General features: G+C 39.7%; 2 protein-coding genes across 2 annotated transcripts; both read left to right on the top strand.

The window, feature by feature from the left end:
* The first annotated feature begins 5,843 nt into the window (after window positions 1-5,843).
* On the top strand, window positions 5,844-47,355 carry DPT (dermatopontin). The gene is made up of 4 exons (XM_061183132.1): window positions 5,844-6,253; window positions 28,278-28,403; window positions 42,484-42,591; window positions 46,193-47,355. Exons 1-4 carry the CDS (start codon window positions 5,949-5,951, stop codon window positions 46,257-46,259), a joined length of 606 nt encoding a protein of 201 aa, XP_061039115.1. The 5' UTR covers window positions 5,844-5,948; the 3' UTR covers window positions 46,260-47,355.
* A 5,678-nt stretch (window positions 47,356-53,033) lies between these two features.
* On the top strand, window positions 53,034-53,636 carry LOC133086697 (riboflavin kinase-like). Its single transcript, XM_061183133.1, has one exon. The coding sequence runs from the start codon at window positions 53,169-53,171 to the stop codon at window positions 53,634-53,636; it is 468 nt and encodes a 155-aa protein (XP_061039116.1). The 5' UTR covers window positions 53,034-53,168.
* The last annotated feature ends 18,453 nt before the right edge of the window (window positions 53,637-72,089 follow it).

A 72,089-nucleotide genomic window follows, 5' to 3' on the forward strand; every position in this document is an offset into this window, starting at 1 on the left:
TGGATAGAGGCCAGGGATGCTGCTCAACATCCTATAATGTAGAGGACAGTCTCCACAACAAGGAATTATCTGGCTCAAAGTATCAACAGTGCCAAGCAAGATGTTCTGGTCTAATGTCGTTTCATTTACTTGTTGAACCAGGATTCTAACCCAGATATTTGGCGTCCAGGAGCCCCTGCTCTTTTTAGCATCGTGTGCCACTGCTTTCAGGTCCTGCCACTACCTTGGTTAATATCATCTCCTCATTAAGAGAAAAAGATTGATGAATTCAATGAAGTTCCCTTGGTGCTTTGTGCTAGCTATGAAAATTAGGGTCAGTTATTAATTCTCTCTGAACCTGATTTCCCTCAACCATAAAATGGTTATCCTAGAACTATTGGAAGATTAACTGGTTTGTCACATGTGAAGCACATGGTTGAGTATCCAGCACACAGTAGGTGCACTTTATTCTACCCCTCCCAATCTTCTCTCCTCTCCCTTCTTAACTTCAGCTCTTCCTGAACTTCCTTAACTTTCTCTGCTGCTTGCAGTATGAGTATTTTAAACATTTTAGCTCTCAAGGCTAGCTTCAAATGGCAAAAATGTGGGTTCCATCATAGGAAAGCAAAGGATCACACAAAGAGAGGCAAGCTTGAGGAAGAGGAGGACAGCCTGGGTATACCAGGGCTATTCAAGACCTTCCTCAGCTAAACTGTGAAGCTGGCAAATATTCTTGTTTGGAGGAAAATATGAATGGTTCAGCAGACACTTGCCATCTTTCCTGAGAGTACATATATAAAGACCCTGTATTTTGACCACATAGCGCTGCAGCCAAATCCTAATTATACACAGAAGTTAAAAGGGAAAAAAGAAAGTGCCCCAAAATGGAATCCTCCAATAATTTCCAGTCAATATTTTAGGTTAAGTATCTGTTCATCTGGGGCTACCACCTTCTCCCAGGCACTAGGATGAGCCATGCCTTCTGCCTTTCCAATAGCTTGTCCATGGAGCCAACAGGTCTTATCCAGATTGCTCTAGTAGATGTAGATCTGCTCTGGAGTGACATCGTGAGTATATACTGTTTTAACTAGCAATGTACAACAGGATCTGCCCCAATCCTAAAAGTAACTCACTCAGAGGGATGTGTTGATTCAAAGGCCTTTGTGGAGGCTCCCCGTTGAGATCAGGCCAAACAGCATATTCAGAATTTCTCAAGAAGGGATTATATACCTGAGGAGGCTTCCAGGTAGGAGTGGATCCAGGCTCTAAAAAGTCTCACCAGAGCAGCTGTGGCTTTCCATAGCTTTCCGAAGAACTTAGGCCTAATAACAAGTATGGGTGAGGATGTAGAGAAATTGAAACACTCATACCCAGCTGGTAGGAATGTAAAATGGTGCAGCTGCTTTGGAAAGCAGCCTGAGAGTTCCTCAAAAAGTTAAAAACAGAGTTACCATATAGCTCCAAAACTCCACTCTTAGGTACACAGCCAAGGGAAATGAAAACATACAGCCACACAAAAACTTGCATGTAAATGTTCATAGCAACATTTTTCATAGCCAAAAGGTGGAAACAACCCAAATGTCCATCAATTTATGATGGATAAATATCATGCAGTATGTCCATACAGTGGAATATTGTTTGGCAATAAAAATAAATGAAGTACTGACACATGCTATAACATGGAAGAACCTTGAAAAAATTCTAACGAAAAAAACAATCACAAAAGACCACATATTGAATGATTCCTTTTATATGAAATATCCAGATTAGACAAATCCATAGAGACAGAAAGTAATTTTGTGGTTACCTAGGGCTAAAGGGTTGAGGAAAAATGGAGAGTGATTGCTAATGGGTACAGAATTTCTTGTTGGATGATAAAAATGTTCTAAAATTGATTGTGGTGATGGTGTTGGAACTCTGTGGATATACCAAAAGTCATTGAATTATATACCTTAAATGGTGAATTGTATGGTGTGTGAAGTATATCTCAATAAAGCTATTAGAAGAAGGAGGAGAAGGAGAAGAAAAAAAAGGAGACAAAAAGGAAAAGGAAGAAGAATCATCCAGGCATTGGAATGCTCATTGGCAGAGTCTCTCCAAAACATCTCAAGTTCATTACTACTAGGAAATGAGACAGTCCAGTGATTACACTGTGGGCTCTGGAATAAATATGATTGATCTGGGGTCAGATAGGCGTTAGCATGACTGTATTACTCCTTACCAAGTGACTCCTGAAATTTAGGTAGAGTTTTCTGAGATAACTTGTGTGTAGTGGTTCTACAGCATGTATCAGATCACCGGAGGGCTTGTAAAAATGAATATTGCTGGGCCCCACCCCAGAATGCCTGATTCAGTAGGTCTGGAGTCGGGCCAGAGAATTTGAGTTTCTAACAAGTTCTCAGGTGATGCTGATGTGGCGGGTCCTAGAACCACACTTTGAAAACTACTGATCTAATACTGAGTTCTTGAAGTTCCCCAGGGCCTACTGAGCATACTTTGCAAACAACAGCAGAAATTCATAGTGCAAATTAGTACGTGTGATTTAATATTAACAACCTTATAAATATTTTATTTGGCAATTACTTCTAAATGTTGATATATAATTAGTGGACTGCAGTTTTGATGAAATGATGAAAGGAATCACAGTCTAGGAATCAGAAGACCTGGGGTTCATGCCCTTCCAGCCCTAGGAATTTGAACCAAAAAAGTTCCTGACCACAGTTTCCTCATCTGTGGAAAACAAATCCCAATAATGCCTCACTAATATATACAAGGCTGTGAGAAAGATGATATGATAACCTAGTTGAAAATGCATGGTAAATTACATATGTGTTAAACTTACATTCTTAATGTCTGCTCAGGACAACCAGTCTCTGTGAAACCTCCAGCAATGGGCTGCAAGTCCTCAGTTTCTAGAATCCCCTGAGACACTGCATGAGTTAGGATGCTATCAATTCTAAGTAACAAGAATCTATACCCAAACTAGCCTAAACTCTAAAGATGTTTACTTGTGCACGTTGCAGGGAGTCTAGCCATGGAAGCTGTAAACTGTAAGATAAAAGAGGTCTGCAGACAATGGGGAACAGGCAGGGCCTGGAAATTGTTGGGAAATGAATGTATGATAAAGATGAGTGCTTGCAATGATTTGCATTGTCTCTTGGAGCTCTTTAAGTCTTAAGATTACTCATAAGTCGTATCCAGAATGCAGGATATAACTCATGAGCATCAGGATGGTCCGTTTTAAAACCTCTACAGTAGTGGTTCTCAACCTTGGCTGTACATGCAAATCATACAGGAAGGTTTTAAAGGATACTCTTGTCTGGACCTGGTTCAAAAGCTTCTGATCTGACAGATCTGGGGTGAGGCTCAGACACTGGTGTCTTTCAAAAGTTCCCCAGGTAATTCTTAAGTGCTGACAGGGTCGAGAATAATTGCTCCAGCATATCATAAACCAAAGTGGTTGCCCTAAGCTTGGAGGACTCCAGTTGCCAGCACTGGGGAGTTACTTAGGGATAGGAGTGATAGGACAGTGGTCCCTAATCTTTCTGGCACCAGGGACCGGTTTCAAGGAAGACAGTTTTTCCACGGACCGGCGGGGGAGGGGGGCAGGGGAGTGGGGGAGCTGGGAATGGTTTCGGGATGATTCAAGTGCTTTACATTTATTGTGCACTTTATTTCTATTATTATTACATTGTAATATAAAATGAAATAATTATACAACTCACCATAATGCTGACAGGAGGTGGAGCTCAGGTGGTTATGAGAGCAATGAGAAGCAGCTGTAAACACAGATGAATCTTCGCTCACTCACCCGCCATTCACCTCCTGCTGTGTGGCCAGGTTCCTAACAGGCTGCAGACCAGTACCGTCCGCAGCCCAGGGGTTGGGGACCCCTGTTATTGGAGAAGGTGGTACTAAAACAAAACTGGGACTCATGCTTATTCAGCCCAGAGCCTCTTCCCCTCCCTTTGATAACTACATCATCAGAGCAAATTACATGCTCAACACACACACACAAATATACACAAGTTTGCTTTCCTCCCATGTGTGACTTTCTCCTTCAAGGTTACCTTAATCTAGCCTGAATGCCATCTGGTAAATGTGCTATAAGTTGACAAGGGGTGGAATTCATAGTGTGATTTTTTTCCCCTGGGTCCACATTCCTTTAGGAAAGTGGTTCTTAAACTTTGGTGTGAATAAGAATCACGTGGAAGAATTTTTTAATGTAGATACCTGGGCATCACCTGTGAGGTTATAATTTACTAGGTCTGGAGTGGAGCCCAGGAATCTGCATTTTAACAATCTTCACAGGAGCTTGAGAAATCATTGGTCTACAACCACAATTTTAAGAAACTTCCTTAGGGACAGCCCTGATGAAAAATAGGAAGTACTACCCACTTAGGAGATGCCCAAAGGGCTCAAGAAATTTGAACAGCTAAATCACCAAAGAAAACAGACAGATGACCAATACACACATGAAAAGATGCTCAAAATCATTAGTCATTATGGAAATGCAAATCAAAACCTCACTGAAATACCACTGGAAACCTACTAACTTGTTAAAATGGTTAAAATAAAAGAAACTGCAATTTTTCTGGGAGGGATGCACTATAGTTCAGCGCTTTAGAAATCAGGTAGTTTCTTACAAAGTTAAATATACACTTAATCCAGTACTCTCACTCCTAGGTATTTGCCCAAATGAAATAAAAATTTCTTCACACAAAAACCTGTTCATGGATGTTTATAGTAGTTTTATTCATAATTACTAAAAACTGGGAAAAAAACCAAATATCTTTCAATTGGTAAATATATAAGCAGTCTGTAGTATAGCCATACCATAGAATACCACTCAACAGTGTAAAGGGACAAACTATTGACACTAACACACAACAATATGGATGGATCCAGAAAGCATTTTTCCTAGTGAAAGGAGTCCGACAAAAGACAACATATTGTATGATTCCATCTATTTGACATCCTGGAAAAGGCAAAACTACAGTGACAGAAAGTAGATCAGTGGTTACCAGGGGCTGGGTATTGGGAAGGATTTGACTACCAAGGAGCATAAGGGGTCTAGAGGGTTGAGGGAACTGTTTTGTGTCTTGATTATGGTACTGGTTGAATGACTGTATGCCGAACATTAGAAGAGATGAATTTTATTACACGTAAATTATACCTCATTAAAAAGAAAACTCAACACAGAGGGGAAAACCACCAAAGGATAAAAAGTGGCTTTATTTAAATTAAACTCATGACGTATTTGACAGCTGAGCACGGTTTCTAGGTGTAGATGGGTCCAATTTCAGCAGCTCAGAAGGATGCTTAAATGTAGCGATAATGCCCAACTTATCTCTCCAGGGGCCCATAGTATTTCCATATGTGACTTAAAAATTCTCAGAGTAGCCTGCAAACTGGCATTCCATGCTTATACTCAGGGTTAAAAGATGTTGGGCTGAGAACTTAAAGCAGGCATCTAGCCTTGCAGAAATCTAAATAACTCTGAGCCTTCAACCTATTATTTTGGTGTTTTGAAATCACTTTCTGCATATTTGTGTGGTCCTGAAAGGCTGGTTTGGAGAACAAATACAGGGGTTTGCTAGTGGTGGGTGCGGTAGGGAAGAGAGAAGTGAAGTGCTAAGAGATGAGGGACAAATTTGCTTCTTTTTTCAAGTGAATGTTTCTGAGGAGTGTGAAGCCATTTGCTTCTATAATCTATCTGCTAAGTTGTTCCTTCTCTAGGGAGTTTCTTCCATTTGCATGTTCCTTACGTTTTCTTAGAATTCCACCTTAAAACAAACTGAATGTACTTACGGCCAATATCTCCGCGCTGAAAAGTTTTGCTTAAACGATGACACACTGCAGTTGGAGCCTGCTCACCCACATCTGGAAGCCACATGTCAGCAGCAGCTATATAAAACCAGCAGCCCAGCAGACATAGGGTGACATTTTTTGCCAGAAACCCAGACAGCATGGACCTTGCTCTTCTGTGGGTGCTTCTGCCACTGGTCACCGTGGCCTGGGGACAGTATGACGACTACGGGTACCCATATCAGCAGTACCATGACTATAGCGATGATGGGTGGGTGAATCTGAACCGGCAGGGCTTCAGCTACCAGTGTCCCCATGGGCAGGTGGTGGTGGCCGTGAAGAGCATCTTCAGCAAGAAGGAAGGTTCTGACAGACAGTGGAACTACGCCTGCATGCCCACGCCTCAGAGCCTCGGGGAGCCTACAGAATGCTGGTGGGAGGAGATCAACAGGGCTGGAATGGAATGGTAAGAGCCAGCAGGCTGCACACGGCCGGTATTATCGCAGCATATCCCTCTCACTGGGGGATGCTTGACGCTCAGAGAACAGCACTTACTAGAGACTGGGCAAGTTCTACCAGGAACCTTTCCATTGCATGCTCTGGGTGGGGCAGGGCCACTGCTGAGCAGACAGCATTACAGGACAAAAACCCAGAATGGGGGGTGTCCATGGCAGATGGACTCCTCTGTGGTTCTGTTCCTTCCAGAAGCAGCCCTACTCTCAGTTCGGTCCAGGACTAGTATGGGTCTGTGAAACGTTTACCAGTTCGCTGAAAGTACAGTACAGAAATTGAAAGTATTTACGGATCTTTATAGCAATTTAACATTGCTGTGACATCCAAGTGACATTTTAGTTTGGTAGTAATTTATTTTGACTGTTTTACAAAAGTATTGGTACCCAATAGTTTGGAGAAAATACACAATAGGACGTTCACCACAGACAGTTTGAGAAATATTGATTTAGAGCAAACGAATGGGGAGAGGGGTCAAAGAAGCTTAGACAAAGAGAAGTGAAATTAAATAGCTCTCTCCTGCCCCAATTAAATGTGCTCTCTCAGTTTTGAGTACCAAGGTCCTTCTCTCTGTCTGAATTTAAAATGGGTTTCATTGCTGGGAAATAGTTTACTAAAGTCTTTTGGGGAGAAGGACTGTTCTCTTCTGACTGGGCTCTGCCGTGGTTAATGACATGGAAATGGTCTGAGCCTGTGTCTTCACTGTGGCGTGCGACTGTCTCACCCTAGTACTTGGTCAGAGCCCATCCTAGGAGCTATGGTCTGTGAGGTCAGTTAATCACAGCAGCCAGGATGAAAGCAGGACCACTGGGTGGGTCGGGGGAATGGGTGGAAACAGACCCTGTGGAAGGTCAGCCTGGGGAAGAGGAAACCCAACTGGCAGCCTGCTGTTATGGTAACTGTAGAGAGAAGATTCTATGAGGACTCCCAGCATGCATGTGGTATAATGGGGGTTAGGGGTGGTCAAGCACAAAACTCTGAGGGTCACTCCAGCAGCACACAGAACAATGATGGGAGATCAAGAGGAAAAGACTGATGGGTGGAGGGGACCCCTCAGTAATAAAAACAGCGGCCATTGATTGAGTGCTTACCCTGAGCAAGCACCACGCTGGGTGATTTATACGGATTATCTCATTTAATGCTCGAAACAAATCTCTAAGTCATTTTATAGGTAGACAGAACGCAGTCTAGAGATCAGGGGTTTCCTCAGCTGGGAAGTGGTAGGGCAAGGATTTGGATCCAGTGAGTCTCAGCTCCAAAGTGTATGTACTTAGCCATGGTGGTGGGTGAGACAGACTTGAGAGTCTTCTCTCTCTGCCCAGTGCGGGCTCAGTCAGCACAGCCAGGGCCACAGGACTGGACTCAGGGCAGTTCTTCATCCTGGGGAGGGAGGGCTCTGCAAATCACAACAGAAGCCAGCCCTGGAGGGATTGGACCAGCTTGATTACTACCATGACTGAGGAGGGGCTCAGCCAGCCTGTGGAAGGGATGGGGAGAGGGTCACACAGGCAGCTTCAGGTCGGGGGTCCCATTATTGGGCCTTTCTCATCCCCCCCACTGCCTCTAGTGAGCAGATTTAATTATCCAAAACCCCTTCTGACAGATGGCTGGCTCAGAATCCAGCCCCACCTCAATGACTGACAGTCTCCAGTGGTTCCCTGTAGCCAGGCCAGTTGCCTGGCACAGAGCATGGGGATGACCAAATTACAACTGTCTGTCTAATCCTCCAACTTAGGGGGCTATTATATGGGTGGGGCCCCTTTCTAATGTTCCCCTTGTAGAGCCACAGCAAAACACACTCAGATGATTTCTTAAATCCCAAAGGAAGAGCCCTGGGCTCTGAATCAGGAGGCCTGGATTTAGATTCTGGTTCTAAAGACAACTTGCCGGGTGACCTTGAACCACGGGTTCATTTCTCTAGGCTCCCACCGCATTTGGAAAGTGAGCGGTCAGACTGCATGATCTCGCAAGGCTCCATGGCTCCAATTCTCTTTCCTCTGCTTGGCTCTGAAAAGACAGTTGGATTTTTCTTTCATTCTGTTGATTCTTGTGTTTACCCCTGCTAGGGAGAGAAGGCAAGTTATGTTTAGTTTCAAACTTGCCAGCGTGTGACTGGTTTGTCATTAACTCCCAAACTATTTGAAGAAAAGCATGAGAGGGAGTAGAAATTATATGATTTTGTTTGACCAATGCGAGTCGAATGAGAAGCTGACCAGCACAATCTCTCTTCCACCTTCTCTTCTTCCACATTTTTGAGTATGCAGAGTCAAATGATATTTGTTTTCTTTCTCCCTTTCCACCCTCTGTTTTCTCATCTCCTCCTCCATTAATCACAGAGTAAAAAATGTACAAACATGAAAAACAGTAGGACTCAGCTGCCCCAGAACTGATCCTAATTATCCCAGAGGCATTTTTGTTGGATGATTATTGCTTTGAGTTTAGACTCCAGTCTCTGAAAAATCTGGAAGGAAAGAAATTGCTCATAAACAGGGGAGCAGTTATATCTTCCCGTTGGCTGCAGGGTCTTAATCTGTTCCGGAGGAAGAGTTGACAGTTTTGTGCAATTTGGCTGCCTTGTATAACTACACTAGCTTGCAGGCTTATTTTAAAAGGGGATGAGGAATCTTGAACACAGATGTGACAACAGTACATAGGGTCTGCTAAAGACACTTGCTAATTGGAGCACAGTCTTTAAAAAGTGCTTCCGTCATGGCTGAGTGACTTGTAACACTGCTGTTTTGTTAGGTTTTCTCTGTTGAAAATCACTTCTTCAGTTGGCAGATTCTGAAGTGTGCACGCTGGTCCCTCACTAACAACTGCTTGGAGGCTTTACCTGGGTTCCATGAGTGGCATTTTGCCATCTCAGAGCATGCCTCAGTTGTTCTTGGGGAGTCTTCTCAAACCTGGGTTGACCCAGGCTGTAGAACATGTGGGTCCTGTGTGGAACAAGATGAAACTGGAATTTTTTAGTGAGGCTGAGCTGGAGTGTGATGGAAGTGGCTCTGGTCTTAGAATCAGGAAACTTTGATTTGCAGCTCCTGTTTCTATCATCTCTGAGCTCTGTGGTCTTGGGCATTCAGTTTCTCATTCTGGAAAAAAAGAAAAGAGTGTGACACCCACCTCACAAGCTGTTAGAGGGTGTTACCGTGATGCTTACAGGAGAAAGTGTAGGAGAACTCTAGAAAAAATCTAAATCTAAAACAAATTCCTGGCACATCATGGACAGTCAATAAAGATTTTGTGAATCTGAAATTTGATGAGGCTAATTTGAGGCAAACCAGCTTTACATGGATTCTGAATTCAGAAGAAGAGCATTCAGTATATTGGCATCTGCTTTTTCCCCAGGGCTTCAAAGAATTCCCAAGAAGATATTTCAAAATGGCAGCTTGTTTTAGAGCTAATTATTTGAATTTATGAGTTTACCAAAGATAAGTCACATGATAGAGAAGAGGAAACCATGTTGCTTCCACAACATTCCAAAATCATGAGCTACTCCAAATTTTGGCAGTTTTATCCTTGGCTAAGGTACAAGCCCACATAAGAGCATATAATTCAGCCTGTTAGGCTGAAGTAGCCATAGATAAAGGTACTGCCTCAACAATATCAAAAGAAGTTGCAATAGCATACTCAGCACAATATTTGCCATTGTCACCTTTTAAATAAGAACTACTAGTGAACCATGAATAGTCAACATTACCCAAAGAATTTCCCACAGATCATTTACAAGGAGTCAGTAGGTGATCCATCAGTGTTAAGCAGTCAAGAGGAACTTCATCAGTGACAGAGAGGAGAAGAGTAGAAGAATTAAGATTATTACAACATAAAAGAGTGATGTGAGGAACAGCTAACAAAAGGACTTCTTATGAAGTGAGGCAGCTGAGAAATGTTGAGTGTGATAAGAATTTTCAGGAGAGCTTCTACTGAAATGGTTAAATGGTCCTGGACAAACCTCCACTCTCAGTCCTTAGGTTTTCTCAAAAGTAAAATAAGAGCATTACAGGGACTAGTTAAGGGACAGTGAGGCCTTGAGCCTTGTAATCTTCTAATATGGTTTTTATGCCTTGAAGGGCTTCTTTACTTACAGGATGTTGATTAATTCTGGGAAGAGGTTTTAAGAGATCTATTTGAATCCTGATGGGAGGTGGGCTGTGAATTTTGCCAATAAGGAGGGTGGTAGTTGATTCAATAGGGGCAGATGATCAGTGTTTCCAGAATAAACTCTAGTACCATCAAAAACAAAGCAAATAAAAGATGTCAAAGAGTCATTTAATTCACCTGGTTGGCTGCTTTGATAACTACTGTCAATTCTAGAATTGCTTTCTCCTTTTGGGAGAAAGAAAGTTCTATATACTTCTCTAAGAAGTCTTGACCTAATAAATGGATGGGCAGAGAAACTAAGGAGAAAGGGGTATGTGTCTTTCAAAGGGCCTAAACAAAAGGGAATACGTTCAAGGACAGAAACCTCTTGAGGTTTATTAGAGATCCCTACTATTTGAATTGTTTTAGTACTACAGGGCAAGGGGTGATTGATAGTAGAGGGGTTGAGTACCAGGAGTGTGGCTCCAGTGTCAGTGAGGTCTGGAAGAGATTTATCCCCCATCTGGAGAAACGTTCTTCAAGTCAGTTAAGAGGGAGGATTGGGAAGAGCTCCTATAGTTCCCAGGAGCTTAGTCACTGAGAACTGGGAGGATGTTGGAAAGGCTGATTAGAGGGCTGAAGGCACCTAAAGCACTTAAATTTGTAGCAAATTCTTTTCCAATGTCCTGGCTTTTTGCAATAATAGCAGAAGCTCGGGGTGGGGGTGGGGGTCATTTAGGGGCCTTCACTTGCTGGAGTTGAAGATTAAGAATTTTGTCAGAATACCCCAGGTCCCTTTCTCTTCAGGGGGAATAATAAAAAAAAAAAAAGAATTTTGTCAGTCTTCCTTTTAGGTGACTCATTTAAAGTATGAGAGAGCTGGTTTATCAGATTAACTAAATCTGGAGTGGACAAATTTTCCTGTTCCGTCCTGGTCCCTTTTACCAGAAGGGAGATGTTCTGGGTCAGCCTATTACTAAACAAAGAGTTACAAGCTACATGGGTGGAATCAACATCTGCAGAAAGACCAGAATTTGCTTTAAAAATAATATGAAATCGATTGTAATAGTCATAAACAGGTTCATCAGATTTTTATGTGCAAGCCTGAATTTTGTTCCAATCAACAGGCTTTGGAAACGCCCTAGGAATTGCTCAATGAAGTCACTTATTGATTGCCTGAGCCTGATCATATAATAAGTTAGTGGGCTGGTCTCATGGTTGTACTTCTAGAGAACTGTCGGGCTTTCCTCTACTAACAGTTTTCATTCAATGCTGGGCCTGGTCTTCACCTACAAGCATATGAACAAGTGGATGTAAGTCTTAGAAACCAGGTTGATAAATTTGAATGACTATAGTAATTCAGCAAATCCGTGAGGATCTCCAGTTACTTTGGGGGAATCTCTGACCGTGACTCGCAGTTCAGCGTTAGTCCAGGAAATATAAGAAATTAAGAGTTTAGCCTCTGGATCCCCAAAAGGATTAATTTTAAAGGGATAGGTTCTGATAAGTTCAGAGGAAAAGGGAGTGGGGAGAGTTTCAGAGAAAAGGGGAAGTCTGGCAAGAGAATTAGTATTGGGGAACTGGGGACGTAAGGGAGGTGTAGGCAGGCAGAAAGAGGGAAGGCGGAAGCTGGCACTGGAGGTGGGGCCTGAGACAGAGAAGCCAAGGAAGAAGAGCCTGAGGCTTCGGGAGCCATGTTATCTTTCTTTAATTGTTTACCTTAGTTCATCTTAAAATCTTATTTTGCAAAGATGCAATTTTAGGCTGCTGATAATGTTTGGAAGCCTAAAAATACCAATCAAAATAGGCATTCCATTTCATTTTGGAAATTTTAGAGCTATGGTTGTCCAATTTGGTTTTAAGAAAAGTACGTTTAGGGATTTCAAAAGTTCCTCATAATGGTCATTGATATTCTAAATTGCTTTTGGTTAGGTCAATCCAGTTTGGTTAGACATGCCCATGAAGAAGGACCTTGGTTTTCAAACATAAAATGGGCCAGGATCCCTGTAGGAAAGAGGCACCCTCAAAATATTCAGATAATTGGGATCCTATTTCTCAGAGCTTTTTCTCTAGAGTAAAATAATTCTTTTCAAACAACTTAAGCAGCTCAAATAGCTCAAACAGCCTTCAGGCCTAATACCAGCCAGTTCTAAGGGAACAGTCTAGTCCTGGAAGAGCCAGGCAGGAAGCTGCCCAGCACAGTTCCAATAGAACAGCCCCTATTCCTGAATGAATGGGCTGATGGCTAGCCAGTTCAAGCTGGATCAGTCTGATTTCAAACATCAGGCCGAAGTGCCAAATGAGTAGTCGCATACAGAAAAAGGTCTTAACCAAAAAAGATGAAACCTTAAAACAGATCCCAAATAAAACCTGGAGAGCTTCAAAACGCAAAGAGGGTGAAGCTCCGATCCAGGAGAAAGACTTGCCCTCAAACCCCAGGGTCAGTTAGAAAAGCAGTGAGCAACAATGAGCTCAGTGTGGTACCAAACCTGTTTGCTTACAAGCCTCAGAGTAATCGGGGGTCTTCACTGGACCCCCATATGGAACAACAAAATGTTGACCTAAAACAAATAGACAGCCAGTTATAACTCCAGAAAAAAATGGGTGTATTTGGAGGAGCAAAGAATTGCAATTTGGGGTCTACAACTATAGTGAGGCATGCACAAGTCCCCCGCAAAATGGAGAGGAGAAAACTCTTTTATAGAGGGGAAAAGGAAGTTGGGGGGGCCTATAGTAAACAAAGTTCATGGCTTTTCATTGGTCACGTTATGACAATCTCTCATTGGCTGAGCTCTTGCCAGGCAAGAAGAGGAAATCTTTCTTCTTCTCTTGGGCTCTGCTATCTTTGAAGGGTATGAGAGCACCCCTTTCTGGTCTCCTGACTCTAATTAAGGTTTCTGTTTATTAATTTTTTACAGTAGGAACTCAGTTTTCCATAATCTGATTCTAACTGAGACCGAGGTTCTGTCTAGTATGGAGCAATCCGTCCTGATTCATTATTCTGATCATTCAGTACACACAGTGCTCACCTCTTCAGAGAAGTTTTCCCAGACCGCCTCCTCTAAACCAACGTCTCTCACACTCTACTCCCCAAACTGCGTTATGTTTCCTGCAGTGCTCTTGTCATTACATGATTTGTATTTATAGTTTGTCCCCTTCAGATTATAAGCTTCATGAATGTAGGGACTTTGTCTCATTCACCACTGTATAGAATATTGCCCAGCACTAGAATAATGCTGGCGCATAGTGGGCCCCACTAAATATGTAGCAAAAGACCAAATAAGACTAGTTAGTGCATTGAGCAGCCCACAGTGCCCTCACCAAAGAAGCCTGAGACCTTCCTGCAAGGGAAACCATTTTGCTTACATTTTTTAATTTAATTTTTTATTTTATATTGGAGTATAGTTGATTTACAATGTTGGGTTAGTCTCAGGTGTACAGCAAAGTGATTCAATTATACATATACATATATCCATTCTTTTTCAAATTCTTTTCCTATATAGGTTATTACAGAATGTTGAGTAGAGTTCCTTGTGCTGTATAGTAGGTCCTTGTTGATTATGTTCTATACAGTAGTGTGTATATGTTAATCCCAAACTCCTAATTTATCCCTCCCCCCCAGTACATATATACAGTGGAATATTACTGAATCATAAAAAAGAATGAAATAATGCCATTTGCAGCAACATGGATGGACCTAGAGATTATCATACTAAGTGAAATAAGTCAGACAGAGAAAGACAAATATCATATGATATCACTGATATGTGGAATCTAAAAAAATGATACAAATGAATTTATTTACAAACAGACAGACTCACAGACTTCAAAAACAAACTTATGCTTACATTTTTGATTCTCAATATTCCAGTGTCTATAATATGGGGCTCAACTTTATTGTACACATCTCATTTTGGCTTCTTGCATTCATCGCTATGCAGGATGGTCTTTTTTGACTTCCTGAAGTTCTCTAAACCATGTGCAGAGGACGGCGGACACACTTGTTACCTCAGGATAAATTCTTTATTAGGTTTCCATTATCCCCCAAATCTTAATGTCCCAATATGCTTTTAAAAATACAATAGTAAAACTCTTTATTGCAAAAGCCATATGGGCTAAATGCTACATGGTATCCTGGTTTGGATCCTGTAACAGAAAAAGTGCATTAATGGAAAACCTGGTAAAACCTAAATGAAGTCTGGAGTTTAGTGGTGTACAATGTTAATTTCTTAGTGTTCATAAAGGCACCAGAGTGATGAAAGATAACTTTAGGGTAAGCTAGGTGAAGGGCATACATGAATCCTATGTATTATCTTCACAAATCTTCTGTATCTCAAAAATTATTTCAGAATTAAAAGATTAAAAAATAAGGATGCAGGCTGGTAGAGTACATATTGGGAGTTTAAAAGGCAGAGCGTAACAGAATCACAAAATCTCAGCACTGGGAGGGATCTCATGTAAAATCTACAACAACCTCCCTACATCATAGATTAGGAATTAAAGCCAAGAGTGAAGCAATTGAAAAAGCAATGAAACAGGTACATTAAGTATAAGTGCTATTATCTTAATCCTAATTGATATGGTGCTTTATAGTTTATAAAGTATTCTTCATTCATACATTCATTTGCTTATTCATTCACTACCAAATGTTTATTATCACAAACTTTGCCAGACTCCAAGATTATGAAGATAAATAACATACAGTCTATGCCCTTGTGCTACTCATGGTCTAATTTTATTTGATCTTCAGAATAATACTGCAAGGCAGCATTACTATTTTCCCCATTTTATACATGAAGGACCGTAGTTCAGAAGCATTAGGAGACTTGCCTGCTCATAGCTAGTGCAGAGGTGGAACCCAAGCCACGGTGCTGATGCCACAGTGCTGCTGGTGAATATTAAATGTTGGTAGTATTTTTGGTCTTGAATAAAGTTGTAGTGAGTTCTGGGCTAAAGAAGATATCACATCTATGTAAGATTGACTTCTGAGGGAAACGAGGTTGAGTGTGGGAGAATAGAGTTATAGCAGATCTAAGATTCTTGCCAACTTTCCATCTTGGTCACTGTCCTGAGATCTAGGAATCAGTTGTCTGAGGGAACTTGGGCTTTGCAAAATGGCTCTTGGCTGTGCTCAAAAGGATGGTAAACGTTCACTCGTCCCAGTAGGGGATTTGCTTCTGTCTGCATACTTGTCAGATATAATATTGCTAATGAATAAGAGATTTCCACAGAGTTAGGATACCTTTCTCCCTCTCTCTCTCTCTCTCTCTGTGTGTGTGTGTGTGTATGTGTGTGTTTCTTCGAGGTATCTTGAAGTAATGGAAAGAATATGGACTTTGGAGACAAACAGAACAGTTCTCAAAATGCAGCCCCACTACTAACTTTAGGCAAGTCATGTCAACTTTCTAAGCCTCAGCTTTTACTTCTACAAAGACAATGCCCCAGAATTGTTGTGAGAATTAAATGAGATAATATATATGTATTATTGGCTGTGTGTCCTTTGGGGAATTACTTAACCTCTCTAAACCTGAGTTTCCTTATCCATGAAATGGTGGTGGTGGTGGGGAACTGATTATCCAAGCCCATTTCACGGGATTGTTTTGGTGATTAAAATAATTAATGCAGGTATAGTGCTTAACACAATGCCTGGCACATGGTAAGTCCTTTATAAGAGTTATTTATCCTTACTATTATGACTACTCTCTGGAAACTGAAACTCAAAGAGATAAATATCACACAGTTGGTAAATTATAAAGCTGGAGTTGAAATATACAAATTGCTAGATTACAAAGACCACTGATAGGTACCATTTTGTTTTGGGGACATATAATTCAGTATACATATTAAGTGTACAATATGAGTGTCAAATATTTTTTCACATTTCAGATAACACAGTGGTAGTATTAGATCTCTTGGTTAACAAATATTGTAAATAATTGATTTCAGGAGCTCCTGTGGTTAATTAAGCCTGAAATCCCTGCATGACCTGGAATTGTTCTCAGGCCAAAAGTGATCTCAGGACATAAATACATCTCATAATATAACCTGGATCTTCTCAGAGGCCTTTCGGTTAGCCTCTACTGCTTGTATTTTTCTAAAACAGGGTAAGAGTTTGTGTTTTGGGAAGAATTTCTATTTCTCTCTTGTCCTGTCCCATGGCTTTCTAGCCAGAGAAGCTGTTCAGCAGTTCATTTCTGATTCACCATCTTGAAACCTGCTAGATACTAGCAGAATTAAAACCAGACATGGAGAAGATAGCAGAACTCTTACCCAGATGTGGGCAGGAAAAGAGCAGACTGCATATAACCCAGCATTATTTAAAGAGACTGTTCATACCCCCATCATTGTGGCAGGGGGACCAGTAATCAGTGGTACGGTGTTTACCTTCAAAACCCCTGCACTATCCCACCATGAGATGGTTCAGAGATAGTACATGTTAGGTGAAATGTGTGATGGTGACATCAACGTGTCATGAGGAAGAAAAATCAGTAAGAGTTAGAATTGTCAAGAAAGGAAGATTTCTTGGAGCAGGTGAGCTTGAAATTATGTTTTATTATCTACTTTCTAAGGCTAATCTCACTGACCCACTGGAAGAGTTCAACCTTGATAATTCCTAATGTAGGCTCCAACAGAAAGTGTTTTGTGGAGACTAGGATGTAGCTTCTCTTTCCATTTAACTGCAAATATTTATGATAATAGTAATAAGAACAACTACTACCTTTCCTGCCTTCCTGCCTTTCTTTTTTTTAAAAAAAAATCTTTATTGGAGTATAATTGCTTTCCACTGTTGTGTTAGTTTCTGCTGTATAACAAAGTGAATCAGCAATATGTATACATATACCCTATATCCCCTCCCTCTTGTATCTCCCTCCCACCTTTCCTATCCCACCCCTCTAGGTAGTCACAAAGCACCGAGCTGATCTCCCTGTGCTAGGCAGCTGCTTCCCACTAGCTATCTATTTTATATTTGGTAGTGTATATATGTCCATGCCACTCTCTCACTTTGTCCCTGCTTACCATTCCCCCTCCCCGTGTCCTCAAGTCCATTCTCTACATCTGAATCTTTATTCCTGTCCTGCCCCTAGGTTCATCAGAACCAGTTTTTTTAAGATTCCATATATATGTGTGAGCATACAGTATTTCTTTTCTTTTTCTGACTTACTTCATTCTGTATGACAGACTCTAGGTCCATCGACCTCACTACAAATAACTCAATTTCAGTTCTTTTTATGGCTGAGTAATATTCCTTTGTATATATGTGTCACATCATCTTTATCCATTCATCTGTCAATGGACACTAAGGTTGCGTCCATGTCCTGGCTATTGTAAATAGTGCTAAAATGAACATTGTGATACATGACTTTTTGAATTATGGTTTTCTCAGGGTATATGCCCACTAGTGGAATTGCTGGGCCAAAGAGTAGTTCTATTTTTAGTTTTTTAAGGAAACTCCATATTGTTCTCCATAGTGGCTGTACCAATTTACATTCCTACCAACAGTGCAAGAGGGTTGCCTTTTCTCCACACCCTCTCCAGCATTTATTGCTTGTAGGTTTTTTGATCATGGCCATTCTGACCACTGTGAGGTGATACCTCATATTAGTTCTGATTTGCATTTCTCTAATGATTAGTGATGTTGAACACTTTCATGTGTTTGTTTGCTACCTGTATATCTTCTATAGAGAAATGTCTGTTTAGGTCTTCTGCCCATTTTTGGATTGGGTTGTTTGTTTTTTTGATATTTAGCTGCATGAGCTGCTTGTAAATTTTGGAGATAAACCCTTTGTCAGTTGCTTCATTTGCAAATATTTTCTCCCATTCTGAGGGTTGCCTTTTCATCTTCTTTATGGTTTCCTTTGCTGTGCACAAGCTTTTAAGTTTCATTAGGTCCCATTTGTTTATTTTTGTTTTTATTTCCATTTCTCCAGGAGGTGGGTCAAAAAGGATCTTGCTGTGATTTATGTCATAGAGTGTTCTGCCTATGTTTTCCTCTAAGAGTTTGATAGTGTCTGGCCTTATATTTAGGACTTTAATCCATTTTGAGTTTACTTTTGTGTATGGTGTTAGGAAGTGTTCTAATTTCATTCTTTTACATGTAGCTGTCCAGTTTTCCCAGCACCACTTATTGAAGAGACTGTCATTTCTCCATTGTATATTCTTGCCTCCTTTATCAAAGATAAGGTGACCATATGTGCATGGGTTTATCTCTGGGCTTTCTATCCTGTTCCATTGATCTATATTTCTGTTTTTGTGCCAGTACCATACTGTCTTGATTACTGTAGTTTTGTAGTATAGTCTGAAGTCAGGGAACCTGATTCCTCCAGCTGCATTTTTCTTTCTCAAGATTGCTTTGGCTATTCAGGGTCTTTTGTGTCTCCATACAAATTTTAAGATGTTGTTCTAGTTCTGTAAAAAATGCCATTGGTAATTTGATAGGGATTGCATTGAATCTGTAGATTGCTTTGGGTAGTAGAGTCATTTTCACAATGTTGATTCTTCCAATCCAAGAACATGGTATATCACTCCATCTGTTTGTATCATCTTTAATTTCTTTCATCAGTGTCTTATAGTTTTCTGCATACAGGTCTTTTGTCTCCTTAGGTAGGTTTATTCCTAGGTATTTTATTCTTTTTGTTGCAATGGTAAATGGGACTGTTTCCTTAATTTCTCTTTCACATTTTTCATCATTAGTGTATAGGAATGCAAGGGATTTCTGTGCATTAATTTTGTATCCTGCTACTTTACCAAATTCATTGATTAGCTCTAGTAGTTTTCTGGTAGCATCTTTAGGATTATCTATGTCTAGTATCATATCATCTGCAAACAGTGACAGCTTTACTTCTTCTTTTCTTTTTTTTTTTATAATTTTTTTTTAAATTAATTAATTTATTTATGGCTGTGTTGGGTCTTCGTTTCTGTGCGAGGGCTTTCTCTAGTTGTGGCAAGCGGGGGCCACTCTTCATCACAGTGCGTGGGCCTCTCACTATCGCGGCCTCTCTTGTTTCGGAGCACAGGCTCCAGACGCGCAGGCTCAGTAGTTGTGGCTCACGGGCCCAGTTGCTCCGCGGCATGTGGGATCTTCCCAGACCAGGGCTCGAACCCGTGTCCCTTGCATTGGCAGGCAGATTCTCAACCACTGCGCCACCAGGGAAGCCCACTTCTTCTTTTCTAATTTGGATTCCTTTTATTTCTTTTTCTTCCTTGATTGCTGTGGCTAAAACTTCCAAAACCATGTTGAATAATAGTGGGGAGAGTGGGTAACTTTGTCTTGTTCCTGATCTTAGAGGAAATGGTTTCAGTTTTTCACCATTGAGAACGATGTTGGCTGTGGGTTTGTCATATATGGCCTTTATTATGTTGAAGTAGGTTCCCTCTATGCCTACTATCTAGAGAGTTTTTATCATAAATGGGTGTTGAATTTTGTTGAAAGTTTTTTCTGCATCTATTGAGATTATCATATGGGTTTTACTTTTCAGTTTGTTAATATGGTTTGTCGCATTGTTTGATTTGCGTATATTGAAGGATCCTTGCATTCCTGGGATAAATCCCACTTGATCATGGTGTATGATCCTGTTAATGCGCTATTGGATTCTGTTTGCTAGTATTTTGTTGAGGATTATTGCATCTATGTTCATCAGTGACATTGGCCTGTAGTTCTCTTTTATTGTGACATCTTTGTCTGGTTTTGGTATCAGGGTGATGGTGGCCTCATAGAATGATTTTGGGAGTGTTCTTCCCTCTGCTATATTTTGGAAGAGTTTGAGAAGGATAGGTGTTAGCTCGTCTCTAAATGTCTGATAGAATCGCCTGTGAAGACAGCTGGTCTCAGGCTTTTGTTTGTTGGAAGATTTTTAATCACAATTTCAATTTCAGTGCTTGTGATTGGTCTGTTTATATTTTCTAGCTCTTCCTGGTTCAGTCTCGGAAGATGCTTTTCTAAGAATTTGTCCATTTCTTCCAGGTTGTCCATTTTATTAGCATATAGTTGCATGTACTAATCTCTCATGATCCTTTCTATTTCTGCAGTGTCAGTTGTTATTTCTCCTTTTTCCTTTCTAATTCTGTTGATTTGAGTCTTCTCCCTCTTTTTTGTGATGAGTCTGGCTAATGGTTTATCAATTTTGTTTATCTTGTCAAAGAACCAGCTTTTAGTTTTATTGATCTTTGCTATTGCCTCCTTCATTTTGTTTTCATTTATTTCTGATCTGATCTTTATGATTTCTTCTGCTAACTTTGGGGGTTTTTTTGTTCTTCTTTCTCTAATTGCTTTAGGTGAAAGGTTACATTGTTTATTTGAGATTTTTATTGTTTCTTGAGGTAGGATTGTATTGCTACAAATTTCCCTCTTAGAACTGCTTTTGCTGCATCCCATAGGTTTTGGGTTGCCGTGCTTTCATTGTAATTTTTTCTAGGTATTTTTTGATTTCCTCTTTGTTTTCTTCAGTGATCTCTTGGTTATTTAGTAATGTATTGTTTAGCCTCCATCTGTTTGTACTTTTTTACATTTTTTTTCCTATAATTGATATCTAGTCTCATAGCATTGTGGTCGGAAAAAATGCTTGATACGATTTCAGTTTTCTTACATTTACTGAGGCTTGATTTGTGACCCAATATATGATCTATCCTGGAGAATGTTCCATGAGCACTTGAGAAGGAAGTGTATTCTGTTGTTTTTGGATGGAATGTCCTATAAATATTAAGTCCATCTTGTTTAATGTGTCATTTAAAGCTTGTGTTTCTTTATTTATTTTCATTTTGGATGATCTGTCCATTGGTGAAAGTGGGGTGTTAAAGTCCCCTACTATGATTGTGTTACTGTCGATTTCCCCTTTTATGGCTGTTAGCATTTACCTTATGCATTGATTTGCTCCTATATTGGGTGCATAAATATTTACCATTGTTATATCTTCTTCTTGGATTGATCCCTTGATCATTATGTAGTGTCCTTCTTTGTCTCTTGTAATAGTCTTTATTTTAAAGTCTATTTTGTCTGATATGAGAATTGCTATTCCAGCTTTCTTTTGATTTCCATTTGCATGGAATATCTTTTCCATCCCCTCACTTTCAGTCTGTATGTATCCCTAGGTCTGAAGTGGGTCTCTTGTTGACAGCATATATACAGGTCTTATTTTTGTATCCATTCAGCCAGTCTATGTCTTTTGGTTGGAGCATTTAATCCATTTACATTTAAGGTAATTATCAATATGTATGTTCCTATTACCATTTTCTTAATTGTTTTAGGTTTGTTTTTGTAGGTCTTTTCCTTCTCTTGTGTTTCCTGCCTAGAGAAGGTCCTTTAGCATTTGTTGTAAAGCTGGATGATGGTGTTGAATTCTCTTAGTTTTTGCTTGTCTCTAAAGGTTTTAATTTCTCTGTTGAATCTGAATGAGATCCTTTCTGGGTAGAGTAATCTTGGTTGTAGGTATTTCCCTTTCATCACTTTAAATATGTCTTGCCATTCCCTTCTGGCTGGCAGAGTGTCTGCTGAAAGTTCAGCTGTTAACCTTATGGGGATTCCCCTGTATGTTATTTGTTTCTTTTCCCTTGCTGCCTTTACTATTTTTTCTTTGTATTTAATTTTTGATAGTTTGATTTTATGTGTCTTGGCATGTTTCTTCTTGGATTTATCCTGTATGGGACTCTCTGTGCTTCCTGGACTTGGATGCCTATTTCCTTTCCCATGTTAGGGAAGTTTTCTACTGTATCTCTTCAAATATTTTCTCTGTCCCTTTCTTTTTCTCTTCTTCTTCTGGGACCCCTATAATTTGAATGTTGGTGTGTTTAGTGTTGTCCCCGAGGTCTCGGAGACTGTCCTCAATTCTTTTCATTCTTTTTTCTTTATTCTGCTCTGTGGTAGTTATTTCCACTATTTTATCTTCTGGGTCCCTTATCCATTCTTCTGCCTCAGTTATTCTGCTATTGATTCCTTCTAGAGAATTTTTAATTTAATTTATTGTGTTGTTCATCATTGTTTGTTTGCTCTTTAGTTCTTCTAGGTCCTTGTTAAACGTGTCTTGTATTTTCTCCATTCTATTTCCAAGATTTTGGAGCATCTTTACTATCATTACTCTGAATTCTTTTTCAGGTAGACTGCCTATTTCCTCGTCATTTGTTTGGTCTGGTGGGTTTTTATCTTGCTCCTTCATCTGCTGCATATTTCTCTTTCTTCTCATTTTGTTTAACCTAATGTCTTTTGGGTCTCCTTTTCACAGGCTGTAGGTTCATAGTTCCTGTTGTTTTTGGTGTCTTCCCCTAGTGGGCAAGGTTGTTTCAGCAGGTTGTGTAGGCTTGCTGGTGGATGGGACTGGTGCCTGTGTTCTTGTGGATGAGGCTGGATCTTGTCTTTCTGGTGGGCAGAACTGTGTCTGGTGGTGTGTTTTGGGGAGTCTGTGACCTTATTGTGATTTTAGGCAGCCTCTCTATTAATGGGTGGTGTTGTGCTTCCGTCTTGCTAGTTGTTTGGCATTGGGCTTCCAGCACTGGAGTTTGCTTGCTCTTGGGTGGAGCTCAGTCTTAGTGTTCAGACGGAGATCTCTGGGAGAGCTCCTTTCCTGCCCTTTCATAATAAACTTTGTGCTATGCTCTGGGGTAGACACTTGACATATAGCATCTCTTTAATCTTCATGTAATACTATCAGGGTAGAAATTGTTATCTCCATTTTGCGGAAGTAGGTATAAATGTCAGCAGAAAGGACAAGATGGGGAATGGAGTCATTCTGTTGGGGCTTAAGAGAGAAATCCAGAACCTTTAAACCTCCTTTATGGAGGCAAACTTGCTCCAAAACTGTTTGCTTCTGCCCCTTGCCATTTCACTGCCCCACCATCCCAAGTCTGTCTCTTGTTTCTCTTCTCTGTCTTTAGTACCAATCTACTTCTTCTCTCCAATATCTGTATTGTTGTGGTGTCTCTTACTAGCACAGTTGTCTGGAAAGGATTGCAGACCAAGTACAGCACCAGACATAGAGTAGGTTCTAATGACTATTTGTTGAAAGACTTAACAAACATTCTGAAACTCTGTGACCCATGTTATAAATGTCTGATAGCAACTCAAAGGATTATTCTGGGGAAAATAGAATTTATAGGAGTCAAATTTTACTCTAAAAGAATGAGTCTCCCTTGGTGGAATTTAAACCCTCATCAAGCTGGGTTGGGAGAGAAACACTGGGGAGTAAGAGCTTTGCCACATGGTCTCCCATCACATGGAGTGGCCACCAGCCTGGATGATGATCAAAGCTGCTCTTATTCCATATTTGCCATGGAGCTGAAGACTGGCTAGCAGTCCTGGAAACACGTCTGTATGTTTATAGAGCTGGAAGAAAGATACCAGCACAACCAGCCCACCCATTTGATGGGATTGTAAAAGCTCTTAACCAAGATAGTGCTGCTTTCCCTTACCCTGTTCTCCACTCAACCCAATGCCACCCCCAACTTGCTAAGAGTTTGGACTTTCTTTGAGTTGGGACTGAGACCAGCAGAGACTGGAAGGAGAGACTAAAACTTCACAGAGGAGTTCACCAGCAAAACCAGATATGTGCACACCTTCCAGTCCTGGCCTCCATCATTGGGCCTGACCAACAGCCCTGGACCCAATGACGAACACAAAAGACAGTGAGAAAGCCTGGCTGGAGATTGGACCAGAAGCAGAATGACAGTCCTGGAGCAGCATTTTGTGCTCCCTGAAAGTTCATGAACAGGAGCTTTGGCCTCAGAAATATCTGAGTTTAGATCCTGGATCTTCCTGTTTCTATCTTCGCCAAGATTTTTGCAGGCATCATTTTATTTCATCCTCACAGTGACTTAGATGAGGCTCCACACAGCATGTGAAGGTCAGGGCTAGGATCAGAACTCATGTCTGCTGATTCCTCAACAAGGGCTCTTTCCCCTGCATCCTATTGCTTCCATGTTTTGCTATTGTGGGCACAGGAGAAGGTTTTGTCTTTGCTTTCAGGGTGAAGGCCCTGAGAGAAACCACTTTCAGAAAGACCGCTTTCTCAGAAAAGGTCCATGACTATTGTCAGAGGAGGAGTAACTGCCTGCTGATTTTCCTTCTAGAAAGTTTCTAGTGTCAGGTGGAGCACAGCTAACAGTGCTTCAGTTTGTGAAACTGAGCCTCCAGCCTTCAAAGGGATGATAAGAAAGAAAATATGTCTTTTCAAATGGAGAGGAGAGAGTCCTGAATGAGGACACCCCAGGGTCCTCAGACTCTGAGGGAATGTTCTCAGGGAGTCTGTGCCTAGGGCTCAGCTGGGGTCCTGTCACTGTTCACCAGGAAAGCTGCAGTCTTGGGCTCAAAGTCTTTTCTGTGGACCATTCAGGAGCAACAACCAAGTGCTGGGAAGTAAAGCAGATGCTCAGGAATGTCCTTTCACCATCAACCTTTTTTAAAAATTGAATCTGAATCACTTTAATGATTCAAGTTTTCTCCAACTTCCCCCGCCGCTCCCACTGACAGGCTGCCCTCATTCCCTTTCTCACCTGCCTGGCTCCTGTGTTTGCAATCCTGCAATTTGTGGCCAAATGTTTAGGTGAGTCTTATTAAATAAGGTACTTTTTAAAAAGGTGATTGAAAGGGAGAGGAATGCCTAAAGCTATATTCATTTTGCACCCTCGTCCTGGAGTAGGCTTTGTTCCTGAAAGAGAAGGTGGAAGTGGGAAGATGGATCGCTCACGTGAGTTCCTGAGAACTACTTGGAGGGAGTTTCAGGGCCCTTCCTGGATTTGAATGACAGGCTTTTAAAAGTCCATTCTGCCTCTGATAATGGAAGGTGCCCTGATCATTCATTTGTTCATTCATTCTTCCATCAAACATTTGCTGGACCCCCATTGTCAGGCACTGTGGGGAATTCAAATTGAAGATTAAGTGATCTTTCTCCTTCAAGGACTTTACCATCTATTGGGGGCAATAAGTCATACTCAAATATCTATGCTGCAAAGTGGGTGTGTCAGCGACTAAGACAGTCGACTGCTGTGAGCTTTGTTTTAGGGAAACAGCAGCTCAAGGAACACATATGAGTCCACGAGCTTTCCACTGATGGAGACTGGGAAGCCAAGGGCAGATTTCACAGAGTATACTCACAAGTGCTGTGTGGACTAAATGAAAGTATGATGACAATAGTAAGTAATTTATTAATCATTAATAGACACTATCCCCAGAGTTGTATATACATCACCTTATTTGGTCTTCACAGTAACTTTCATAAGTACATACTATTATTATGCCCATTTTACAGATGAGGAAACTGAGACCATTAGAGGGTCTGAAGCCTGTCAAAGGTGACACAGTCAGAAGTGGTTGGAGCACCAGTCCAGCAACATAGCCTATGCTCTTAACTGCCTTGCTATACTGCTCCCACATGGGTGTGAAAATGTACCCTTACAAAAATCCAATTCTAGAAGGAATAATTTCATTGTGTTGGCCTCATGTACTGCCAAACTCCAGTGCAGGCTCACTCTACTAAAATGTGAGTGCAATGGGACAGAAGCTGGGGGAGGTGAGCTCTGTTTGGTTGTCTAACTTTCATCATATGTTCTTAGGCCCTGGGCCTGTAGTGTCCAAATAATCTTCACAGGGCAGTGTTATCTGAGGTGGTGTGTGAGAGAGTGACACACACACTTCCCATACAGGACTATGGGGTCAGCTGCCCGGCTGGCAGCCGGCGGAGAATTCATGGAACTTGGATGGCCTTCAGAACTGGTACCCCGTGAAACCATTCAGCTTATCTTGCTACATTTATTTTTGCTTATGGGAACTCACCACCCTGGGAATGCTATCCCCGTGATAGTCTGAGTGCGCAGGACAAACCAAGACAATGGAACAACAGCTCCAGGGAAACCACAGCCTGGCTCAGTTCTGAAAGGGCTGTTTTAGAGGAAGGCATAATTTTAGTGATGGTAAGGAGGAAGATCACAGAGAGCACCAGTTTGCTGCACCGTCTCTCTCTGGACACATATGAGCTTTGTTTACAACTCTTAGAGCTTTCTGTTGAAGTTGGCTTTCACTTGCATTGCTAGAATTAGGATAGAATAAGGCCATGCTGGAAGATCAGCCCCCAAGGCTACCCTTCAGACCTTGGTTGTCCGTTCCAAATGTGGGGCTTCCTGATACGTACCAGGTGTTTTCCAAGGTGGTAATACTCCTGATGAGATGTGAACACTGGTAGAGCAAAGAAGACTAGATCATCAAAGGGCATAGGTCACAATTTATGTCATAAATTGCACTATTGATCTCCTACAGCTGAGCTTTCTAAGGTCTGTCAGAACTTCTTACAGGTCCTGGGAACGGGGAATTCAAGCCAGTTTGTATGGTGACCGAGTACCAAGCCCATCTCTCAATTCTTCTTTCAACACAGAAGCACAGTGATTGATACAGAATAGTGAGGGAGTACAAGTTTGTTGAATGAATGAATGAATGGATAAATAAACACATGTTTGAATATATATAAGCATAAATGAATAAATGAATAATAAATGAATGAAAAGTACAGATGCTTTCTGACCAGACATGAAATATATTTAATATCTAGTTTTGTCAGATCCAGAAGATCATTTCCAATAATTAAAAAGAATGAAATGAAATCCAGTCACTGATGGTTTTATAGTTTGTGTGTCAGCAAGGTCCCTCTCACCTATCAGCATCAGGTACTTATTCTTACTTTATCTATTATATTTTCTGGAAACTTACCTTTCCTTGAAAAGCAGGGTTATATTCCAGCAGCTGTCAGGTCGTGACACAGAGACAACTGCCTTCTCTGCTTACTCATAAGAGGGAACATGATCAATGGCCAGGTGGGTAAAAATACAAAGAAGCAGAGGTAGCTAAAGACCTCCTTTGGAAGGTTTTATGAAAGCTCTCACTCTGCCCAAGGTGGGAGCCCACTGTGGCCAGGTGGAGAACAGCAACCTCATCAACACAGCAAAAGGAGCAAGCCTTAAGGCACCGGTGGGATGTGGGGAAGGAGAAAGGAGAAAATGGGACAGGAGATGGAACAAAGGGAGACATGATTACACTGTTCTAAGCCAACGCTTAGCTAGAAAGGTGCTGTGAAGATGAAACAGGCTGATTCCTAGACCAACAGCAGCCCGGACAGAATGAAAGAGTGAAAATTCATGTGACTGTAGGGAGGGTCTGTGGACTAGAAGAATTTGAACTGAGCAGCTTGGACAGGAAAGGGACCCTTAGAGGATGTTTGAGGAGTTCAGGTGGCCCGTCACCACTCTGTAAGGACTGCCTCCATATGCCAGGACCCACAGTGGGCACTGGGGATAGAATTTTGACCAAAACACTCCCTGACCATGTAGAGCTTGCTGTCTAGTGGGCAATAGAAAGATTCCTGGATAAGTTGTGAAAACTTGGGGCTGTGGTCCCAGCTCCCCACAGCCTGTACTGGGTCACCCTGTACAAATCACTGTGCCCATCTGGGCTTTGCCTGCTGAGTATCCTTGTGTTCAGTCTCCAGGCTTATGCTTCTAAGAAGGTCTTGTGAAAGCTTCTCTTTGTATTCTTTTTATTTTAATTCAAGTAATGTGAATTATATTGTCTTTTATTTTAAATGGCATGAACAATACAATATTGCATTTGTAAAAATTCTAGATGCCTCTATATCCATTCATTTATGCATTCTTCCATCTGACAATATATTCATAGAGGTCTAACAAGAGCAGAGTTTCCAAATTTTCCTTCGGTTGAAAGACTGTGAACCATTTGAATTTTAATGGTGAGTATACATCATTCCTACCAGTAAAACAAAGTTTTTTTATGATTTGCATAAAAATGGAATAAACTGTAAGGAATCTAGGTCATTGAAAGAGTGGCATGACTCAATAACTGAGGGAGCTGGGATCTTGGAAAGGGGGGGTCTACTTGTGCATCATTGGTTTACTTGGATTTGTTCTCTTCTCTTCAGGTACCAGACGTGCTCCAACAATGGACTGGTGGCAGGGTTCCAGAGCCGCTACTTTGAGTCAGTGCTGGATCGGGAGTGGCAATTTTACTGCTGTCGCTACAGCAAGAGATGCCCATATTCCTGCTGGTGAGTTTAGCAGCCAAACGCAACTCCTCACTGCTTCTGGGGCTGGAGGGAAGTTTGGGGGGGGTGGGGGGTGGTGGTGCTCTGGTCCAAGTTTCCGGCTTCAAATAAACCTGGGCTGTCACAAACAAGTTTTAAATATAGCATCTAGCCTATAGAAGGCGATGGATGGATGGATGGATGGATGGATGGATGGATGGATGGATGGATGAAAACGCCAGAATAATATTCACACTGGGAGAGACCTTACAGGTCATCAACCCAATGCTCCTATACCCCTCTTTTGGCAGAAAAGGAAACAGAATAGAGCAAGGACGTGACTTGCCTGAAACCACCCAGCTATTTCATGGGGGTTCACTTCTAAGCTGAAGTGTACTGACTCCTGTTTCAGTGCTCTTTTCTCTCTATCAAAATAACTACTCATCACATCCAAGGCTGCTGAACCCATTTGGGAACCTATGTTTTCCTGTGGGACTTCTTTAGAAGAAGCCAACCCTGTTCCAGGTCAGAGTGGCAAACATAGTATATAATTACAGACTGAAAAAGGAGGCTAGTGCTTTCTAGATAACTATGTAATTCCAGTCTGTGAAATTTTGTTCCTTTCTGGCTCCCTGGGCTGATGCCAAATATCCCCTGACCTAGCCTTTGAGTTGACTAGGAGAATGTGTGTATATTTATTTACCCTGATAACTTACACTGGATATTGACAACGTAACTTGTCCCAAGTTCTTCAGTCTGCAAACAAGTCAGACATTTCTGCTTTGGACAAAGGAATCCAAGTGTCAACATTTGAAGGTTGGCTGACTCAAATGATGTATCTCTCCACAGTGTGATGCTTGGAAGAACAGCCTTGTGGGTTATGCTTAGTCTCTGCAACCAGAGACCATTACTCCACAGATACCCAAGTGGGGCACAATGTCTCTAGGGATATGCATCTCCAAACTCTTAACATTTTTCTGTTTGAAGCAATGATAAATGGTAAATTCAGATATCAAAGTCAGCTGATATCAGTAGCTATTTGATGGGGCAGGGACCTCGTCCAGCTTTCCAAAATGCCTCCATAAAGCTTTTCTTACTCCACCACAGCAGGCAAACAGGCATGGATGCCTAGGGTGTAGGATATAACTGTGAAAGGTCCTGACTCCAAGGCCAAAGGGGTTTCACATGCTGGGGTAGAGTAGAAGGAGCCCACCAATCATTAAGATGCTAGGAAATTAATGAACATGGAGCTATGTAGGTAGGCACAAGGTCTTGATATCAAAGACTGACAAATAGAGATGTGCAACTTTTCTTAAGTTGCCCAAGACATTCAAATCTCTGGTAGCAACATTTATCCTTGGCTTTGGTCTGCAATGGTCTGCCCATCCTCCTTCACCACCCCACTCTCTCCCTTCCTCATCCCACTACATCACCCAGACATGTCACTGATGGTTGGGAGAACCAAAGGGTGGGGGGAGAGAGAATTACTCAGAAAGACACAGCAAGTCAACTGAGAAGCGGTCCCTCTAAGGAAGGCTTCACTTGGCTGCACCTCTTTCTGGTTGCGTGGTGTTAGAGCTGAGAGCTACCACGGTTGTCAAGGAAACTTTTTGTCATGGTACTTTTTCAAAGGGACACTTGAAGCAGCAGCAGAATGAGATTGCCGTGTCACCATGGTAAGCAGTGCATGACTCACTACCCCACTGGTGTGTCTAGACATTTTAGTGGCATCTGTAAATTTCCTGAGTCATGACGGTATATGTTTTTCCAAATTGAATGAAACCTCTAGGGCATGAATTAGGTCATATTTCTTCAGCATCTCAGCATATTGTCTGGCACAAAGTAGGCCCTTAATAAATTTCTCGAACGAATAACAAAACATCACAGGCGCATAGGAACTGTAACAGTGGTGAAACCTGACATTGATATGATGACGTTTTATAGTGGAAAAGGACTTCATTCACGTGCATCATTTTATTTGATCCTTTTAACAGCCCTTTGGAGTGAGAACTGTTTTCCCACACCTTCCCACAGTGAAAACTCCTGATAACTCTCTTATTTGAAACCCTCCCTTACCTCACTTTAACTAGCTTGAATCACCTCCCAGGGAACTGGACATGTGTAGGTGGGGACATTTTTCTCTTCCCACTTTGAAGGCCATTCTGCAGCACTGAGCCTGACACTGAGAAGTGAGCATCTATCCTCTCTGTGCTTGCAAGCTTTTAGGGATTCAGGAATAGCACCACTCTGCATAGGAAAAAAAAAAATCATCCAACCAACTCCCACATAAGTGCGGGATTTATTTGTTTGGTGGGAACCAAGGTGCTGCTCCCATTTCAGTCTCTGCAGTTTCTCATGAGATAATACAGCATCACTGAACTCTGGCAAGAAAGCGAATTCCTGATAGATGCAGACATGGCGTCACTCACCGGTCCCCACTGGGATTGGATACATATGTAAATGTTACACATATTTATTTATATGTGAGAATTAATTCTTAGTCCATTCATCTGCAAACCACAAACACGTCACTGAGGAAGCCACAACCTTTCACAGACTGTTGGAAATAATTCCTCAGTCTCCAAACAGCTCCAGCGGCTGCATGCCATGCACCAGGCTGTCCCCCATCAGCATGCTAAGGCTGTCCAGGTGTAGAATATGTCCCAGGAACCGACAGTTTTGAACTGAGCATGTGTTTCCTTTCCTAAATGGTTCTTCTCCAGATTCGTGACCTTTCATCAGGTTCACTGGATAATATGTTTTGACCAAAAAAATAATGTCCTTCCTCAGAATTAACATAGATAACCCATTAGTTTTCCTTCAGCCTTGAGTTTCTATGACTCTCAGATGTTGCATTCTATTTTCCACTGCCTGGTCCCCCTCTCCCTTCTGCTCAAGTCATAGCCACAGAATTTTTTTTTCTTAATTCCTAGATAGCTCTAGCTAACAACAACAACAACAAAATCGGTTCATCAGAATATTCTCCTCTGTCTACCCCAAAGCACTCCATCAAAGCTAATCTTTAACTCCTACTCTCGTTGTTCAGATTTTAACACAAGATGGATAGTGTCTGCATGACTGTTCCCATGAAATCGTGGCAGGGACAAGAATGACCTCATAGGCACTTCCACTGTGGCGTCTGTCACCCCCACCCCAGCTCAGATGCCTGCTGCAGCACTGTTCCCAGAGGTCTGGTGGGAAGGGCAGCTTCTACACTGGTTCTTCTGAGCAGGTGGGAAGCTGTTATTATAGAGATGGAGACACCCACACTTTGAGAAATAGGACTGAATGTTAACATTTAAAGCAGCTTGCATTGAGTTTAGATGCTTCGGTGCCCTGGACCAATCATTGCCTGGCATTGCATGATGCACAAAGCACTCATTTTGGGAGACAATGGCCCCTCTGAGCTTGAGCAAAATCAGTCATACCTTTCATCAGTTGGGGTGGCCATCGTAATTACTGTGCCATATTTATAATACAGAAATGTGTTTGCTGCATGCATATCAGTGCTGCCTCCTTTCTTATGCTCGAACTTCAAGAGCAGAAATTTCAGAGATGTCGCTGGTTGTCTAGTAAGTATTGGGTAACGAAGGCCAGGCCCTACTTGCTACTTTAGAACAAAGTAAATCTCGTAATTTGAGACCAAATTTGTCATTTTGTTCTCTCTAGTCTGCTCCCCTTTACTGTTTTCTAGAAATAATCATTCATTCTTCTACTCATGAATTCATTTAATCAGACTGAATACAAATGAATATAAAATAAGTACAACTCACAGACTTTGATTCAGTTCCTGATGATCACGATGATGATGATAATGATGATTTTTATTTATTGAGCACCTATCATGTTAACACATTTACTTTTTTTTTGAATTATATTTTATTTTTTTAATACAGCAGGCTTTTATTAGTTATCTGTTTTATAAATATTAGTGTATATATGTCAATCCCAATCTCCCAATTCATGCCACCACCACCACCACCCCTGCTTTCCACCTTGGTGTCCATACGTTTGTTCTCAACATCTGTGTCTCTATTTATACCCTGCGAACCAGTTCACCTGTATCATTTTTCTAGGTTCCACATATATGCATTAATATACGATATTTGTTTTTCTATTTCTGACTTACTTCACTCTGTATGACAGTCTATAGGTCCATCCACATATCTGCAAATGACCCAATTTCGTACCTTTTTATGGCTGAGTAATATTCCATTGTATATATGTACCACATCTTCTTTATCCATTCATCTGTTGATGGGGATTTAGGTTGCTTTCATGACCTAGCTATTGTAAATAGAGCTGCAATGAACAGTAGGGTGCATGTGTCTTTTTGAATTATGGTTTTCTCTGGGTATATGCCCAGTAGTGGGACTGCTGGGTCACATGGCAATTCTATTTTTAGTTTTTTAAGGAACCTCCATACTGTTCTCCATAGTGGTTGTATCAATTTACATTCCCACCAACAGTGCAAGAGGGTTCCCTTTTCTCCACACCCTCTCCAGCATTTGTTGCTTGTAGATTTTCTGATGATGCCCATTCTAACTGGTGTGAGGTGATACCTCATTGTAGTTTTGATTTGCATTTCTCTAATAATTAGTGATGTTGAGCAGCTTTTCATGTGCCTCTTGGCCACCTGTATGTCTTCTTTGGACAAATGTCTATTTAGGTCTTCTGGCCATTTTTAGATTGGGTTGTTTGTTTTTTTAATATTGAGCTGCATGAGCTGTTTGTATATTTTGGAGATTAATCCTTTGTTTGTTGATTCGTTTGCAAATATTTTCTCCCATTTTGAGGGTTGTCTTTTCATCTTGTTTGTAGTTTCCTTTGTTTTGCAAAAGGTTTTAAGTTTCAATAGGTCCCATTTGTTTATTTTTGTGTTTATTTCCATTACTCTGGAGATGCATCAAAAAAGATCTTGCTGTGATTTATGTCAAAGAGTGTTCTTCCTATGTTTTCCTCTAAGAGCTTTAGAGTATCCAGTCTTACATTTAGGTCTTTAATCAATTTGGAGTTTATTTTTGTGTATGGAGTTAGGTAGTGTTCTAATTTCATTCTTTTCCATATAGCTGTCCAGTTTTCCCAGCACCACTTATTGAAGAGACTGTCTTTTCTCCATTGTATATCCTTGCCTCCTTTATCATAGATTAGTTGACCAGAGGTGTGTGGGTTTATCTGTGGGCTTTCTATCCTGTTCCATTGATGTATATTTCTGTTTTTGTGCCAGTACCATATTATCTTGATTACTGTAGCTTTGTAGTTTAGTCTGAAGTCAGGGAGTCTGATTCCTCCAGCTCCGTTTTTTTCCCTTAAGATTGCTTTGGCTATTTGGGGTCTTTTGTGTCTCCATATAAATTTTAAGATTTTTTGTTCTAGTTCTGTAAAAATGCCATTAGTAATTTGATAGGGATTGCATTGAATCTGTAGATTAATTTGTGTAGTATAGTCATTTTCACAATATTGATTCTTCCAATCCAAGAACATGGTATATCTCTCCAACTGTTTGTGTCATCTTTGATTTTTTCATCTGTGTCTTATAGTTTTCTAAGTACAGGTGTTTTACCTCCTTAGGTAGGTTTATTCCTAGGCATTTTATTCTTTTTGTTGCAGTGTTGAACAGGATTGTTTCCTTAATTTCTCTTTCTGATCTTTTGTTGTTAGTGTATAGGAATGCAAGAGATTTCTGTGCATTAATTTTGTATCCTGCTACTTTACCAAATTCATTGATTAGCTCTAGTAGTTTTCTGGTGGCATCTTTAGGATTTTCTATGTATAGTATCATGTCATCTGCAAAAAGTGACAGTTTTACTTCTTCTTTTCCAATTTGTATTCCTTTTATTTGTTTTTCTTCTCTGATTGACGTGGCTAGGACTTCCAAAACTATGTTGAATAATAGTGGTGAGAGTGGACATCCTTGTCTTGTTCCTGATCTTAGTGGAAATGCTTTCAGTTTTTTACCATTGAGAATGATGTTTGCTGTGGGTTTGTCATATATGGCCTTTATTCTGTTGAGGGAGGTTCCCTCTATGCCCACTTTCTGGAGAGATTTTATCATAAATTGGTGTTCAATTTTGTCAAAAGCTTGTTCTGCATGTATTGAGATGATCATATGGTTTTATTCTTCAAGTTGTTAATATGGTGTATCACACTGATTTATTTGCATATATTGAAGAATCCTTGCATCCTTGGGATAAATCCCGCTTGATCATGGTGTATGATCCTTTTAATGTGTTGTTGGATTCTGTTTGCTAGTATTTTGTTGAGGATTTTTGCATCTATATTCATCAGTGACATTGAGATGTAATTTTCTTTTTTTGTAGTATCTTTGTCTGGTTTTGGTATCAGGGTGATGGTGGCCTCATAGACTGAGTTTGGGAGTGTTCCTTCCTCTGCAATTTTTTGGAAGAGTTTGAGAAGGATGGGTGTTAACTGTTCTTTAAATATTTGATAGAATACATCTGTGAAGCCATCTGGTCCTTGACTTTTGTTTGTTGGAAGATTTTTAATCACAGTTTCAATTTCATTACTTGTGATTGGTCTGTTCATATTTTCTGTTTCTTCCTGGTTCAGACGTGGAAGGTTACACCTTTCTAAGAATTTGTCTATTTCTTCCAGGTTGTCCATTTTATTGGCATAGTGCTGCTTGTAGTAGTCTCTTATGATGCTTTCTATTTGTACGGTGTCCATTGTAACTTCTCCTTTTTCATTTCTTATTTTATTGATTTGAGTCCTCTCCCTCTTTTTCTTGATGAGTCTGGCTAAAGGTTTATCAGTTTTGTTTATCTTTTCAAAGAACCAGTTTTTAGTTTTATTGATCTTTGCTATTGTTTTCTTTGTTTCTGTTTCATTTATTTCTGCTCTGATCTTTATGATTTCTTTCCTTCTACTATCTTTGGGTTTTGTTTGTTCTTCTATCTCTAGTTCTATTAGGTATAAGGTTAGATTTTTTATTTGAGATTTTTCTTGTTTCTTGAGGTAGAATTGTATTGCTATAAACTTCCCTCTTAGAACTGCTTTTGCTGCATCCTATAGGTTTTGGATCGTCATGTTTTTGTTGTCATTTGTCTCTAGGTATTTTTTAATTTCCTTTTTGATTTATTCAGTGATCTCTTGGTTATTTAGTAACGTATTGTTTAGCCTCCATGTGTTTGTGTTTTTTACCTTTTTTTCCGTGTAATTCATTTCTAATCTCATATCGTTGTGGTCAGAAAAGATGCTTGATATGATTTCAATTCTCTTAAATTTACTGAGGCTTGATTTGTGACCCAAGATGTTATCTATCCTGGAGAGTGTTCCGTGTGCACTTGAGCAGAAAGTGTAATCTGCTGTTTTCGGATGGAATGTCCTATAAATATCAATTAAATCTATCTGGTCTATTGTGTCATTTAAAGCCTGTGTTTCCTTATTAATTTTCTGTCTGGATGATCTGTCCATTGGTGTAAGTGAGGTGTTAAAGTCCCCCACTATTATTGTGTTACTGTCGATTTCCTCTTTTATAGCTGTTAGCAGTTGCCTTATGTATTGAGGTGCTCCTATGTTGGGTGCATATATATTTATAATTGTTATATCTTCTTGGATTGATCCCTTGGTCATTCTGTAGTGTCCTTCTTTGTCTCTTGTAACATTCTTTATTTTAAAGTCTATTTTATCTGATATGGGTATTGCTACTCCAGCTTTCTTTTGATTTCCATTGACATGGAATATCTTTTTCCATCCCCTCACTTTCAGTCTGTATGTGTCCCTAGGTCTGAAGTGGGTCTCTTGTAGACAGCATATATATGGGTCTTGTTTTTGTATCCATTCAGCAAGCGTGTGTCTTTTGGTTGGAGCATTTAATCCATTCACGTTTAAGGTAATTATTGATATGTATATGCCTATTACCATTTTCTTAATTGTTATGGGTTTGTTTTTGTAGGTCCTTTTCTTCTCCTTGTTTCCCACTTAGTGAAGTCCCTTTAGCATTTGTTGTAGAGCTGGTTTTGTGGTGCTGAATTCTCTTAGCTTTTGCTTGCCTTTAAAGCTTTTGACTTCTCCGTTGAATCTGAATGTGATCCTTGCCAAGTTGAGTAATCTTGGTTGTAGGTTCTTCCCTTTCATCACTTTGAATATATTGTGCCACTCCCTTCTGGCTTGTAGAGTTACTGCTGAAAAATCAGCTATTAACCTTATGGGAGTTCCCGTCTATGTTATTTGCCATTTTTCCCTTGTTGCTTTTAATAATTTTTCTTTGTCTTTAATTTTTGTCAATTTTATTACTATGTGTCTCAGCATGTTTCTGCTTGGGTTTATCCTGCCTGGAACTCTCTGAGCTACCTGGACTTGGGTGGCTATTTCCTTTCTCCTGTGAGGGAAGTTTTTGACTAGAATCTCTTCAAATATTTTCTCAGGTCCTTTCTCTCTTTCTTCTCTTTCTGGGACCCCTATAATGCAAATGTTGGTGCGTTTAATGTTGTCCCAGAGGTCTCCTAGGCTGTCTTCATTTCTTTTCATTCTTTTTTCTTTATTCTGTTCCGCAGCAGTGAATTCCACCATTCTGTCTTCCAGGTCATTTATCCATTCTTCTGCCTCAGTTATTCTGCTATTGATTCCTTCTAGTGTAGTCTTCATTTCAATTATTGTATTGTTCATCTCTGTTTGTTTGTTCTTTAATTCTTTCTAGGTGTTTGTTCTTTAATCCTTCTAGGTCTTTTTTAAACATTTCTTGCATCTTCTCGATCTTTTCTTCCATTCTTTTTCCAAGGTCCTGGATCATCTTCACTATCATTATTCTGAATTTTTTTTCTGGAAGGTTGTTTGTCTCCACTTCATTTAGTTGTTTTTCTGGGATTTTATCTTGTTCCTTCATCTGGTACATAGTCCTCTGCCTTTTCATTTTGTTATCTTTCTGTGAATGTGGTTTTTGTTCCACAGGCTGCAGGAATGTAATTCTCCTTGCTTCTGCTGGCTGCTCTCTGGTGGATGAGGCTATCTAAGAGGTTTGTGCCTCATTTACTTCTTATGCATGTGACTCATGATACTATGACACAGATCAGAGAATTGAGGTGCAGAAATTGTGTTCAAAGTACTGAACTCAATTCCAACAGGTCTATCTGCTTCCCAATCCCATGTTCTTTGCAGAGAACTGAGCTCTCTGAGTGTTGATAAGGAAATAAGCCCTGGACAGATGAAGTATTAGATAACAATACAGTAGGCATACAGTAGTGAAAACAGAGAAGAAAGTGGTTATTTTTGCTGAAGGGGAGATGTTGCAGGTGGAGTTGCCCCCACTGATTGCAGGACCACGGCAACCATGATATAAGGTGGCCAGTGAAAGCCAGCATGAATCAAAACAAATGTGTTTGCTGACTAGCCCTGAGCTTGGACAGTGAGCTGGAAACTCAGTTCTAAGAGAATAATTTGGAAAATACTTAGGGACTTTCTTCTTCTAATTTAAGTCACAGGTATCTCTGGAACTGTGTTCCCCATGTTGTGATACATACTTGAACTGTTTGATATATAGATCTCCAAAATCCGCCACAAGAGGACAGACATGAACATACTGCATTCTTTCTCATACCCCCAGAGTTCAGGGTCTCTCTGCAGAGAAGGACACTTTGGTTACTACAGAGTTGTTTAGTCTCACTTGACCACTTTCCCCAGCTCTTTGCAGGAGAAACCAGGGTGACTGTTCCCTTGAGGTTGCTTTCCTTTATGCATAAGTGCAATTGGGTTTTACTTTTCGCATTTTTGCAAAAATAATTCAAGCAGGTTCTGATACAGCACCTATTGGGGATGCCAGGCCACTGGTAAATTAGCCTAACCAAAAGTTTTCTCATTTCTTGTAGCTTACCTAGAAAAGCATTTATTATGCAAGAGGATTGATCACAAACAGATTCTGTTTATTTAAGACATTTCTCAATGATTTGCCTGTCAGAAAGGGGCATCCTCTTTTTGGCTGGATGCAGAATGTAGTCCAGCTTCAACACATCAAGTCTATAAATGTTGAATTTCTCCTCCATGCCCACTGCTGAACTAGATCATAAAGGTGTATATGACTTCCATGTACCAATGACCCCTCAAAGAGTTCACTGTATTGATCATCATCATGAAACAAGATGCTACACAGTATTTTGTTTTTAATCAAATGCTAAATATGTGGTGCTAACAAGTAATAGAACATTAGAATATGATATTTTAAATAAGGTGCTAATTGGGAAGTGGAGAAAATAGGAGCAAAACAGAATTAGAGATTGGACTGACCAGAAGAAGCTTCTCTGAAATGTTGTTTGAGCATGGGTTGAGCTCTAAAAAATGGGATGGAAAACATTGTTTACTCTTGTCTTTAAAAATGCTGAAGTATGGCTTCCTCAGGTACCCCTTTCTGGTTTGTTAACTTGTAAATGCTGAGTTTTCTTCCAGTTTTTATGGTAGAAGTCTGTAGTGTGTGCCTCTCTGGCATCCCACAAAGTGGGATAAGGTTGAGGATGTGACACTAGTTGACTTTGGGCCATGAGACATGGCCCCATTTGTTCATGTGCACTCCAGCGGGGTGCATGGCCTGAAAGTGGAGCCTCTAGGATGACCCCAAATAATCCAGCTGTCCTACCTACCAGCAGGTCAGACATGTAACAAATAGATGCTGGTGCTATGAAGTCTGATTTTATGTTCAAGTCTCAGTAATCAATAATAAAGGTGAAGTTTGTTAAAATCTTATACTGAGTCACTTTCTGTTAAAGAATAGAGTCAAAACACTTTAACTATTAAAAACTGCATAATTTCTTAAGCAAACCTCTGACAAAAAGTAAAATTGTCCTCTTTATCTAACTAAATTCTATCTCTACTCCCCTTTTTAAAATGAATGTGACAACATATATCTGAGTAAGCTCTGTGATATGTCCTATTCTCACAGCAAAGGAGAATGCCATCTATCAGCTGCAGTTCAGTTTGTGGTAACGTATTGGAGAGCAATCATTTATTGATTCTAGTTGGATGTACTGATAATTTCAGAGCTTTAATAACCTTAGACGAGAAAATCCTATATCAGTCTTAAAAATCCCTTCCATTTGCATGGGCTCTCTTCAGTTCATAACTAATTTCTTTCCATCTCCTTCAACCTTATCTCATACAAGAAGTTGTACAAGTGGTTCTATGTTATCAAGTTCTCACTTAGCTTTGGAACAACTTTCTGTCTCTCTCGTCTTGCCTGCATAGGGCATACAAAGTAGTGTAAAGCGAGGAATTGTACCCCAATAGTCACTCATCCAAAAGTGATAGGAGGAACACATACACACACATACGTACTTCTTTGTAAAGGGGTATGTAAGGCTCCTGATAGAACAGCTTCAGTAATAGACTCATTTCAGTAAATTGAATAAAGACACCTTTCTGACTGACCTTTCCCTTCAAAGTGACCTGGTAATTCACAAGGAATCTGGAACCACACTGAACCCTCCCCCTCTCTCCCTCTGGAAGCTCATTGCCATAGCTTATGAAACCCTGATCTTCTGCTTCCTTGTAGTCTCTTAATTTCCTGACAAGTCCCTATGCCCTTGTCCCAATACCTAGTTCTGAAAGTTTAAATTCTTTTTTTCCTCTGAGGAGCCATTACTAGGGCTTTCATTTATTAGAATATTTTGTGTGTGCATGATGTCATCATGAACTAAATGGAGACACATCTATCTGGTTCTAAAATTCAGAATCCTGGAATATATTGAAACAGCAGCCCCCTCTATGAACGGTGTTTGGGAGGTTCACTTTCCTCCCAAAGGGGAGGAAAGGGGCCTTTCTCCCTCTGTATTTTCAGTTTCATAAAGTAGGGATAATTTCTATCAATATCCAAACTCCTTCCCTAGCCCCTTTAATCCAGGATTCTGTAAGATAGTCTAAACTTTATCTCATGATTTTATAGCAAAAACAAAACAAAACAAAACAACAACAAACCCCAGAAATCAAGCAAAAACAAAAACTTGCCTGGGATCAAGATGGAAATACACAAATAATCATGCATAATACCTTCTAGAAATTCTAGAAATTCACTGAACAGCAGTCCCCCACAGAGAAACCTCCCAGTTGAACAGCAGGACCTTTGGTCTGGTCACCTCCAAAAATGAAGCAATAGGGAATGCTTGTTGAAGAAAGCGTTGGATGACTTTTGTCCCCCTTTGAAGCTTAAAACGTCATGATTTTTTTTAAATGCAAGCCTCTTTCCCAATTATTCCAAATGTATTTAACTATCCAAATCATCTGAAGGTAGATCAGTAAAGACTTAAAAAATAAAAGTCTAGCCTAATTATTTCCAATAGTTTTGGCAATTGGATTTAGCCTAATGCAGTATTACCTTATGTAGATTTTGCCTCAGCAGGTATTAAAATGTTTGGCAATTAACTTTTATACATTGTATCTAAAGAATGCTCTAAAAGTTCTGGAAAATACTTTGTGCTTCCTGATGCAAGAAAAACGCCTCCTACTCCATCTCTTTTAATCCTAATTTGCATTATCAACATTCTCAACAAATCCCTCTTTCTTTGGGTAAACTTGAATCTAGCACTTGTTAGAATCCTCAGGGATCATAAACCAATGGAATCCAAATGACAACCTATTAGGTCCACTTATGAGTCATTTAACATTTTCATTAGAAAGAGAAAGCCCTTGTTCTGGGCCTCTTTAGAAGCACAAAATAGACTTCTGCATTAGCCTTATTTCCTTTCATGAACATTAAGCAGAAATATATGTAACCCACTCCAGGTTGGGTCTGGCATCCTGATAGAGCATAATTATGTCTTGAGAAGAGAAAAATCAGAGAACAAGGACAACTGCATAATGTGGGAAAAGGAATGGTTATGAACAAAGACAGTGAATTTTTAGGGCTCTGGCTAACCCAGGTTACCTTGAGCTAACCATTGATCTTGTTGCCTCTAAGCATTGAGATTCTCTTGGGAGACCTTCCAGTTTATAAATCAATCTTTTTAAGATTTCATGACAATCTTGCAGTATTACGACTACACAGAGAGAGATCTTTCTATCATCAACAGACAATGACCTGTGACCCCAAATCACATTAAATTACTAACACTCACTATTTGTTTCCCAAACAGCCTTGGGGGTGCAGATGAAGACTTTGGGGAACCTGTATCATACTGAAAGGACTATTTTGGTCCTGAAGAGCCCCAGTGGTGAAGCCTTATAAGAACCAGGAAATTCTAGATTTATTCCAGGGTGGACCACAACGAACCTATTCAGAGAGAGGCCCAGGATTGACTTAATCTTGGATAAAGAAGGAAAGGAGAAGGAGGAAGAAGAAACAAAATTTCTCCTAATAATTCACCTCCTACCACGTGTCACACATATTTGTATTAGCGCCAATGACAAACCTATAAGGTAGCTTTCATTCTTCTATAGACCAGGAAACTGAGATTAAATGACTCTCCCAAGGCTATTTATTTATTCAGCAAATACTTACTAGGTACCAGGAACTGTTTTAGGTGCCAAACAATGGCAGACTAGGTAAAGACTACCCTTGTACAGCTTACCTTTTACTTTAATATTTTTCAAATATCTTTTTGATCATGACTCACAGTAAAAAATGCATATTAAACTATTACACAATGCAAACGTCATATAAATACAAACATGCGTATATACTTGAAACAAAGTTTTTACACACACACCCAAGAACTTATCTTTAGTGTGTACAATGCAGTCTCTGATATTTTCTATTCTATTTCTTCTTTTTTTAAAGTTCATCTGGTACTAACCAATTAAATTGATTTCACGATCTGCTACTAAGTCACAATACACAGTTTGAAAACATGGTTCTAGTGGACTTGAATGGAATGGACTATTATTGATATTAATCAATATTTCCTCAAGGCCTGAGGAGTTATCTACATCTTTTTTAAACTAAGTGTATAGTTTAATGGCAAGAAGGAATATGAGAAGTGCAAGGAAGCTGTCCATCATTTTGCAGCCTGGAATGGCTTGGTGGAGGCCATCCAGCTCTGGTTTGGGTCTCCCATAATGTTCAAACTCCATCTCTCCTTTATAGTATGTCTCTTGTTTGCTCCTGTTTGCCCCCAGCAATAATAGTTTTATCTTTTTCCTCTATCCTTTTGTTCTTCCCACATAGGCTGACAACAGAATATCCAGGCCACTATGGTGAGGAAATGGACATGATTTCCTACAATTATGATCACTATATGCGAGGAGCAACAACCACTTTCTCTCCAGTGGAAAGGTGAGCCTTCACCATGGGCTAGGGTTAGCGAGGTCAGGGATTAGCTCCACACAAGGATCACACCTGCAGGAACCTTGATCTGGGGTTTTCCCTATTTTAGTTTCCTACTTGGTCTAAGATTAACTGAGAGATTGATGGGACAGTGTAAAGAAATGGGAATTGAACCCATTTCATGCAGCAGCTCGCCCTTGCAGATGAGGTTGTGTTCCAGCTTGCTCAGAGCAGGAAATTCCCAACTTGGTATTCCATGATGTTCTAAGCTCTTCCCTTTACTCAATTTCAAAGAGCACTTTTCCTTACCAAACATTAGGAAGAGAGCACAAAAATGATTGAAAGAGTACCCACTGTCAAGATGAACCCTCTCCAATGCCATTTCTCCCTATGGTCCCCACTTTGGGTTGTGGGAAGGGAGAGAGAAGAGAAGGAGAGGGGGCTGGAGGGGAGAAACACACAAAACTTACCAACCATGTTTAGAAATAAAAAAGGAGAATTTAAATAACGGAAAAGAAAACGGCACTAATTTTTTAAATCTGTTTGCTCTCATAATCAGCTCCCAATCTTATCACAAATATTGACTACATCAAAACAAAACAATAAGAAGAAAATAAAAATTCTTCTCCCTACTGATAAAGAGATATGAATAAATTCAGGTGTTAAAAGGTTGATCTGTCTACTTTTAGTCAGGTGATCATCACTTTACACAGCAAATGAATTCCTGAAAAGTTAGCAATAAATATTTTTCAAATAGGACAAAACCTAACTCATTAACTCATTAAATAATAGATTGACAAATTTGAGTGTGACTTATCTTTTGTGTATATTTATGCTTTTGAGTGCAATGATATCACACCTAACTGAAGTTGTTACTTAATATGACCCTTAATTTAAAAAACAAAAATAAAACAGAAAAAAAACCATGAAGTAGCTCTGAAAAGACACAATACGTGTTGCCGGTTCCATGAACAAAAACCCTTACATTTACTCATAGGAGAAATTCTTAGTTCTCACACATTAATTATTTGTATTTTAGATACGTTTTTATCTAGCTTAGTTACTATTTTCTAGAAGGGGCAAATTAAAAAATAAAGAGGGAAGATACGACTTAGAATGAGACTCACTTCACCAGTGAGAAGAAATAGCTGAATGATGTGACACACACAAAAACATACTTAAGAAAAAGAAAGAAAGAAAAGGAAAGACCTAAGAACTCAAAGACTATGGAAGCCCGGTGACATTTAGCAGGAGTGTGTATCCCCAGCGGTCAACACTGGATAACATTATATCAGAGTGCTCAATATTCCTAATGATGTCTCCAAGTCATCATGAAAATTAGTTCTGCATTTCCTGCTTAAGAAGGCAGGAAAGAATACAGTAAAGAAAGCATGCCATCCAAAATTTCCACCAAATAAATACATTTTGGCAGTTAAAATGTCCAACTGCTTGGCTTGGAAATTTTCAGTTATGTGGTTTAACTCAAAATCTTGGAAAACTGAGATACTATGTCATGCATTTGTTTAAAATGAATATACCCATGCAATTTTGCTGCTGTCACTAACAATCAGTGGCTTAAAGGTCCACAACTTGGATTTCTTCCACTCTGCCAGAAGAGGCTGAGGCCACTACCTTGGAGAAATATTGTCAGTGCACAGGACTCACTGGGCAGGAGCTTTTCCTCTACATGCAAATCATAGTGGTTTCCTCCTGGAATGGAGTTGCTCATCTGGGGCACTACCGACAACTGGGGCCAGATACTTCTTTGTTGCAGGAGCCATTCCTGTGCAGTCTAGATGTTCAGCAGCATCCTGGCCCCTACACACTAGCTGGCAGTAGCAACCCCCGCCCATAGTTGTGACAACACCAACAAACCCTGGGAAGCAAAACTGCCCCTGCTTGAGCACCACTGTCCAGGAAAGAAATCAGCGACTAAGCCTGATTTGAGTACCTTGATTCTTTTACAACCAAGTAGTCTATATTTTGCTTAGCATCAATTAAAAGCCTCGTAAAAGAGTAGTGTGAATGCCTGGCTGAAGATCTTATTTACCTGTGTCTGTTGGCACAGAGATAAATAAGACTTGTCTACAGTAATAAAATTCATTTGATAAATACGCATGCCACCAATTTTCTAACCTCCATCTAAAACAAGCCATGTCCTCTGTTGACAACTGCAGGAATAAATACTAATAAATAGTTGGTTATCCAGGCTCTTAAAGATTTGTACTGGAGGACCCTATGCCCAATAACTCTAAACAAACAAGCTGAAGCAGCAGACTCAAATTATAAAGGCTGCCTTAGGCTGTTTGAGCAGCATGTACCATAGCTGCTGTTATCTCCCAGAACTGAGAGTGGTCAGTCCCACCTTCCAGATGGATGAAGATCTTACCACTGTTGGTGTTTAAGAGAAATTGATCTGGGAAGAGGCTTTTCAGATTGAAAAGGAAGAAGGATATTCTAAAGTTGAATGACCTCACTGTGCTTGGGAAGCATTTGTGTGATCGTATACGGAATGACTCTTTCTTTTTGCCCTTCATCAAGACTTTGCAAAGGATGTGACAGCCCATGTCCTCGATGGGGTTATGGGTAACAAGTTATGGAGGCATTCTTATATAAGATAAGGAGGAATATTTGAGTTCAACAAACTTGGAACCTGAAATTGTCACCTAATTATGTTAATGAAGGTCACTTATTTCTCTGAGTCTGCTTCTCCACCTTAACAATGACTTATCATGAGGATTAAATGAAAAAATATGTAAAGCATCTAGTGCAATGCTGGATATATTGGAGGACTCAGCAAATAGTAGTTACAATTGTCATTACCATCACCGTTATCATTGTTAAACAATATCAGACCAGAAAAGTTCTGTGCAGAGTAGGATCTCAATAAATTTTTGTTAAATGGGTGAACAAAGAACTTAGGCTAGCCCTTAGCAAAGAACATTCCTTGAAATGTATCCACACCATGTTTTTTCAAAATTGAGCTATTCTATGTCCTCTCATACCCATGCCTGACCATTTAAACAAATACTCAATTCAATTTCTGTTATACAAGAATGGCAGGCATTTTCTTTTTCACTTTATGGGTTTTAGAGTTGTTTCCCCTCCCTTCATTTCCCTATGATAGTGTCTTCTGAAGGGGAACACACAGGGTATAGCATGGAGCCTAACACATGATATGTATTTAGGAAAAGAAAGAATGAGCCGATGGATGGCCTAGGTAAGAGAAGATTCTTTACCATGAAATGGAGACAATGTTGAATAAATGCTTTTATTACAAGTTGTTAACCTATATGTCCAAGAGGTCCCTTGGAGACAGAGCAGTGGTGAACTGTTCACTGGTGATAAACAGGACCTCAACATGCCAGCGACCTAGTTAGTCTCCTCCTAGGTGCAACTTGAACTAGGTGAGGAGGTGTCCAGGACTCCTGACCTCATAGACGATTACTTGTATGTTTTCTAGAGACTTCATAGATGTGTCTTCTGAGAGGAAAGTGAAATTAGTTGGCCCTAAATTCTCCAAAGGTTTTTCACTGCTTTTCTCTTAGCAGTGATTTTTCCTAAGGTGTCTTTTCTCACTGACGTTAGCTCTCTGACTCTCTCCCCACAGGGATCGCCAGTGGAAGTTCATAATGTGCCGGATGACTGACTACAACTGTGAATTTGCAAATGTTTAGATTTGCAACCTACCAATCTGGGTGAAGGGAAGGGGGCCAGGAGACATGAGGATGTCCACTTATGTTAACATCAGTTGGGACTCCTAAGTGGTTTCTACTGCTCTCTTTTCTTCTCCCTGAGCTGGTTGGTAGTTGATATGCCAGCTTTCTGGGCCCTTCTGACTAGTATCACACTTATAATAAAATCCACAGTTTCTCACTTTCAACATGTTCCATAGCAACCATTTTATATGAGTGACAATGGCTCTGTTGCACACCATCTATTCTGTGTGCATGCTCACAGCCTGAAAAAAAGCCTGGCTGCTGGAGCACCTGTCACAGCCTTGCTGCTGCTTTTACTACCCAATAAGCTGCCTGTTGCTGAGCAGTGTCTGTGAACAGGTTCAGCAGTGGAGTGAAGGGGCAGAAACTGAGGAAGGGGAAGGAAGGTCTGCAGCTATGACTGTTTGAAGGAAACCTAGGGTCCTCACCTAGAAGAGACCTTCTGCCTTCAGGGGACATGCTTCCACTCTCCCCCACCACATGAGCCGTGCTTGCCTAGAAGTTCAGCTGCAGAGTTCTGTGCTCCAGGAGGGAGGAGACTGTGAGGTGAAATGGGGAGGTGGAAAAGTTTGGGGGCTGAAAGATTGAGGATTAGAAGAATTTCCGAAATTGGAAGAAGACTGCTAGCATACCCAGTAATGAAAATCAGCATAGGTACCAGAGGAACCTGTGGGAATCAGTCTCAAGTAAGACAGAAACAAGAAAGAAGAGAGAGGTCAGAGAATGGGACTCAAATTAGGAACCTGGAGGGAAGGGGAGTGTGGTCAGGTTGCTTTGGAAAACTGAAAAAGGGGTTTGACTCACTGGCACCTGGAAAGGCTGGCATATGCCCTGTAGCTGTGAGAGCTACTGGAAAACTCACTTGGATTGGTCTCAATATTCTGGATGGGAAAGGCTGTCCTGGGGGGTCTACTTCTCTTCTATGTGTCGTTTAGGAGTGTCTTTTGCAGAGGTGGCATTATCTTTCCTCCTCCTGTGATGTCTCCGTCCCCAGCCCTTTGCACTCTCTTCGTCATAAAAGGAATAAAAATATTAACATTTACTATGCTGCAAATGTTAAGGGTCAGTTTTCTCTCTCTTCACCTCCCCTTTCTGATTATTCATCCATCCATTCAGAAAATATAGCTTAGCATTGTGATTTGTGCCAAGTACCATGCATGGCACCAGGAATACAATAATGATAATGACAGAATATGGTTAAGAAATCCAATAAATAAAACATAAAGTGCTAAGTGCTTCCATTAAGGATTGGACAAAGGGTGGAATCACATTTCTTTGCCTTTAAATCCAGCCTGATTTGTCCTCAACATCCTCCAAACCTCCTCACACCAATGCTTTTTAACCACAGGGAGCCCCTATTTCCTTTATCCATACAGTTGGCCTTTTCTTTTCAGATCTATGCTGCCCTTCCCTTCTCGTCTCTCTCAGGGGACCCAGGAGAGCAGGCAGCCAAGCAAAACCACAGGGGTCATCCACCTTGTTATGCAAGCCATCTAAGTGGCCAAGATAGTGAATCTCAGCCAGTGATGCTGCATTTCCCACAGTGAGATCCTGGTATTAGGAAGAGGAAGGCAGAGCTAAGGATGTCCTCCTTTGTCTTGATGCCGAGGCCCTTTTTCATATTATGGTTTTGCTTTATTTCTTCCATTTCATTGTTTCCACCTCTCTGGCAACTTTACTTTACAGCAAGCTTCACAGTGTTGTTTCACAATGGGCATCATTAATATTTTAGCAATTGCAGCTCTGGGCCAGGATGGCAGCCAGGAAATGGACTTAGTTGGGTGTGTGGAACACAGCTGGAAGGGAGGCAAGCAACACAGACTGGCTGACTTAGCAGCTATGATGAAAACCAAAGGTGTGTAGTGGGGATTGCACCTCACCAGGCTGAGGTTGGAGAGATGCAGCTGGGAGAAGCAGTCCAGGAGACTGCCAGACAGCACAAGTCGAGGAAAAAAAATAATAAAGTAATCCAATAAGTGTCTGTGCCAAGTAGAATAAATGGAGAGAAAAACTATGAGAGAAGCTGTTTTAGCATATAGGCCAAGGACAGTAACACTAAAGACATTATCAACTTGGTTCAAACCTGAATAATTTATACTTTCTATCAGGTCAGTCAGTAAGAACTGGGTGCCAGACTGGGGCTAAATCCCAGATCTTTTGACTGCAAGTTCTCTCTCTGTGCTCTCATTACTCCAATCTTTCTACTTACTTGTCCACAACCTTGGATGAGCTACCTCTCCACTCTAGGAGGACATTTATCTAGGTAATCATTGTGTTTTCTTGCAATCCTAGAATTCCGTGAATGCTATCATCTGCCCCAAATTGTTTACAAAGGGCTTTGCTAAGGCATTTTCTTCCAGAGAAGAAGCCTGGGATGAGAGTTGAAAACCTAGGTCCTACCCCTGGCTCTGACAGAAAGTGGCTGTGTAATGCTAGACAAATCCCCAGGCCCACCCTTTCTTCATCTGCCTGGTACGAACAGGAATCCCTTTTCCAATAACTTCACAAGATGGTGATCACATAAAATGGGAAGAAAAGAGACATGATTCCGGCCTCACAGGGCCTACAGTCTAGTAGGGAGAGATGAGAAAATAGACAATGGAGACACAAGTGCAGGAAAGTTTCCTGAGGAAGCCAAGCCTATTGTTAGCCCTGAAGGACCAGGAGAACTTGTGAGGTGAGTGGGAAAAGTGTGGGCTCTGGAGTCCAACTGTCTGGGCACAAATCCTGCTTCCATCCCTTACCAGCTGCATGACCTTGGCTCAGTCACCTACCTTCCCTGAGACTCTATTTCCTTACCAGTAAAGACAATAATAGTACCTACATCATGGGGTTGTTGTAAGGATTAAATGCGATCTCATAGTGTCTTATACATAATAAGTACCCAATAAATGTAGTAAGAGGAATGGAATATTATTAGTATATATTAGAAAAAATGTTCCTCAGGTAAGCTGGATATTAGTAGAGATAAAGAATAGGAAAATTCCTAAAAGAGGTGGGACTTAAGTTTTGCTCTCATTCATTATTTATTTGTTTATTCATATTCAGTCACTGAATCAATAAATTATTAAGTTCTTATTATATATTAACCACTGTACTAGGCACAGTTCCTGCATTCCAGAGGATTATAAACTAAGGGAGTCAGACAAGCAAACAAATCATTACAGTCCAGATTGATAAGTCAAGAATAGGTATCATTTCAATAGAGAGTGGTGAGAGGTTAAGTTGGGAAAAGGGAAAGTGGCATTTCAGGCAATAGAAACAACATCATGGAAGGCATAAAGAGATGTATAGGCTTAGGAAAGTTTCCCTAGGAAACACTGATGTCACCAAGGTGTCTCGGAGGCACAACAGGCAGTCATAATGCCCTAAGGATGTACTGGTAGCTCACATCAGCACCATAAACTATTTATGCATATTAATTGCAATTTTTGTATCTATCTAGAACTCAGATTGCAGCTGGGGCCTCCTAGAAATCTAGGGAGAGGGAACTTATCAACTCCTGTCTCTGCTCCTCCATTCCTCTCATATGCACAATACCATGGCCTGGGAAGTTTTCTCTCCATCCTGGGTGTTCATCCACATATATTATCTTTACGATCAACTGCTTTGACCCAGACCAGAAACTCAACATTTTTTTTTTAGTTCCTTCAGAGGAATGTATTCTCATAAAAGCATTAATGAATGTACAAACTCAAACAAAACAAAAAAACTTAAAAATTTAGACATTTCCTTCTTCCATGATTTTTTTTATTGTCCATCATGTAGTCAGGGGATTTCCCTCTCTCTAGCTGGTCCTCCATCTAGCTTCCTACCTACTTGATTCTCTTCTTACCCTTCCAGACTCTTCTCCCCCTATTAATGAAGGAAAATGTTGCTCAATACAGGCCACATCCAAACAGGTATGCATATCAAGGTGGCCAACACAAGCAAAGGCCATATAGTCAATAGAGTCCACTCTTACAAAGAAAATTAAAGAAAAGAAAAAAGAGAAAATCTTACAAAGCTTCAATCAATTTTAATTAAACCTGTTTAGCGTTTCTGTTTAGCGCTCTGAAGTTAAACCAGTGTGTTAAGAAGTAGTACCAGAGCCTGGTTACCATTCTGGAAGCCAGAGTCATTTAGGTAAGTGAAATCCTTTGCAAAATGGTGTCTGGATCGAACTGGGTGTGTTATCTGTTACCCATTAACACGTTGAATATATTTTATCAACTTATTCCTTTGTAAAGCAAGGATAAGAAAACACACCTACCTCAAAAAGTCATTTTAAATAATAATATATTCACGCATAGCTCAGATTTTCATGGAACTTAAACTTTTCACAGGATGAAATAACCACAATCTCCTAAAAACTAAAAGCCAACCAACACTACCTATGTATTTTAAAACCTATTTATTAGATTCCGCTGTGCCTTGCTAAGTACTGGAAATGTACCAATTGTGACCTCCTTCTCCTCCTCTTCCCAATGCACCCAGAAGGAGCCCAGTTGTCTGTGTGAATGAATGAGTATCTGTATCAGTGAAAAATGCTGAATAGAAATATCTTTTTAAAAATGTAAATTCCTATATTCTCTGAATTGTAGCATTACTGTTTCTTTGTTCTTTTTTATACTTTTCTGCCTTTCCCAACTTTAAAAAACAATTACCATTGATTGTGTTTATAATTTTTTTAAAAAAGTAATTTTAATCTTATGGAACAAAAACAGTCACCAGCTGCCAAGCATTTCAGCCCTAGGACCGTGTTCCAGCTGAAAGGTGAGCATATGGTGACTTCATGGAAAGAAAGATTATAAAACCAGACTCTTTCATCTAACCGGCCGCCTAGTGAGTTATAATTTAATATGCAGAATTACCTGCTCTTTCCAACGTCTCTCACCATCCCCAGAGACAATGGAACAGATGTTCATTCTGTCATATGGCCAATGAGAAACTAATATTTAAAACTCCTCCACTCACCAAAGTCTTACTTGCCCTTCAGGGCCAAGCATGGGCTCAGCTTCCCCAGAAAACTTCCAGTGCTTTCTAAGACTGGTTCAGGGTCCCTCCCTGGCTCCCTCAGTACTCCACATCTTTGTTTTCACTCTCATGAAGGCAGGGGTCCTGCCTCTCTTGTTCATTTGTAGGTTTTTAGTGCCTGGCAAGATGTTTTACACTTAGTGGGCATCCAAGACATATGTTTTAAAATTAATCTGGATTTCTAGCTGGTTTTCAGTTTTTATTGGGAAAACCTATCAAAGCTCTAAGCAATCAATAATTGAAAACATGAGTAAAGGCACTTTGAAAATTGTGTAGTTGTATTAAGAGGCATGGTATGATGATGATGCTGTGGTTTTGAGGGGGGTTAATGCCATCTCCTGCTCTTTCCCCAGCATCATTAGGTAATCATTAATTTCACCCTTTGCAGAGCTACTCACTAATGACGAGGGAGTTGGAAAACACACCAGTCACAATTGTCACATGTTCAGAAAGTGTGTTACCACACTAATGACCAGAATGTGAATTTTGGTGTTTTTATGACCTTTTCAACTATATTGAAATCAATATCTGAGCAGCAAGGACAGGGCTAGGTATTTGTTGCACATGAGATAGAGCGTAGTTAACTAAGCCCTGAAGAGACTGGGGGCTGAGGGGCAAAGGGGCTCAGGTTGGTAAGCTGGTGTAACTCTGTATGAATTTGGATGCTTTTTGAGTCTTATAACAGCCTATGAGTTCCAGGGGGCTGGGAGGGCAGTGATTTTTGTTTGATGCATCCCTGATACAACAAATATTTGATGAATAAATAAAAGTAGAGCCCTAAGACAAACGCTAACACAGATTAAAATTTCATGAATACAGACTTTATGACCCTTGTTTTTCCTGGTTATTCCCACTAAGAGTTACTTGTGGGATTAGCTGGTGATTAGCTGGACTAATCACCAGCTAATCCCACAGTGAAGCAGTGAAGCCAGTGAAGCAGTGAAGCCAGTTTCTCAGAGTCAGGGTTTCCTGTTTGTAAGGTTGCCTGGCAGGCATTCATAAGCCATGCTGGTGTGCCACATCTTCCCTCTCTGTGAGTGGTGGGTTTCAACTGACCTGGGTGTCTCCTTGGGCCTGTTTTGTTGGCAGACTCAAAGGTGAGCTCATTAGCCATTACCCCTTGGAAAGACGTTTTGGAAATCAAACAGGCTCTGAGTCATACCTGCCTGTCCCCTACCGAGACAGTAGAATGTCATGCAGATTAGTTCTGCCCATTGCTCCCATTTCAAAAAGGAATTGAAAATCTCTCACAGTGTAAAACAGCACAGTTCAAGTTGGAGAAGGACTTCCCAGAAATTCAGAGAGAAGGCAGGCTTAGTTCTCCACCTGCGTAGGTAAGCCTTGATAAAAGTCCTTGCCGAGGGATAGAAAAAAATGGAAAGATGTGGATGAGTGGATTATTGGGGCAGGGCATCAGGTTCAGCCCTTCCCAGAATGGCACCATTGCTTGTTCTAAATCCATAATCTCACACATCTGTGCTGTTGTACGTTTAATGTTGACTTCAACAAGGTATCATTAATCACCTACTTTGTTCCTGGAACAAACTGAAGGAAGCCACAAAGCATAAAACACTCTTGACTTACTTCCGCGGTCACCGGCATTCCGGAGCCCAGACGCAGCCTCTGCGTCGCCAGGCACCTTCTGTTCGGTCAGCGGCGTGAAGGTCTCGCCGCAGCGTGTCGTCCGCGCCGCTCGGCCCGTTGTGAGCACGTGTGCTCGCCGGGTCGGCCGGCCGGCGCAGCTCCAGCCTGTATACCCCGGCTGGTCCGGGGGGTCCGGGCACCGCCTCGACGGCGGCGCAGCCGGACGCGCGGACTGGATCGCAGCCCGCACCCCGAGCGGACGGCGTCATGAGGCACCTGCCGTACTTCTGCCGCGGCCAGGTGGTGCGGGGCTTCGGTCGCGGCTCCAAGCAGCTGCGCATCCCTACAGCTAACTTTCCTGAACAAGTAGTAGATAATCTTCCAGCTGATGTATCCACTGGCATTTATTATGGTTGGGCCAGTGTTGGAAGTGGAGATGTCCGTAAGACGGTGGTGAGCATAGAATGGAACCCATACTACAAGAATACAAAAAAGTCCATGGAAACTCATATCATGCATACTTTCAAAGATGACTTCTATGGGGAAATTCTCAATGTGGCCATTGTTGGCTACCTCACACCAGAAAAGAACTTTGATTCTTTAGAGTCACTTATTTCAGCAATTCAAGGTGATACTGACGAAGCCAAGAAACGACTAGAGTTACCAGAACATTTGAAACTCAAAGAAGACAATTTCTTCCCGGTTCCTAAAAGCAAAATAATGAATGGCCACTGATGGAAAAGCGTCTTATTTATTCATTCACTATTTTCTAATACTTTACTGCTCGTAACTCTACAGTCTCATCTTGGTTGTATTTTAAAAATCAAACATTTTCCTACAGCTGTGAATTAGTTTATACAGTATAATGTAGTTACCATATTATGTTTCAACTGTTCAATTAAACCCATCATGTTACAGTACTAAAAAGGTTCATTTTCAAAATCAAGATTCTATTTTATATAATACGTTGATTAAAATGTACCACTAGAAAGGTCTTAAGTGTTTTATAATGGAAATGAAATATATATAAATATGGGTAACAGGCAAGTCATTAGTTTTAGATGAGAACTATAATTCTCATGGTAAAATTCTAGCATGCATGCATCTGCATAGCATGCCTTGCTAATCAGAAGGCTTGTAAAAGTAACTGTATTAAGCAGAAGTTTGACAGTTTATTACAAACCTAAGGGGAAAAATCCAGACTTTGTATTTTTGATATTTTGTGCATTTATATATTATTATAGACATGAAGACTTGCGAAATTTCATTTTAATTAGTCATTTCCTTAAAGGGCTCAAATCACTGTACTGTGTTCCATTTTTGTTACAGCTGCCTCAGTTTCAACTGGTCTAGACTCTGTGCCTATTATTTTTTTGTTTTTCTTTTAAAACAGTAAAATGAGTGTTTTTCGAATCTCTAGGTCTCATTTTTGTGTTGTATAACACTTCTCCCTTTTTAAGAGTAGATATTCTTCAAAATTTTTCTTAACCTTTGCTTCCTGTAAACAATTGTCAGTGTCAGTTTTTCCATTTAGAATATCCTACAACTCTACATTTACAAAATGTAGAGTTTCATCTGCATCTGTATGTGCCATCCCATCCCTTCACTATATAAACAGTGATTAAATGCATATCTCTCTTTTTTTTTGTAGATTTCACATCATTTTTATTAATTAATTACTTTGAGCATCATAATTTATTTAGCCATTAAGGGATTGGGTCCTGTCCCATTATCAGAATCTTTTCACTTTGTTGTGTGTGAATTTTATTTTATTTATTTTTTATACAGCAAGTTCTTATTAGTTATCTATTTTATACATATTACTGTATATATGTCAAACCCAATCTCCCAATTCATCCCACCACCACCATTCCCCCGCCACTTTCCCCCCTTGGTGTCCATGCGTTTGTTTTCTACATCCGTGTCTCTATTTCTACCCTGCGAACCGGTTCATCTGTATCATTTTTCTAAGTTCCACATATATGCGTTAATATACGATATTTGTTTTTCTCTTTCTGACTTACTTCACTCTGCATGACAGTCTCTAGATCCATCCATGTCTCTACAAATGACCCAATTTCATTCCTTTTTATGGCTGAGTAATATTCCATTGTATATATGTACCACATCTTCTTTACCCATTCATCTGTTGATAGGCATTTAGGTTGCTTCCATGACCTGGTTGTTGTAAACAGTGCTGCAATGAACATTGGGGTGCATGTGTCTTTTTGAATTATGGTTTTCTCTGGGTATATGCCCAGTAGTGGGATTGCTGGGTCATATGTATGGTAATTCTATTTTTAGTTTTTTAAGGAACCTCCATACTGTTCTCCATAGTGGCTGTATCAATTTACATTCCCACCAACAGTGCAAGAGGGTTCCCTTTTCTCCACACCCTCTCCAGCATTTGTTGTTTGTAGATTTTCTGATGATGCCCATTCTAACTGGTGTGAGGTGATACCTCATTGTAGCTTTGATTTGCATTTCTCTAATAATTAGTGATGTTGAGCAGCTTTTCATGTGCTTCTTGGCCATCTATATGTCTTCTTTGGAGAAATGTCTATTTAGGTCTTCTGCCCATTTTTGGATTGGGTTGTTTGTTTTTTTAATATTGAGCTGCATGAGCTGTTTATATATTTTGGAGATTACCCCTTTGTCCGTTGATTCATTTGCAAATATTTTCTCCCATTTTGAGGGTTGTCTTTTCATCTTGTTTGTAGTTTTCTTTGCTTTGCAAAAGGTTTTAAGTTTCAATAGGTCCCATTTGTTTATTTTTGTATTTATTTCCATTACTCTGGAGATGCATCAAAAAAGATCTTGCTGTGATTTATGTCAAAGAGTGTTCTTCCTATATTTTCCTCTAAGAGCTTTATAGTGTCCAGACTTACATTTAGGTCTTTAATCAATTTGGAGTTTATTTTTGTGTATGGTGTTAGGGAGTGTTCTAATTTCATTCTTTTACATGTAGCTGTCCAGTTCTCCCACCACCACTTATTGAAGAGACTGTCTTTTCTCCATTGTATATCCTTGCCTCCTTTGTCATAGATTAGTTGACCAGAGGTGTGTGGGTTTATCTCTGAGCTTTCTATCCTGTTCCATTGATGTATATTTCTGTTTTTGTGCCAGTACCATATTGTCTTGATTACTGGATTACTGTAGCTTTGTAGTATAATCTAAAGTCAGGGAGTCTGATTCTTCCAGCTCCGTTTTTTTCCCTCAAGACAGCTTTTGCTATTCGGGGTCTTTTGTGTCTCCATACAAATTTTAAGATTTTTCTTGTTCTAGTTCTGTAAAAAATGCCACTGGTAATTTGACAGGGATTGCATTGAATCTGTAGATTGCTTTTTGTAGTATAGTCATTTTCACAACATTTATTCTTCCAATCCAAGAACATGGTATATCTCTCCATCTGTTTGTGTCATCTTTGATTTCTTTCATCACTGTCTTATACTTTTCTGAGTACAGCTGGTTTACCTCCTTAGGTAGGTTTATGCCTAGGTATTTTATTCTTTTAGTTGCAATGGTGAATGGGACTGTTTCCTTAATTTCTCTTTCTGATCTTTTGTTGTTAGTGTATAGGAATGCAAGAGATTTCTGTGCATTAATTTTGTATCCTGCTACTTTACCAAATTCTTTGATTACCTCTAGTAGTTTTCTGGGGCATCTTTAGGATTCTCTATGTATAGTATCATATCATTGGCAAACAGTGACAGTTTTACTTCTTCTTTTCCAGTTTGTATTCCTTTTATTTCTTTTTCTTCTCTGTTTTCCGTGGCTAAGACTTCCAAAACTATGTTGAATAATAGTGGTGAGAGTGGACATCTTTGTCTCATTCCTGATCTTAGTGGAAATGGTTTCAGTTTTTCACCATTGAGAATGATGTTTGCTGTGGGTTTGTCATATATGGCCTTTATTATGTTGAGGTAGGTTCCCTCTATGCCCACTTTCTGAAGAGTTTTTTTCATAAATGGATGTTGAATTTTGTCAAAAGCTTTTTCTGCATCTATTGAGATGATCATATGGTTTTTATTCTTCAAGTTGTTAATATGGTGTATCACATTGATTGATTTGCGTATATTGAAGAATCTTTGCATCCCTGGGATAAACACCACTTGATCATGGTGTATGATCCTTTTAATGTGTTGCTGGATTATGTTTGGTAGTATTTTGTTGATGATTTTTGCATCTATACTCATCAGTGATATTGGTCTGTAACTTTCTTTTTTTGTAGTATCTTTCTCTGGTATTGGTATCAGAGTGATGGTGGCCTCGTAGAAGGAGTTTGGGAGTATTCTTTCCTCTGCAATTTTTGGGAAGATTTTGAGAAAGATGGGTGTTAGCTCTTCTCTAAATATTTGATAGAATACACCTGTGAAGCCATCTGGTCCTTGACTTTTGTTTGTTGGAAGATTTTTAATCACAGTTTCAATTTCATTACTAGTGATTCTTCTGTTCATATTTTCTATTTCTTCCTGGTTCAGTCTTGAAAGATTATACCTCTCTAAGAATTTGTCTATTTCTTCCAGGTTGTCCATTTTATTGGCAGGGAGTTGCTTGTAGTAGTCTCTTATGATGCTTTGTATTTCTGTGGTGTCCGTTGTAACTTCTCCTTTTTATTTCTAATTTTATTGACTTGAGTCCTGTCCCTCTTTTTCTTTATGAGTCTGCCTAAAGGTTTATCAATTTTGTTTATCTTCTCAAAGAACCAGCTTTTAGTTTTATTGATCTTTGCTATTGTTTTCTTTGTTTCTATTTCATTTATTTCTGCTCTGATCTGTATGATTTCTTTCCTTCTACTAACTCTGGGTTTTGTTTGTTCTTCTTTCACTAGTTCTGTTAGGTGCAAATTTAGATTGTTTATTTGAGATTTTTCTTGTTTCTTGTGGTAGGATTGTATTGCTATAAACTTCCCTCTTAGAACTGCTTTTGTTGCATCCCATAGGTTTTGGATCATCGTGTTTTCATTGTCATTTGTCTCTACGTATTTTTTGATTTCTTCTTTGATTTCTTCAGTGATCTCTTGGTTATTTAGTAATGTATTGTTTAGCCTCCATGTGTTTGTGTTTCTTACGTTTTTTACCCTGTAATTGATTTCTAATCTCATAACGTTGTGTTCAGAAAAGATGCTTGGTATGATTTCACTTTTCTTAAATTTACCAAGGCCTGATTTGTGATCCAACATGTGATCTATCCTGGAGAATGATCCATGTGCCCTTGAGAAGAAGGTGTAATCTGTTGTTTTCGGATGGAATGTCCTATAAATATCAATTAAATCTATCTGGTCTATTGTGTCATTTAAAGCCTGTGTTTCCTTATTAATTTTCTGCCTGGATGATCTGTCCATAAGTATAAGTGAGGTGTTAAAGTCCCCCACTATTATTGTGTTACATTCAATTTCCTCTTTTATTCCTGTTAGCAGTTGCCTTATGTATTGAGGTGCTCCTATGTTGGGTGCATATATATTTATAATTGTTATATTTTCTTCTTGGATTTGTCCCTTGATCATTATTTAGTGTCCTTCCTTGTCTCTTGTAACATTCTTTATTTTAAAGTCAATTTTATCTGATATGAGTATTGCTACTTCAGCTTTCTTTTGATTTCCATTTGCATAGAATATCTTTTTCCATCCCCTCACTTTCAGTCTGTATGTGTCCCTAGGTCTGAAGTGGGTCTCTTGTAGACAGCATACATATGGGTCTTGTTTTTGTATCCATTCAGAGAGTGTGTGTCTTTTGTTTGGAGCATTTAATCCATTCACGTTTAAGGTAATTATCAATATGTATGTTCCTATTACCATTTTCTTAATTGTTATGGGTTTGTTTTTGTAGGTTCTTTTCTTCTTTTGTGTTTCCCACTTAGAGAAGTTCCTTTAGCCTTTGTTGTAGAGCTAGTTTAGTGGTGCTGAATTCTCTTAGCTTTTGCTTGTCTGTAAAGCTTTTGATTTCTCCATCGAATCTGAATGAGATCCTTGCTGGGTAGAATAATCTTGGTTGTAGGTTCTTCCCTTTCATCACTTTAAATATATCGTGCCTCTCCCTTCTGGCTTGTAGAGTTTCTGCTGAGAAATCAGCTATTAACCTTATGGGAGTTCCCTTGTATGTTATTTGTCATTTTTCCTTTGTTGCTTTCAATAATTTTTCTTTGTCTTTAATTTTTGTTAATTTGATTACTATGTGTCTCAGCATGTTTCTGCTTGGGTTTATCCTGTATGGGACTCTCTGGACTTCCTGGACTTGGGTGGGTATTTCGTTTCCCATGTTAGGGAAGTTTTTTACTGTAACCTCTTTTTATATTTTCTCAGGTCCTTTCTCTCTCTCTTCTCCTTCTGGGACCCCTGTAATGCGAATGTTTTTGCATTTAATATTGTCCCAGAGGTCTCTTAGTCTGTTTTCATTTCTTTTCATTCTTTTTTCTTTGTTCTGTTCTGCAGCAGTGAATTCCACTGTCCTGTATTCCAAGTCACTTATCTGTTCTTCTGCCTCAGTTATTCTGCTATTGATTACTTCTAGTGTATTTTTGATTTCAGTTATTGTATTGTTCATCTCTGTTTGTTTGTTCTTTAATTCTTCTAGGTGTTTGTTCTTTAATCCTCTAGATCTTTGTTAAACATTTCTTGCATCTTCTCAATCTTTGCGTCCATTCTTTTTCTGAGGTCCTGGATCATCTTCACTATCATTATTCTGAAATCTTTTCCTGGAAGGTTGCCTATCTCCACTTCATTTAGTTGTTTTTCTGGGGGTTTATCTTGTTCCTTCATCTGGTACATAGTCCTCTGCCTTTTCATTTTGTCTGTCTTTCTGTGCCTGTCGTTGTCATTACCTTCACCTCCACACAGCGGCATCTTTCTCTCCGCAGACCTCTGGCAGCACTCAAGCGCATATCTCTTACATTTTAGAAAAAACTCCCAAAACTTCATGTTTAGGTTTCCTCAAAGTTTAAACTAGCACCTAGCAGTGCATTTATATATACCAGTTTCTTAAACAACACAAAATACTTGTTTCCCCCTTAGGAAAACTATTGAAGAGCCAACTAGACTATGAAATACAAAGTTATTTGTTTTTAATGTGATTATATTTTCCTGAGCAAATGCAAACTGTTGTAGTTGTGTGTGCACAATGTAATTTAAGGCTAAAGAGTGCTATCTAGAAGCTAATTTTAAAGATAACTCTTTATAAAACCATTTTCCCCTAATCCACATAAATGAGAGAACTGATTTTAACAAAACAGTTTATATAATATTTAGAAAAACATCTAAAGCTAATGTTGGAGAAGGGGGAAGCAGCAATAAATTCAGTTGGATTGCTTTGAATTTTTGATGTATGAATTTATGGCAAACAATGTATTATGTGTTCTTTTCATTTATTCTTTATAGAAATACTTAGAAAATGTAATTTAATGTTAGAAATCCTATACTTGAAAGAAGCCTCAATTATCAGTGGCTCTATGAAACAAAGTTAGAAACAAACATGGAAAGTGTAAAAAAGATTTGTGTTTGTTCAAGTACCTTGCTGCTGATTCTGTCCTCATTGAGTGTGAAAATTCTTTGATATTGTGTTGTCACCTTACATTTTGTTAAATTACAATTGCTTTTGAAAAACCTATAGTGTGTGGTTTAGGAATTAGTTAATAGTGTCTACATTTTTTAAAGTTTTTTATTAAGTATTTATATATTATAAGAAATTGCAGTAGGGCCATTTTCGATTAGTCAATATTTTCAGGCCTTGAAGTAAATCTTGACCAAATGATGTTATAAACACACACACACACACACACACACACACACACACAGACTCCTTTCTTCAGGAAGATTTTTGTTCTAGATAGGGAGCCAAGACCTAAAATTCAAGAAAGGTTAAAAATTAAAAGAAGGCTGCTTATAATCAAGTGCCCAGTGAGTGATAATCAAGGGTATGGTGAGTGATACTCCCAGGAAATCTCATGCTATTGCAGAGGTAGGAGGATCACTATGGGCTGATGAAATAGAAGACATTGGGACAAGTGAAAAAAGAGTAAGAGTCATGACAGTAGTGGAGATTGTCTGGGCATACCTATGGAAGTGAGGTGCTTCTCAAGGAGCTGAGGGAAACCCTGGGGCCCATGAGACCAATTCTTACCTCTTACCCATGGAAGGCTTGAGCCCACTGAGGTAAATGACTTGCTCAAGGACACCCCATGAATAAATGGCAAAGTTGGATCTAGAATTCAAGGCTCTGGGATATTAGCTTGGTTAGGTACACTCCCAGGTCCCTGTCCAGTGGTTTAGTGAGGTTAAATGAAAGGGTGATTCAGGCCCTTGAACTCTGTGCTCTAACAGGCTTTCCTATTTAACACTTGCAGCTACTCTAGGTAGGCTTGCTTACTGTCATTTTTTAGATGGGTTCAAGGGTTTCTGAAATAGAACATAACTTGCCCAAGGTCACACAGCTAGTGAGAGTGGACTTGGAACCCAAGTCAGGCTGTTTGCAAAACCCAGTTTCTCTCTGCTGTATCAACCTGGAGTCAAGGGTTTCCAGTGAGAGTAAGGAGACAGAAAGATTTTAGACTCTGTGTTTTATTTTTCCATAGCTGAATGTTGTACAATATAAAGAAAAGATTTACAGATGTATTCCAATATTTTACATATTACCCTTGGAGAGAGAGATACATTGTACAGTAAGTGGAAGAACGTTGTTGGAGGTCTAAAAAGCCAGATGAGTGGTCTGAAAATCATAGCATTACTACTCTACTTTTTCATATTACTGTAAACTTTACCCATCATAGTAAAATCAGGAACAGATTCAACATCTCCTGTAGTTACAATAACTCTTTGTTGTCTGCCTTCTAAAATGACTCCTACATCACAAACCTTCAATTCCATAAGCTCAATCTAACCCAAGTAAGCAGGATTATTCTGACAACTGAGACTATAATTATCTTTGCTTGGTCCCCCAGCCTCCCCAATTATTTCAGCTCCACACAGAGTCACAGCCTCATTTTTTCTTTGCCACATGTGCCCTGGGAAGATTTCTGCCTAGAGAATCATCATGCTTAATAAGTACTACTGTTCTCTTCATTTGATTAAGCCCCAGGATACCCAGTGTGTTAGCAGACTGATAACTGTGTTGGGCTGATATCAAAGCTCTTCTCATGAGGCTCTTTTCCATGAGAAGAGAGGCTCTTTCCAACATTATCATGAAGCTCTTTTCCAACATTATCTTGAAGGATGAAGGTTACCTGCATCATAAACCAAATTGATCACTAGAATTTGGTAGTCACAACCTATTCAATAGAAATATAAATTATTTTCTTATTAGCTTTAATCCCAGTGAAGGAATTTGGACCCCTAATCTAAAGAAGTAGAATAAAGTGTCCCAGCTCCATCAGACATTGTAAAGATCTTACTTGCTAAAAGAAAAGTAGAAAATAAGCAAGTTAACAGTACTGGCAATTTTGAGGTCCTTACACATGAAGTTAGTCTTCCTTAAAGAAGCTGCCTTTGGGTTTCCCTGGTGTTGCAGTAGTTGAGAATCTGCCTGCCAATGCAGGGGACACAGGTTCGAGCCCTGGTCTGGGAAGATCCCACATGCCACGGAGCGACTAGGCTCGTGAGCCACAATTACTGAGCCTGCGCGTCTGGAGCCTGTGCTCCGCAACAAGAGAGGCCGCGATAGTGAGAGGCCCGCGCACCGCGATGAAGAGTGGCCCCCACTTGTCGCAACTAGAGAAAGCCCTGGCACAGAAACGAAGACCCAACACAGCCATAAATAAATAAATAAATAAATAAGTAAAATTAAAAAAAAAAAAAAGAAGCTGCCTTTGACCTTGTGTGTCAAGGTCACACATGTGTCACTTCAGCCCACACAGGCCTCAGTGAATTCAGAGTCGGTCTCCATGTCCTGAGGTAACCAGGTCTTTGATTTACATGTGGCTCTAAATATAGGTACCAAATTGTGATGATGATAACAATTATTTTGTACATACTCTGAGCCGGGTACTTAGCCCTTAAATGCACCTCATTTGAATACTCATAGTAGACTTACAAGGTGGCTATCATTATTCTCATTCTATAAACAAGAAAAACAACAGAGAAATTGAATTACTTTTTCAAGGCCACATACCCTACACATCAGAGCTGACTCAGACCTGGCTGAGTCCAGTGCATGAGTATTGTAATGTAGACTGTGCTATGCTGCTTTTTGTAGGTGATGCGTGGACTGCTAATTTCATTCTTTCTCTCCCCACTTGAGGCCTCAGCCAGCAAGAGCACCAAATCAACTCAACATCTGAAACTATAAAGCCAGTCAGTCTTCCCCTGGTAAACATGGCCCATTACTGTATTCCCAACACCTAGCAGAGTACTCAGTACATTGTAGGAGATCAAAACGTATTTGTTGAGTGAATGAATGGCATACTCAGTTGATTATTCTTGGCTAATGCCCTCAGTGGCAACCCCTTTATTTATCTCTTCTCTCCCATACTCTTTATTCATATTCTTCCAATCATATTATCTCATTATTGCTTTCATTCTCACATCCCCAAATGTTTATACTACCTAAGCTCTTAGAACTTCTATCCCATGGCTCAAAATAAGAAAAAAAGGAAAATAAATAAACATACATTTTCCATCGTTTTCATAGACTCATACCTCGCCTGCTCCTTGTTTTTAGTAAATCCTGGTTTTCCCTGCATTCCTCTTGAGTGGGGGCCATACATTCACATTTGCTCCCAGTACTATGGAATCATCAGTTATAATTTTTGCCTCCTGAGCAATTCTTGGATTTGACCTATTTTATTTAATCTCCAGCTACTACATTTATTTAAACCCTTATCATTGCCTCACAGTCTCCTTAGCTACAGTTTTCTTTTGAAATCCATCCATATGCTGGAAGAAGATTTTTCCAAACGTAAATCTAATATGTTTTGTCCTCGCTTAAAATCTTCACATGATTCCTAAACACATTCCTTCCAGTGATATATATTCTTTCACACTCTGCCCCTCGGGTGTAATTCTGCTCCAGCCATGCAGAATTATTCACATTTCCCTGAAGAGAACATGACATGTCCCTCTATGACTTTGTGTCTTTTATATATTATTTCCCATTCCTGTATTTCCCGGATGCCTCTGTACCTGCACCTTCTTTCCCTGGCTGACTCACAGTGCTGTACCCCTGATTCCCCAGGGTGAGTTAGTAGTCCTTCACTGGTGCTGCCATAATACCTAACTATACCTACTTCACAGCATTTGTCATACTTTTACATTTTTCCTGTTTTGACAAAGACTAAATGTTCTCTTTGTCCCTTTGTACCCACTGTCCCACATACAGTAGGTATTTATTAACTATTAACTATATAAATAAACTATGAAAGAAGTACCTTCCAACACCAGACAGTCTACAGTCCCATGAAAAATAACTACAAGTAGAACTCATCATCTCTTTTCCAAACTACTGCAACACTTTTCTATTTGGTCTCCTTATCTTCATTCTGAATTGCCTCCTCCAAATTCCACTTACACAAGGCTGGGAGAGTGATCTAACATAGTGATCTTTAACTCTTACTTTCTATGCTCCCTATAATGCATGGGTTTAAGTTCCATTTCCTAATAAAGCATCAATGTCTTCCATGGGATTGTCCTCTGCTTCTTGTCTCCCCATTCCTTGCCTTCCTTGACCTCTCCCAGGCTGGTTAGGAGACCTTCATGGGGGATCCTACAATACTGTGTACAGAACCATCACTGCCTTTGCCACAATGCTTTATGGTAACTATTTAAAATGATATTCCCACCCTCAGACAGTAAATTCCTTGAGGACAGGGATTGTGTCATAGTTATCTCTGAATCCTTGGTAGCTACTACAGTTTATGACCTATAGCAGGTGTTCACCAATGGGTGTTGAATTAATATTATCTGACAACAGACAGAGTAGTTAGATGGCAGGAAAAGTGTTGCAAAAGAAAGCAAACTTTTGAACGAAGATCAGGCCTTCCAGGAGACTTTAAATTTAATGTATCCCAGAATGGTAGGGGACTTGTATTTCTCATTAAAGTTTTCAACTGAAGACAATACTCTGGTACAAATTGAAATTTGATTATACCATAAAAGTAACAAATAAAAGTGCAGATAATCTTCATAAAATGCAGTGAATTTTATAAAGCAAGAAGTTTTTAATATACATTTCCAAAACTAACCACATGTAACGTTAACATCATTGTATTTATCGGTTAGTATGCACAGCAGCAGATTGCATTCCATTACATGCTCTGTGCCACTGTTTGCCACCACACAATGTCCCGCATCATCAGGCAAGGTTCCAGTCAATTGGTCAGCACGTATTTATTAAAAATATCTTGTGGGGACAGTACCCTTTTGGTTGCAGTGGGGGAATAATGAAATAACAGCACTCAAGCAGCTAGTAATTTATTTGGATAGAAAAAAGATACCCAAGAACAATAAAAGATAATATATAAATTCAAAATGCAGAAGCTGACCACTGCAGATCTGATGAAAGGAGGCAATCACTGAAAGCTTAACAGAGGAAGTGGAAAGGATTTGGATAGTTGGGAATAGAAAAAAAAGCTCTTACAGGATTTGAGAGTCAATATATGCTTCATTTGTTTGTCTCTTTATTCATCTATCAAGTATGAATTGAAACTAAGAGTCCAGTGCAAATTCATCTCCAGATCCAAGGGCTAGTTTGGTCCCAGTCATGTGTGTTCTATTCATGCTTATTACCAAAGAACACAAACATAACAAATAACCTGGACAGCTACATGTAAATCAATGAAATTAGAACACTCTCTCACACCATATACAAAAATAAACTCAAAATGATTTAAAGACCTAAATATAAGACATGACACCATAAAACTCCTAGAAGAGAGCATAGGCAAAATATTCTCTAACATAAATCATAGCAATATTTACTTAGATCAGCTTCCCAAGGCAAAAGAGATAAAAGCAAAAATAAACAAATGGGACATAATCAAACTTAAAAGCTTTTGGACAGCAAAGGAAACCATCAACAAAATGAAAAGACAACCTATGGAATGGGAGAAAATATTTGCAAATGATGCAGCCAACAAGGGGTTAATCTCCAAAATATACAAACACGTCATATAACTCAATATCAAAAAAACAAAGAACCCAATCAAAAAATGGTCAGAAGACCTAAATAGGCACTTTTCCAAAGAAGACATACAGACAGCCAACAGGTACATGAAAAGATGCTCAACATCACTAATTATTAGAGAAATGCAAATCAAAACCACAATGAGGTGTCACCTCACACCTGTCAGAATGGCCATCATCAAAAAGTCTACAAACAATAAATTCTGGGGAGGGTGTGGAGAAAAGTGAACCCTCCTACACTGCTAGTAGGAATGTAAATTGGTGCAGCCACTATGGAAAACAGTAGGGAGGTTCCTTTAAAAACTAAAAATAGAGCTATCATATGATCCAGCAATCCCACTCCTGGGTATATACCCAGAAAAAAACAAAAACTCTAATTCAAAAAGGTACATGTACTCCAGTGTTCATAGCAGCACTATTTGCCATAGCCAAGACACAGAAACAACCCAAGTGTTCATCAACAGACAATTGGCTTAAGAAGATAAGTGTATATATATATATAATTGAATATTATTCAGCCATAAAAAAGAATGAAATATTGCCTTTTGCAGCAGCATGAATGGACCTAGGGAATATTACACTTAGTGAAGTAAGTCAGACAGAAAAAGATAAATACTAAATGATATTATTTATATGTGGAATCTAAAAATAATACAAATTAAAAAAATAACAACGATATAGCTCTTCTACAGACCTGTGTGGTAGGTATTATTGCCCCTATTTTACAAATGAGGAAGTAGACACCCAGAAATTGTGACTTGACTGAGTTTACATAGTTACATGAGATAGGACTAAGACTTGAACTCAAGATTTCTGACTCCAAAGCCCAAGCTCTTTCCAGCATTGTGCAAGAGGCAAATGTCAAATTTTGCCAAAAAGTATCATTGGCCCTTCCAAATTCCTTCCAGCATGAGATTTTATAGACGATACTTGTAAAAGTATAGTTGATTACAAACGTTGGACAAGGAAATCTATACTGTGTTTTCCAATCTAAAAAGTAATAATCCTCTCTAGACCGTATTTATGGGCACCAATTCTGCCATAATTCAGCCATTATGACTGAACTCTTCCATCAAGCAACCAATCAGGGCAATGAAGAAACAAACAATATATCTGATTTATTTAACTGGGTGATTTAAACACAATGGTTAAACCATTTAAGAGTGAAACAAAACCATAGCTTTGGCCGAGCTTAGTATTACCTCATTCTTTCAGTGTTATGACATACAATACGCTGGATTCCTGTTTGTAAACAGCACCATGCCCTCATTAAAACTGAATTTTGGCTATTAGAGGTTCTAAAAAAATTCACTTTGGCTACTCAAAAATATTCACATTAGTCTCTTTTGGTTTCTTTCATATCTCTATACTCTTACACAATACCCTATTATTTATTTGTTTAATTTTTAATACACTGCTGAATGTGTTATTATTGCTATGACTTGAGCATTATGTAATTACTAAATGTTCACAGAATTCTCCACTTTTCTATGACATTATAAGTGTGCCTTAAACTATTAATCTGAATTGCTATGAAGAGAATCTTTTGGGGCTTCTAGTTTCACATTTTTTTTTTTCTTGATGGGAAGACAGTGTCAAATGTTTGAGGCAAATGTTCAGCTTTCATCCAACTCCTGTATGTATGGGCATTCTTTTTCCCTAGGGTGTATCCCTGCTTCCTCAAGGAACCAGCATTATTAGGAATGATTTTGAAATAGCACAAAAAGAGAGACCTCCTAAGTGTACCTCACGAATATCAACCTCTTTGCCTTCAACAGCTTTGTGTTGGACTACAGCTACTAAGATGCCCCCTGGGCACCTGTCGGCTGCATTCTACCTTGCCCTGACTTCCAAGCTTGGACACTTGGTGTAGGTGCTAAATTCCAAGACAACCATTTTCTCTAAAGGGCAATATTTTAACTTAAAATGAAAACAATCCACCCCTAACCAAGACCACGAGTCTTACGTAAATTTAGTTCAGAAAAGAAAAGCAGAAAAAGAATTTCTTTACAATGAGAGCTCTTGTTTCTGGGGCAAAGTATGACTCCTCATGCCTTGGTTCAGATGTACAGATATAGAGGAGATTTTGTAGGGAAATATTTCATCAATTGGGTTGGGAAGATAACAGCTCAGCACCATTGGGAGAGTTTGGGACACAGAGTCAGGTTACCTGGGTCTCATTCTGCCTCTGCAATGTTCAATCTGCACAACTTTGGAAAAGTAAATCAATCCTCATGAGTTAAAGTCTTTCTCTGTAAGATGAAGATAACTATAATAATTCCTCCCTGCCTCAATGAGTTGTTGTGAGGGTCAACTTAGATATGATAAAACATACTATAAATACCAAATGCTGATTTTGTTATTAGTATTAATTTTACATTCTGATCTACCATTCAAGATTGCCTGAGGAAATCCTTCTTTTCAGACCCCCTAAATGCTTTCAGTTTTGAATAGGAAAGAGTTTGAAAGCAAGTATTCGTTGAGCACCAAGTGTGGGTCCCACACTCTGCTAGGAGCTACAAGGATTAACAATAAATAAAAAAATATATGGTAATCCTAACCTTAAGAATCTCATAATCTAGTCATGGAGAAGGTATGGATACAAAAGAATACTGAAAAAATCAGGATAATGTAGATTTAGGGCCAATTAGGTGAGACCTAATGGATGGAGTCATACATAGCAGAGGTAGAGGGTAGACAGTGCTGAGGCAAACATTTGTGAAAGAGGCACATGAGCTGGGTGCAGATATGGACATCTGGAGAGATTAAACTAAGGGAAAACTCACCCCTTAGTTGAGCCACTCCTGAGCTGAGACCAGTGTTAAAAGATGAACTGAGGTATATTTAAAATGTTTGAGTTTATTGAGCAAAAATTGATTCAAATTGAGCAGTATCCAATCTAGCAGACAGAAAGGAGCTCTGAGAAGTTGTACAAAATGAAAGACTTCCATAGGCAGAATGCAACAAGGAAGTTACACTAGGCAAAAAAGTGCATTAGTTATTGCAAAGTTACTTTCCTTTAGGGGATGGTAGAGGTCTATCAGGCAGTTTACCTAACTAGTGCTGCTCAGGCAATTTTTGATTGACAGGTTTCAGATTTCATCCCTGGAAAAGCTGAAACTATAATTAAGTCTCAGTCTGGTGACATGGAACTTAGCATGAACAACTCCACTTTGGGCTGGTTTTCTCATTTTTAACACCAGAAAGGAATGACAAAGTAATTGAATAGAAACAAAAGGATGGAATCCAAAATTAAGATTTCAGCACAAGATTTCTATCTTCCTAGAAAAAAGGTGGAAGCATTGGCAAATGTATAAGAAAACATATTCAGTGAAGTTGACTGCAAGGTTGAATAGAAAATTCAGTGAAACCAAACACAATGAAATTCTCACCCAAGTACTAATTCTATCACACAAACTAGGAAAAAATATTTTACTAGAGGATTACATTTCATATTTTCAAGTATCCATATCTCTTTTAAAAATGATGAACATTTTTTGAGTCTGTAACTTGTCCAAGATAACTATACTAAGGTCTTTACAGATATTATCTAACATATTATCTAGTTTAATATAACTACCCAGTGAGCTAAGTTTTATATCCCCATTTTACTGATGGTAAAACCAACTGAAGCTTTAGAGCAGTGGATTAACTTGACCACATGAGTGAGGATTCCAAGAGATGTTTTCAATCATCTTAACAAATATTTCTTTTATTTTTTCTTTTTCATGAGCTACTTGTCCATTCAGATGTTGAAAGGTCGCCAAACATTTATGAGAGAAACAGCTAAAATTGGATAGCTATTCTGTAATTTTGTTTTCTCTGTGAATTGGGATGTAACCTCCATTATTCTATTTTAGTGACAGAACACTTCAGCACTAAACATTTCAGACATGGAACGTGGAATGTTCCCTGTAGGAGTTTGGTTTGAAAACCACTGCTAAGCAAATTTAAAAAGCTGAGAAAGGCAGAAGCAAGAATCCTTGCCTGGCACCAAGAACATTCCTGGCAGCAAATTAATTGGCCTTCTTTAGCATTTTTGCAATGCCAGGGGCTGGGATCCCAGGCAGCACCAAGAAAAGCACTGCTGGGCTTTGTGAGATCTTGTCTCCATTACCGACATCTGGGTAAAATACGGTTTTAATAACCCCAACATTTTTTTTCTACATTGTCCTGAGTTCTAGCTGGCAGCTCTGGATATTTCCATCTCTGTGGCCACTACTAAACTGAAAATCTCCCAATATCAAAGGAAAACCATTCCACCTAGCCACAGCAGCGCTTCCTCTCTGTGAAGGTTGCATGCATGCTGCATTAGCCTGAGCAGCCTCGTATCATGGGATGAGGGAGGTCACAACCTTCGAGCCTTGATAGACAGCATCTTCTCTTCCCATTTGACCCAGACTCCATTTGCCATCCCTGCAGGTACTTTTGTGTTCCACAAACATGCTCATAGGTCACGGTGTAATTCAGTGTGGCTGAAATATTATTCAGGAAATAGATTGCTTTTTGTTGTTGTTTTAGATTGCTTTGTTTTGTTTTCATAGAAGTGTTCGAAGTTTTGGAGAAACTTTTTTATAGCCAACCAGGAGTCACATAACACACTCCATCCTGACGCAGGTCCCTGAGTGGAGAGATGGGATTGGGACCTCATCAGTAATGAAGTAAGGGGAAGTTCATTTCTGGAGATGAGTGGTGAGGACCACTTGTAGGCAGACCCTTAAGAAATAAAAAATTCCATGAAAGGTACAGGGAAGTGAAGAACAAAGATGATTCTTAAGAGGTCTAGCCAGAGCTTCTTATATTTAATAACACTCCTGAGGGAGAGAGCCTGTTTTCCTTGTCGGCCTCGATTGGAGCATTTCACAGACAGCTTTAGCTCAGGACAAACTCCTTCTTTTGCATGTATCCAAATATATGGAAGATGGCAATGATCAGATTATTCACGGCCCATGCGCACCTCTGCCTAGTTTCAAGTTGCCAACACTAACAAACCTCTTTGTCCAGACAACTGCCTCAATTTCTCCTTTCTGTTGTGAAGTTCGCTATCACATCTTTAATTTGCCTCTAAGTGAATGGCCAGCTTAAAGTGTGCTGAGAGGGAGAAGGAGTGGAGAGAGAAAGGTATCCTTTGGGAAACCTGTGGCAGAATCTTGGTGAGCAGAGGTAGTTATGCCAAATTGGAAAAAGGGTCTCACAGTGTGTATTTATCAACCAGGCAATGACTTTGATTTTTTTTTTTTTTTGAGTATAGGGACTTCTTTATAATGCAGGATGACCAACCATCCCAGTTTGCCCAGGATTATCCAGTTTTAACGTTGAAAGTCTCCTGTCTGGAGAAACTCTTCCCCGGTAAGCAGAAAGTCCAAATGGCCATGGGTGTGGAAAGTTAGGGAAAAAGTACAAAACCCATACAGTGACCAAAAAAATAGGGCTGAAAGTAACACTGTTTTTTGTGTCAATTGAAAGCAACACATTTTGTGCCTTCTATAGTGACTGTTGCTGCTTTTTGCCATGATCTCTCTCTTAGTCTGTGCCGCTCTAACAAAATACCATAGACTGGGTAGCTTATAAACAACAGAAATTAATTTCTCACAGTTCTGGAGACCAGAATTCCAAGATCAAGTCATGGGCAGATTCAGTGTCTGGTGAGATCCAACTTTCTGCTTCATAGATGGTGCATTTTGGCTGTGTCCTCACATAGCAGAAAATTGCAAAAGAGCTCTCTTGGACATCTTTTATAAGGGCACTAATGTCATTCAAGAGTCAGGACCCTTGTGTCCTAATCACTTCCCAATGGCTGAACCCTACCTTCACCTTCGGGGTTAGGTTACATATTTGGAGTTCGCAATAATGGGTCATCCTCTGTTGCATTGCTCCAGGTAATAACACTTAAGTGTGCAACTTAAGAGCATGGTAATCATAAGAATTAACAGTCCATTTTTTACTTTGCCTATGGATCAACAATTGTGCTTTGTATCAATATAGAGCTAGTTAAATTTTTTCACATTGTGACTGTTGTGACCCTGTTTCCTGAGTTCAGATAAAGAAAATAAGAATGATTACAATACCTTTTGAATTATGGT

The sequence above is a fragment of the Eubalaena glacialis genome, chromosome 3 (assembly GCF_028564815.1).
Source record: "Eubalaena glacialis isolate mEubGla1 chromosome 3, mEubGla1.1.hap2.+ XY, whole genome shotgun sequence".
Lineage (NCBI taxonomy): Eukaryota > Metazoa > Chordata > Mammalia > Artiodactyla > Balaenidae > Eubalaena > Eubalaena glacialis.

Coding starts and splice junctions, on each gene's coding strand:
- DPT (XM_061183132.1), top strand. CDS start 5,949: ATGGACCTTGCTCTTCTGTGGGTGCTTCTGCCACTGGTCACCGTGGCC. Junction 28,404..42,483: donor AGATGCCCATATTCCTGCTG/GTGAGTTTAGCA, acceptor CTTCCCACATAG/GCTGACAACAGAATATCCAG. Junction 42,592..46,192: donor ACTTTCTCTCCAGTGGAAAG/GTGAGCCTTCAC, acceptor CTCTCCCCACAG/GGATCGCCAGTGGAAGTTCA.
- LOC133086697 (XM_061183133.1), top strand. CDS start 53,169: ATGAGGCACCTGCCGTACTTCTGCCGCGGCCAGGTGGTGCGGGGCTTC.